The sequence below is a fragment of the Spea bombifrons genome, chromosome 1 (genome assembly GCF_027358695.1).
Source record: "Spea bombifrons isolate aSpeBom1 chromosome 1, aSpeBom1.2.pri, whole genome shotgun sequence".
Classification (NCBI taxonomy): domain Eukaryota; kingdom Metazoa; phylum Chordata; class Amphibia; order Anura; family Pelobatidae; genus Spea; species Spea bombifrons.
The window spans coordinates 1,607,307-1,666,301 of NC_071087.1; the positions used below are offsets into that span (position 1 = coordinate 1,607,307).

Genomic DNA, 58,995 nt, shown 5'->3' on the forward strand with positions numbered 1-58,995 from the left:
AACAGCACCCAGACACTCATTAGACACACTTGGGTCTATTCACTAAAAAGTCAAGAGAAGCAGACGCAACTGAGGTGGAAAGTCTTTGTGCGCCAACATCCTATTAGAAAAAGAGGGGCAACAATTCCGCTCTTCCCCCACCCTGTGTGCAATGGATGAGGGGTTAATTAAATATCCAAGGGGGTGCTGCTATCACCATTGAGCACTTGGCCCCTTAGAGATAAAATGGAGTCCAGTTTAAGCAGAGTCTGTAACGTCCTTTCTTTAACAAAGAAAATCTTAAATTGACAATAACACATATGGTATGGAAGGAGAAGAGGGACCTGCTCTTACCAGATTACAATGGTGTTTGAGAGTACCTACTACCATGTATTGTCATGGTGGGGCCACGGACCATCAAGGGACAGGCCCCGAAATGTGGATTATATTTCTTTCCCCATGTTGCTCCCTTTGGGTGGGATTGAATGAGGTTTATTGAAGTCAAGGAAAGATGCAATTCATCTTCCAATGATGGGCTGCAGGTGCAAGGGTATATAGGTACACACTTTCACGTAACCAGGGGCCATCCATCGCCATCTGGCTTGGATAGGGTAAATTTTATTTTTGTTCTGTTTGGGATCTTATTTTTGGAATAGTCCTTTGAGTATCAAAGTAATTTTCACTGTCCGCCCTCCTGAAGAGACCCCATGTCAAAGCAGAGATGTTTTGGTTTCTTTAGGTTGTTTTTTTTTTTTTTTTCTTCAATAACCAACTTTCCAATTTAAGATATAAAATATATATGTATAAATATTGCAATAATACATTACTTGAGCTGATCTCCATATTGGGGAACCAACACTGCTGAGAAAAGCAATGCAGGGGCAGCTCCGTATAAATGCCCCTGGTTTTGGAATGGGATGTCCAACAAGCTCGTATAGGTGTGATGGTCCGGTGTCCACATACTTTTTATCATACACTGCATTTGCATAATTTCCAGAAATCAGTTTGAAAATACAAAAGAAAAACAAATATAAAAGTGTCAGAAAGTAGTAAAAGTATTGTGGACTTTTTGACACAAATATTTGTTTTATCCTTGAGCAATGTACACATAAAAACGGAATGAAATTATTATTTATAAGAAGTTTGTCAAATTAACCCCTTCAATCCCAGGGGTTTTTGGTACCTCAAAGCCCAGAGCAATTTTGCCATTTTTGGGGTATGTCGGTTTAGCGATTATTCTCTTTTCCTGTGAATAGAGTACCCATGTAAACTATATATTGTTTTTTCAAGGAGAGATAGAGCTTTCGTTTGATACCATAGTTGGATGATTAGCTGAACATTTAGAATGAGAAATTTAGTAAAAACTAGCGAAGATTAGAAAAATAAATTTTTTTTTTACATTTTCCTTCTGAATCCTCACAAAATTAGGTAAAGTGATGGAAAATCCCCTCCAAGTTTATCAATTCAGGTGTCCTGATTTCAGAAATACCTAATTTATATAGATTTTCCAGACTTTCCCAGCACCAGGGAGCATACTATTAGGTGTACAATTTTGTATAATTTTTATGCCTATGGCTTAACGGGTTTGGGGGTTGTGAACGGAGGCAGGAGGGTTATACTGGGTAGATGTTATGCTAGGGCAATGGGATGTAAGGTTTTTTTAAGAATTTTTTTTTATTATCTTTTTTTATATATTTTTTTTTATTTTATTTTTTTTAAAATTTTTTTGTATTTTTTTTTTTTTTTTTTTTTTTACACAGTAATGGTAAGAGGTCCTCCTAGGGACCTCCTGAACATGCCAGTGATGTCACAGTGACATCACAGCTCACATAATAATTTTTTTTGTATTATTTATATTATTATTTTAATGATTTATTTAATATTATTTTTTAAATTAATTAACTTTTTTTTTTTAGCTTTTCCGTTTCAGGACGGGAGGGGGAGTGAGAGAGATGGTCTCTCACTCCCCTCCCCGCGATCCCCCTGCACCAATCACACTGTGATCTCTATGCAGGTCCTCACAGACCTGCATAGAGATCGTAGCGTCTCTGTGCCTCATCGGAGGGCAGGATATCCCCGCAGGGGATATCCTGTCCTCCGATGACCTTCCGGGTTACGTCAGCAGTGACGCAACCCGGAAGGGAATGCCCGATCGCGCGTTTGCAACTGCGCGATCGGGCACTTTACCGGTAACAGCTTACCGGCTTTCATGCCGGAAGCTGTTACAGGCGATCGGACAGCAGAAAGCCGGCAAAGCCGGCTTCTGCTGTCAGTGGGGAGTCCAGGCTGTCAAACGACAGCCTGGTCTCCCGTGCAGCGGCAGGGATGTGTCCCTGACGCTGCGCGAAGGGCTGGACGTACCGGGACGTCCATAGGGGTTTCTTTGTGGGCGTTTTTTGGACGTCCCGGTACGTCTATAGGGGAAAGAAGGGGTTAAAACAATAAAAGCTTACTGCATCCACAAAGCCTCTCTGCACCTCAATCTAAGTGAATTTTGGAAAATGGCTGTAGGATGACTATATTTCTACAATTTTGTAAAGTTTTTTTTCACCTAAGAGTCCGTCACAGCACAACTGTTGGTTGGAGAGCTCCAGCCAGCTGCGTACCCAGGAATCATATTTAAGGGGCCACAGACACAGCTAGAGGGGCCTTTGTGTAAAGAATTATTTTTGTTCCACAGCTGTATGAAGGTTAAAACATAAATGCCCCAACATAACCTTACATCTTTCAGACAGGAGAGTATAAGAATAAATCTTTCACTGTGCGGCGAAACTGATATGCATACACACAAAGACATAACGCACACAAAGACACTTAGGAAGCACAACCACAAGCACACACATATATCCCGACACAAATCTGCCGATACTAGATGTCTCTACAAATGTTAAGGACCAGGAGCCAGATGGACACAAAACGTAAAGTGCAAAACAAAGCCAAACTGTGGTCCAGGAGCGTATACCAAAAGACAAGTTGGGGTCAGGAACAGAGAGATCAGCAAAGTCAGGAACAAGCCAGGAGGATTGTCATGGAAAGCTTGGTCATGTGCAGGTAATCAGGAATCAGCCAGAATAAATGCAGGGACTAGGAGGAAGCGAACCTTTGCTCTTTAACTAGCCAGAAGGGACTGGCTGTGGGCCTGATAATGGGCTGGTCCAAAGGAGAGTAGCCATGGTAACGGACAGGCTAGTAATTAGCCTTCAGCTAAGTAACTCTGGTAGTAAGCAGGAAGGCAGCAAGACCCCTTATGAGCCGTACATCACTTAGCATAAGAAGCGCTGTTTTTGTACTGAAATGTACTGTGTCCCCCTTGCCCCAGGGCATCTGCTTCTTTTTGCTACCATTTTTAACCTGCTTCTGAATTTTACCCTTGCCTTTGGTGTCTGCCGAGGACGAGTTATGGTGAGTTGCCTTACAGAGGAACATGTTATCACACCATCACACGAGCATACCTCCCAACATTTCAAAATGTGAAAAAGGGACACTTTTTTATAATCTCTGTCGGAACTCATCAATACAATTGCACTTTACAATGCCGCGCTTGCATCGGTACTTAAAACGCGCTACAGAGCTTGCTGCAGAGCGCAGGGATGACATCATATCCCCGCCCTCGGCATAATTTCCCGGTGCGTAGTGATGAGGTAGCAGTAAAGCAAGGTCTGAAGTGACAGACCTTGCGCTCCCTAATGCTGAGCCGACTAGAGGGAGATCGTGATCTCCCAACTAGTCCTGCAAGCTGCAGCTGCTGATTGGGCGGCTGTGTGCCCCCCCCACACACAGCTGAACCTGACTCTCGCCTCATCCTACCTCTGCCCCTTCAAAGCGGGACAAAGGTAGGGATAGGCAGGACAATTGGGGGGCATGCGCAGGCATGTAATGTCCACTCAAATGCACAAAAGCACAACTCTAGTTGTATGGGTGTTTGCCATTGACCCAATGAATATAGTATGCCCCTTTGTGGACACAATAACATTATATTGTACTTCTCCAGGGAAACAAAGCTGGGAATGGAGGACTCAAAGGAGTTAATTGTAGATCCTGTGATGATTTACCAGAAGTACAAATATAATGCCAGGTTTACTTACTCTAGGTGCTGGGGAACGTGATAGCTCTTCACGGATAATAAATAAATACAGGATGCACTTAATTGTTTTTGCAGTTAAATTAGATGTCCCGAGGCCACTGTCACACGGCAGTTTAATGAGGCCCTGCAGAAACCAAGATACGTCTTTTTTTACTGTAATTGGGGCTGCTGGAGACACAGAGAACCCCGAATTATAGGCTTTCTTCAAATCTCCGACATGGGCTACTCGGGAACTAAACTCAGATACATAGAATCACCTGTGTGCCTGTGTGTGTAAGTGTGTATATGTGATATATATGTAAATGGGTGACACCAGTGAAACCTTTTCCTTACACGGTCACATAAAAGTGTTTTTACGTGAACTGCATACTAAGCTAATGTATATATTACTCCAGGCCTTATAAAGAGGAGGTACATATAAAGTTTTCCAAAAAACCATGCAACACATGTACAAACACATAAAAAAGGAAATGGGGGTCCCCAGGAGCCCCAGTAAACCAAAGGTCAATTTGAATGTTTCCCCTAGACTTTGTATCCATTCAGCTAAAACGAGAATGCAATGTAGCCCAGAAACACTATGGGTCGCTTGTTCACACTTTCTTTTGCATCGGGTTTTTATCATTTCATTTTTTGGATGGACTATTTTCTACTGCTTTGTGGAGCATCACTGAAAGATGATGTGGATATATATATATGAGAATCGTACCATAAGCTTGCAGTATATATATATAGATATAGATATATATATATATATATACACATACTCACTAGACTTGGGCGCTGGCCAACTCTTTGTGTTCGTCTTCATGAGGAAAAAAATCTTCGTATTCCATGAATATTCGCCTGTTCCTGTGTTTGGTTAGGGCGAATATTCTTGCACATTCTTCGTGTTCCTTTTTTTCTTCGTTTTTTTGGCTGTTTTTTTGTAAAGGGGTTACTATGGGGTTAACGCGGTACGCGGTACGGATTTTAAAGGTCCATACGAGCGACTTTATTGGTTGCCGGCAGGGGCCTTCTCTGCCATCAACCATTGGTTGCTCTTCATTGGTTGATGTCAGACGAGCCCCCTGCCGGCGACCAATAGAGTCGCTCATAACCCCTGCGATGCTGCGTAGAGAAGGTAGGCTAGAGGCCAGGAAGATTAGTTGGAGATATTAACGAAGACGAACACAAAGATTCTTCGAGTTGTGTGTCTTTGTGTATGTTTTGCCACCGCCATGTTCGTTTCTTCGGTAATCGGGCTGAACAACGAAAAAGCACCCTTCGTGTTCGTTTTCATGTTCGCCCGAATACGAATGCACAAGTCTAGTAACTACTGAAAACTACATCTCAGTGAACTAATACAATTACGATGAAAATTTAACAGATCACAGTGAACAGAATCTGTATCTCCAGATTATATTGTTAACAGGTTCACATACCAGGGTTAGTGGTCTTCTTCTCAGAGACTTTTCAGCCAATCACGATGTTACTAATTTCTCTGCCTTTTAGGAAAGATCAATAGGCAGCAGTTTGTTCCTCCCAAGTTGAGAGGCCTTTGTGACACGTGTGAGCAGGGCCGGCCTTTGGGGTGTGCGACCTGTGCGACCGCACAGGGCGCCACACTCCAGGGGGCGCCGCCGCGTACCGCTGCCGCCAGTAGCGTACCTACCGGGGTGGGGGGCGGTCCGCACCGGGTGCCGCTCATCAGGGGGGCACCCGGCACCCCTCCAGAGACGGACAGTAATGTCCGCCGCTGGAGGAGCAGGCTCGCAAGGGAGCGGTATCGGAGGTCTTTAACAGACCTCCGGCTCCCTTGAGTGATTTTAGGCCGGTTCAAGGATCCCTGTTAAAGACCTCCGACACCGCTCCCTTGTGATCCGCGCGGCAACAGCTGCTGTGCGCCGGGGTTTGTTGTCAGATCCCGGCGCACAACACTAAAGCCGCGCCCACCGCTGTCCGTGCCCTCTGACCCGGAAGAAGACAGAAGAACTGAAGAAGAGGAGCGAAGAGAAGGAAAAGGAGCTGTAAGGAGAAAAGAGGAAAGGTAGGAAAGCATACAGTGAGAGTGAGAGTGGATTGGTATGCGTGTGGATTGGTATACGTGTGGATTGGTATACATGTGTGGATTAGTGTATATGTGTGGATTGGTAAATGTGGATTGGTATACGTGTGGATTGGTATACGTGTGGATTGGTATGTGTGTGTGGATTAGTGTATACGTGTGGATTGGTATGCGTGTGGGTATATATATATATATAATATTGTTATTTAATTGTTTTGTCCTTTTTTGGTGTGTTACTTGCTTTAAATAAAAGTGTTAGATTTCTTTATGGTGGGGGGGTTATATTCGGTTTTGGCCAGGTAAATGCTGCACTTTCGGTTTCAGTCCAGAATTCGTTTCGGTGCATCCCTACTACTAAGCCAGACAATGAAGTGGTAGGCCTACACCACATCAATGTTTGGCATAGTATATAGTGATTGGGGTTTTGTTACAAGTTTTTATTCCTTTCTTTTTTTGGCATGGGGGGGCGCCAGAGGAGTAGTCCGCACAGGGCGCCAGAACACCTAAGGCCGGCTCTGCGTGTGAGCTTTGTATATAGGATAAGTCACCGGGGTAGAGCACAAATTTCAAAGCTGCAGCAGGAGAACCTGAAAGCTTTACCCAAAGCCGTGAAAGGGGAAAATTCCTACGTAGGGGTCTGTGGAAGTAGTTCTAGTGCCTTGGCATTGTAAACTACAAAATGAGTATATTTTCTGTGGCAATTGATGCCTCTCCTAGTCTGGTCTTGTTTCTGGTCTTGACACATCTGACGAGACCAAAGACTGAAAGAGGTTTGAGTCTTTAAAGTGGGGCAGACTAGATGGGCCGAATGAGGCTGATCTGACGGTAGATTCTATGTCGCTATATATTGCCTTTGTTACTGACCAGTGCATATAAAGTGCTACCCAAGATTTATAACAGTAACTGATTCCCCTTGGTGAGTTAATACATCTCACATATAGCATGGCTCCACTTAGCATTGGTTTGCAGGGTCTAAAAGCTTTGTGTGCCACCACTGCTGGCATACAAAGCACTGGAAGAAAGGGTATTACATGTATGTCTCTTGGGTACTAATAGCACTGAGATCATCTGTATTTTTTGACAAATGGAACTGTTCTGTTTATGATATGTTAATCCTTTAGATGCACTCCCTATTCTCACAGCTTCTGGCACACAAGGCCCCCTGGACAATAGGGAAAGGGGAATATGACTGCTGGCCTGAGCCGGTTGAAAGGATGCCAGCAGTTTAGTGATTGGTGCCGGGAACATTGTTTCAGGGTTTTAAGGGTTCATAAAGGGGGTGTGGGTAGAGTTCTACCTTTTTACTGCCTGGATCCTCCCGGGACAGGTTCCCTCCCAATCACCCAGATGTATTGTATATTTTGTTGTTGTGGCTGTTTTCTTGTTTTCTCATTATTTGTAGTCACAGCAACGGAAGAGTTGCCCTGTTGGCCAGCGTGGAAGTTCTGTTACTCAAAGAGGTGCCCAAACTGGGCATTGGGAGGCGGGTCTAGTGGGCGGCTCATGGCACCCGCTGGACTAGGACTCTTGGCAAGTCCCTCAGCTGGCTGGTTGGTCGTTAATGTTTGTGTTGGTTGTTTATGCTGGCATGGGACAATAAAGCCGTGGCAAATGCCCTATATTTGTGTCTGTCTTTATTTAAGGGGTTGTGGCTGGAGTGGCCACCACAGTCTCCTGAAACGTGCTGTTTATGCAAGACAACCAAAGACGTTGCATGACCTGGAGGCCATGATGAATATACCACCTGCAAGAATTTGGGGTCTCAGACAACTATTACAAAAGACTGCACGCTGTCATTGATGCTAAAGAAGACAATACACGGTATTAAGAACTAAGGGTATGCAGACTTTAGAACAGGGGGCATTTAATTTTTTCCCTTGTTGCCATGTTTTGTTTTAACCCCTTAATGACAAAGCCCGTACATGTATGGGCTCAAAATGCATTGTTTTCAATGGGTTTATGGACTGCCCATTGTCCTTAAGGGGTTATGATTATGATTGTGCCGTTCTGTTATAACCTACAGTTGAATATTAATCCCATAAGAAATGTGTTTTGCCTGCTCACGCATTATTTCTTTAAAATGGAGTATGCAAACTTTTGATCGCAACTGTATATACTCTTAGATGTATAGTCTATGATTCTACAGTAAAATAAATGTATAAATGTCCTACTCTATACTTATATCCCCTTTCCAGTGAAACAAGGTTCGTAATCTTTTAACTGGTTAAGAAACTAAACAGTGATTATCTAAGTAAAGATCACGCTGTCTGCACCTGCTGCTGGGTAAAGAAGTGCAGGGGACCATTAATGAAGTTTACTGAATAGCTGATATGTTTTGAGGGCATGTTTAGTTTTTATAGGAAAGATTAGGAATTGCCTAAATAAATAATAGAAAAAGAATATAAATGAACGCAGCGTAGGTTTCAGTAACAGTAACTCTCACAAAGCAGCTGACAGACCGAGGCTCTAAAACCAGAAATGACAGAACCTGGTAAGGAGTTTGATTTATTATATTATATAATTATTTTTTGGTCAACTGTGGAACTTTAAAAAATATTTTATTAGTTTATAGAGTTTTATAAGGTTTTCTTCACAAATCTCTTTACTTTCTGACTCAAATGCATTAACACGATTGATAGCAGGTATCAGGACCGCACATGGTCCGTAACTCAGGGGTGCAGAACATCAACAGTTGTGGCCACAAACTGTGGTCACTCACTGAGTGACCGGGCTAAACAGGCCAGCACCAGTGAGCAAGAGCAGGATGCTGGATACAGGAAAACAGCTGCAGGGAAAAGGTAAAAGGTAGATTGCAGCATTAGGTCGTTGGATAAGTTCAGGAAAAATAATGTCAGGCCAAGGGCCAGGAGAACCAGCTTGCAGGAGCACAATGGCAATCCAGAAACAGGTAACGAGAGAAGGCATGATTCTCCTGGAAATAGGTTGTGGCGCCCCCATGGGTAGGCGCGTCATAAGACAGCATGATGCGGTGAAGTTGAGGGCAGCAAGACGCTACCTGTTCTAGGGATGACTTGAGAGACCTAGACTGGGCTTTCTCCAGGCCATAAAATAGCGCAACGCTGAGGTGATAGAAACATCGGGATTAGAGTTTGTCTAATTAGAATGTAGACAGATTTGTTTTAGGTCTGACACATATTTGTAGATTTTATGAGACGTAAAGACATATGTAGGAGCGGTCTTGAGCTGGCTAGGTTGATTGTACGAGGTACATCCATTTAGGCTTAAATAAAATGGAAGGAGGGCCCTGATCAAATGAGCTTACCATCAGAAAAGGGTTAAGGGTATATTAAACAAGAGGCAAATGTACCAATGTTTGAGATGGACCAGCCACACAAGCGCATCTCAATGCAAATACTAATTAAGCAATATTTCTGGACATAAGTACTGAGGCTAGCAAGTGTGAGGCAGAGTTGAGGGAGTTGAAGATGTGGGTCTTAAGACTGGAGACACCGATGTAAAGACTCAAACCTCAGTCCTCATCTTAGATTCAGGAGCCATATGCCCTGAATCTAAGTTCAGGGCACATGGGTATATTTACCAGCCTCTCAGTAAAGTAAACCTTTACTAAGCCTCTGACCATCTAGTTTTAGATTATGACCTCTAACATTTCTCTTCCATGCTATTCCTGTACGTACATTAAGTCACTTCTGAGCAGATTTGACATTGTCATGTGATTTTGCACGGTAATACCTACAATGCATATAATATTGAATATATATAATGATTATAAGACGACTCTGATTATAAGGCGACCCCCCAAAATCTGAATATTAATTTAGGGAAAAAAAAGAAAAAGCCTGAATATAAGACAAACCTATAGGAAAAAAGTTTTACCAGTAAATGTTAATTCATGTAAACTATATAAACTTTTTTAATAAAAGCTATGATTAAGAAAAATATTTTGTTTTTAATTCCTTTTATTTTCCAACCTGCCCCCCAGTTATGAACATCTGCCCCCAGGCTTGTCACTCTGCCCCATAAATGCCTTAAACCCCCTATATGCCACTGTACCCCATGATATGCCTGTTAACACTCTAAATGCCACTATGTCCAGTGATATGCCTTTTAACCCTCTAAATGCCACTATGTCCAGTGATATGCCTTTTAACCCTCTATATGCCACTGTGCCCCATGATATGCCTTTTGACACCTTATGTGCCACTCTGCCTCCAGAAATGCCTTATACCCCTATATGCCACTAAAGCATTTAGGGGGTTAAAAGGCATATCCTGGGGCAGAGTGGCATATAGAGAGGTATAAGGCATTTCAGGAGGCAGAGTAGCATATAGAGGGTTAAAAGGCATTCTGGAGGCAAAGTGGCATTAAGGGGGTTAAAAGGCATATCATAGAGCACTCTGCCTACAGAAATGCCTTATGCCCCCCATTTAACACCCCCCAAAAAAAGAAAACTTACCGGTGCTTCTGACTCCCGGTGTGTTGTCCGGGCAGCGGGTAGACGTCTACGCGATTTGCGTAGGCAACTTACGCTGCAGCCGGGAGGAGGTGCGGTTAGCAGGGGGGGGTTGTCTGTGTCCATCGCGTAGACCTTCCCCGGCTGTCAGAGAGAACTCCCCGGTGAGGGGAATGCTGCCCTGGCTACACACCGGGGACGCAGAAGCACCGGTAAGTGGGGTCGGGGGGCAGGAGGATCCAGGTCCCCTGCACCGCTGCGGGGGATCTGGATCTTAGTCTCATGGTCAGACCTATTTGAGGTCTGATTATGAGACGACCCTGATTATAAGACAAGGGGTATTTTTCAGATATTTGCAAATACGGTATTTTCCAAGTATATGGGCATTTCCCCAGCTTTTTAAGGAAGTTCAGACTCTCTGGCTTTGTGATGACAAATTGTAACTGACTATTTTGATGAGAAGAGTGAGCACTAGTTACACTTAAAATCAGTGGCACCTAACTAATGAAAGAAATATTAAGCAAAATCGCAAGTAATGTGGTTTATTTCATTTTCCTCTGTATCAATATATTATTCATGTTTGGGGTCATTTCGAAATGTTATTGTTTTGAAAAAATAAAAGCACAGAAAAAGCAGAAATCCAGCTCAGACTGTGTTGCTGCAATGCCCTGATGTCAAGGCTTTCAGTAACATTGAGATCGGCACCAGCAAACCTATGTACTGTACTCAATAGATGTTGCTGAACACATATCGTGGTGCTATTTGAAAGCGACATTTACCAGGAGTGATAAATTCATACTTGAAGTACAGTGTTTGTGAAAAAAACACAAAAAATTACACCACACATTTTGTCTAAGGATGCTGGTAAAATTAGTGCATGGAAAGGGTTAAAATACATGCATTTGAAAAACCATGGGGTGTCTAGTTTTCAAACATATATGGTTTGAAGGGGGAAAATTGGCCGGGTGAACAATGTTCCAAAAAAACACATGGGGGCAGTATAACCACATGTTAAAATTCAAATCTGAAAAATGTACACTTCACAAATGTGGCCTTTTAGCCCATAAACAACCCAACAAACCCATGCATGGGGTATCACTGTGCTCGGGGGATGTTGCTGAACACATATTGGCGTGTTGTGTGACAGCGACATATACTAGGAGTGGTAAATTTATACAAACTTTGACAATGGTTGGTAGTAGAATTGGTGCCTGGAAAGAGTGAAAATACTAGTATTTGGAATACCCTGGGGTGTCTAGTTTTCAATCATATATTGTTTGATGGGGTAGATTGAACTGACAGGCTCCAAAAAAAGTTCTAAATAGCAGATAGGGCAGAATTACCAGATTTGGAAAAAAATGGTTTTGAAATAGCAAAACGATACTTTTACTTCTTACCCAATAACTATTTAGCAGTTTTTTCATTAGCTTTTATAGATAAGTAAAAGTCCTTTTTTTCTACATTTGTCATCAAATTTCATACTTTTTTATAGTAAATTATATGGTAATAATGCCATCTAAAGAAATCCCTTCTTGTCCTGAAAAAAAATGAACAACTTGTTTGAGAAAGAAGAAAATTACAGCTTAACACGAGCATCACACGAGCATTAACTTGTTATCCTTGAAAAGTGACCCAAAACCTTTGAACGGTAGTGTACAAAATAAAAAAAAAATATATAGTTAAGCAGTGAAACAAATATATGATTAAATTGGTAAAAGAAACCCCAGGTAATTTGATCAAAACAAAGGATTTAAATCTTGTAAGTTTTACCTGGGGTGGGGCGCATGCAGGGTGAGTTGAAACTCACACACCCTTGCCCCCCACAAAAAATAATGAGCCTCACCTGGTCTCCCCCTCAACCAAGTATATACAAAATCATTCTATGAGTCATCAACGGTATAAATAAGAGTCTAACGTTAGTCCGGCATTGAGCAAATGCTAAAAATGTTATTTTTTCATTATACTTTCAGAGACTATTTTGTTTACCGTGGATCGAGATGATTATACGGTCCGAGCTGGGCTGCCACCACATGATCCTCGGGACAACTTCGCTGCAAGGGCAGCTGTTTTAGGGAAATTAGAATACATCAGGAAAATTGCTTTCAGTCCTAAAGGACAGCTGTATGTTATTCGAGATGGAGACCTGTATGTCGGACCTCTGCCTTCACCCAAACATGATGATTGGTTCTCTGTTGCCAAAAGAGTGGGCAGAGGTGATTGGGATACCCTTAAGTTTTTTTTGTTCCATCCTGAGGGGGAACTCTATGCAGCCACCTATGAAGGAAAGCTTTACAAGGGTCCAGCTCCAGACAACGAATATGTGCCCTGGCTTTATGCAAAAGCTACCGAGATAGGGGGCGCTGGCTGGGATACATTGGATGCTCTTTTCTTTGATTCAAAAGGCATGTTGCATGCAGTGACCTTGGAAGACAAGTTGGTGAAAAGAAGTCCACCAACCTCACTCTCTGAATCATGGCTTGATTCAAGTGTAACAATCGGCAATCAACAATGGGTTTCACGAACCCACTTTATATCCTTCGCCCCAGATGGAAAACTATGGTGTATTGAATATGGTGAGGGTGACATTTACTCTGGAGATCCACCAGTTGCAGGAGATGGCAAATACGAAGCAAAGAATCTAGGAAAGGGTTATTCCCAATATGGATTTGTCGCTTTCACAACAGATAAAATAATCCAGCAGATTGTGAGCTTCGAATTTCTGCCTGATTTGGGTCAAACTATTTCAGAAACCCTTGAAGTGGTAAACGATGAAATATACTACAACAAAAAGAGCACGGTTACATTACACCACACCTTTTCGTACGTAATTCATTGTTTTTTACTCATTACATTGTTACCAAACCCTATAAACACTAAATGTTTATGTGGATGGGTTTTCAGATTAAAAAAAATAACATTTTTTAGGAAAACTGATTGAAGTTACTATAAATTACTATATTTATTTCGTTATTACCTTGCTACTTAACTAATCAATAGCAGTGTTTTTTTTATATTTTAATATTAATATTATGTTTTTAAGATAAACTTATTGCAAAAAAAGTCGTCAAATCCAAGGAACCTCTCCATCAGAGGACATTACTTAGTAATATAACAAATTGTCATGTATTAATTTCTTAAGCGGCAGATTAAGTTCTTTTGTTCAATTGTCTTTTACTTTTTGTTCTTTCCTTCTAAATGGCATTGTCTGCAAACAACAGATAGGCCAAGAGGCCAAGATTTCTAAGCAATGATGTTCCTTTTTGTGTTTATTCCTTAACATAGTATCAGAGGCCATGTGATACAGATCTATTATAAAGACATCCAAGGTGGTCCTTATCTTGGGTGTCTAAAGGATGGTAACGAATGAAAAGCCTTGTGCTTACTGTCAATGGTGGATGCTAAGGCTGCCGTGTAGAACACACTCAAGTATATTTCTTACTTAACAATCACAGGGTTGCTTTTGGTACTCAGTTTCACTATTAGTTAATTAGTATAGTAGGTGAAACAAAAGGCTTCTGTCCGTCAAGCTCAACCTTTCCCACATCCCAACCTCTAGAGTTCGAAAGCTTTTCCTGTAGTTATTTCTGTAATGCCTCTGTAGGCATCCTTTGTATTGAAAATATTCTAATTAGGTGAATACCCCTCTAAATGATTTGAAAGCATAACATTTCTATTGTAACCTCATCCTGATTTCACCAAGTGAACTAAAAACTGTACATGTTTCTTTTTTTTTGTAGCTGAGTATTGTATTTGAATCCAACCATGTATATTTTAAGTAAGCTTGCATGTTTACTTGTAGTGAAGCACACAAGGTCTTTTTTAAAATGTTTTAACAATTTAAAATGATTGATTTTAGATTTGAGAAAACCCTTACGCAGTCAAGTGAATTTACTCATGAACATGGATTCATGTGTGAAGTTGGTGTTGAAATTACATTTAACGGAGGCGTTCCATTAGTTGCTGAACAAGGAGTAACGCTTTCTGTCAACACGAGTACATCCCATAACTGGAACTTCACCAAGGCCAATGAGACCTCTGTAAGTACCAATTTATGTTTATGTTGTGTTTCCTATAAGGGGGGGCAGGGCACTGGTATAGGATATGAGCCTCTTCCACATGTCATGTAAAGCTTCAATGGTGTCCTTGAAATGCCTCGACAGCGAGGCAATCAGCGACACCGAACACACACCCAAGGACGCACAGCGAGTGGTCCGGAGAGCAGTCAGGACCACCACTGCGAGAGATGGCGGTGTCCTTTAAAAAAAAAAAAAGTTTTTCCCAGAGGGTCTCTCCAGACCCTGCAGACCCTCCTGAGAACGCTGAAAAAAAACAGCCTGGTCCTTAAGGGGTTAAGAGTCAAAAGTTTTTTTTTTAATACCTCATTTAGGTTACCTTTTCTACAAGCAGTGAGGTGGAGATCCCAGCTGGCAAAGCCATCCGTATGATAGCGTCAGTCAAGAAAGCAGAAATGGAAATGCCGTATCGTGCCCATATCCGCACTATGTTCGGCTACGAGACAACCATCGAGGGCAAATGGAAAGGGCTTACCCATTACAATCTGAGAGTCGACCAAGAAGACATAAAATGATGAGGTTTCGTATCCGACATTCAGATTGCAGTCATTGAACGATGCCGCGGAAAAATGCTTTAAGAAAAAATCTGATTTTTCGCTTGATTTTCAGTGTAGTAAATATCAGCAGCAGCAAAGCAATAATGAAACATAATCTTCCATTTATGCCCCAAAATAAAGAATTCTATGAAGGCTCCGATTGTGTGTTGCTATGTTTTAATCGAACAGCACAGAGAATTTGGTGCCTCGAGGTTAATGATTGAGATCGTTTTCGTTGGCTTGCCAGCGTGAATTCATTTTTAATATCATTTTTGTAAATATAGTGAAGCTTCCCGGTCCCCACTGTCGGGTGTAAAAGTGAAACGCTGAACGGGTAATTTAAGGACAACTGTAGAGGAGGGGGGGAAATGTTTCTTTAAATCATTTAAACTCTAATGACATCAGATCTGCTGTAAAACTTTAATGCAAGGATATAAGAAATACCCTTTTTATCCCCCAGCTCCAACACTCTCCATACAGCCTGCTGCGCGCATCCATGTCGAGTAATGATTCGGTCTTTTTGTATCATATACTTTATGTTGGCTAATGTAATGTAAAGGCCTGGCCTCCTCTTTAATGCAGAGGCCAACAGCTGCTGGAGGGTGGCTACACAAAATGGAACACAAGCTCGTCAGGCCAGGATATACTATTTATGTCTCAGCGCTTAGTCAGTAGGAGCCCAGTTAGGCGCAAAATGGCATCGTTCCTGTGGAGAGTTGTACGTGTACCCCTTTTTAATACCACATGCTTTAGCCAAAAATACAGAGACCTTGCAAGGTGCCAGTGACAACATCAGGAGAACAAACGCTAAGGCTTAACCCCTTCACAACAAAGCCCATACATGTACAGGCTACTTTTAAATTGCTACAATCCAAAGAAGCTTCACAAGTCAGGCTAGCTGTGGACATTGTAGAAAAGCCCCCCCCAAAAAAACATGGCCGCCGCCGAACCAATCAACAAAGATTGAATAGCCTATGCCCCCCCCCTGCCACTTTGCCATAGACTCATCCAGAGACTTTTCAACCAATCAGGATATCCCTTATTTTAACTAATTGGAGCCAGTTGTGTCAGGGGGTCAGAGTGCGTCCTGAGAAGATGTAAGCCTCAGGCCTATGAGAGACTTAAGTGCCTTTTTAGTAAATAGGATAAGCCAATGGAGCAGCAGAGGCCGCAGCAGATGGCGGAAGCTTTCCGGGAGGAAAAGAAAGTTAAAGACCCCAACGTAAAAGTCTCTGGCTGCCACGTATTGTGTGCAGTAAGTTTCGGTTGCCAAAAGGGTCTATTCACTAAAAAGTCAACTGGAGCAGACGCAGCTGAGTCTTTGTGCGCCAACATATTCACTAAAATGGAGTCCAACAAATATATTTTAGCAAACAAATAAATGAAAATAAACCAGTAAGAGACAATAATCATATTCCACTCTCCCACACCCTGTGTGCAGTGGGTGAGGGGTTAATTAACCTGGGGGCACTAGTCCCCAAATATTCAGCCATTGTAAAATATCCAAGGGTTACAACTAACCGGTTGGAGAATGCAGTCTAATTGATACACAATACAAAATGGAGGCTGTGGTGACTGGCTAAATACTGAGGTAACATAGATAGTAAAAAAAATGCTATATTACTAAACATGGAAGATGAAAAAAAACAGCATTGCTGGGAATACAAACATTAACCACCAGGAATGATTATAAGAACTTACAGACAATGCTATCTAGGAGCGAATGCTTGGGAAGAAAGTCTCACATCTAGAGCTTCAGTTATAAAAGAATGATGAACAAAATGGCTCCTGCAGAGGTCAGAGGTAGCAGTTGCTATGGAGAATAGAACCATAAGCAAAAGAGTACAAATACAGGTGGCTCTAAAGGGGCTTTACTGGAACCAGAACACTGCCTGTGTGTAGGAGTATATCATTCTGGCCCAGTGCAGCCATTTTATATACTTCTTTATATATATTCTATATACTTTTACATGACATTGATTCAGTGCCAGCAGATCCTGTAGAAGAGGTAGAGACATTATTATTATTTAGTCTTTCTTTTTTCATATTTTTGTTCATATTTCTGTTACCGGATAGGCCTTGAAATGGGGTCATATTATATATTTGTAACCTTTGCATGGCATTGAATGACAAACTTGCCATCTGTCCCGATTTTGCAGGGGCAGCCCTGATTTTTGAGGCACTGTCCAGGCATATTTTTGTTCCGCTATTTGTCCCGGATTATTCGCCTTTGGCCCTTTTGAGGAAATGCTTTGTGAGGACTTGGTCAGCGGAGCTGGTACCAGGGAGAAGAGGACAAAAGAAGAAGACGGAGCTGCAAGGTAGGGAGACATTGACAGTCAGTGCGTGTGTGGGAGAGCATAAGAGTGAGTGATAGAGCATTGGAGTGAGAGAGTGTGAATATGAGTGTGTGTGTGTGAGATTGAGAGTATGAGAGAGTGCGCAAGAGAGCATGAGGGAGAGTGTAAAACAGCATGAATGAGAATGTTAGAATGAGAGAACATGTATAAGGAGAGAGAGAGAGTATGAGAACCTAGGAGTGTAAGAAAGAGTGACAGATTGCATGAGAGTGTTAGAGGGCATGAGTGAGACAGCATGAGAGAGCATGAATAAGAGTGAGGTGTGAGAATACATAATAGCCTGATATAGATGCTGTGCTGCAAATGTATCTACCGCATACCAAGGATGCATGGCGGTGTTGGTGGGAACACGGTGATATAACCTGTAGGCAGAGCTAAATTATGCTAATTATGTGGGTTTGGTTGACCCGCCACCTGCACCTTGGTTATAAAGCATATTTTACTCATATGTGAAATGGAGAGGAAGTCACCCAAAACATCAAATATTTTAGGAACTGTGGACCGTCTGGGGACTCTGAATGGAAAGGGACTCATGTGCTGCAGGGTTACAGAAAGCTATAAATGTGGCCCCGCAGCTGGAATTCTCTCTCTCTTTTGCCATTTCTCCCAGGTGCCATGAATAGGATCCCGCTGCATGGTAGTGCCCTCAAATCACCTTTTTATATGTAGTTTGGGTTGTTTTTATTATTTATAATTTTTTTTTCACTCTCAGTGTTTGTCGTTTGTGTACATATCAGTCCTGGCATCAGTCAGAAGTATCAGCAATTTGTATGAGCATACCTGAGAACTCTCCGTGTTTGACCTGGAGATTGCCGGGTCAGCACTGCTTCTCCGGTTCTCCGGGTCAAGACCTGAATCCTCTGGGTCGCGGGAGCGGGGTCTTGACATGCCCCGCTCCCCGACCATTTTTCCTTTAAATGGGGGTGTTTCCTGCTGCCATCAGCGGGAACGCCCCCAACGTCAGCGGGAACTCCCCTGACATCAGCGGGAACCCCCTATGTCAGCGGGACCACCCACCGACATCAGCGGGACCTCCCACCGCTGTCCTTGTGATTAGAAAGCTGGGCAAGTGGAGCCAGAGTTCACAGGAGTGTCTGGAGAGGTCCCTCTTGGACTATTTTTTTAAAGAACGCTGCCATCTTGCGAGTGGCAAAGTCTCTGGCAGTGGCGGTTGTGACCGTTCTCCGGAGCAGTCGATGTGGGTTGGGTGTGCGATGTCCCTGAATGCCTCGCTATTGAGGCGTTTCACCGACACCATTTAAGCTTAGGAGGTGATAAACTGACCTAGACGCCCCAGGAGGAGCCAGTCGTTAAGTGACTGTTTTTGCGTGGCGTGTCTGGCACGTCATTGTTCGTTAAGGGGTTAAAGAAGTGGGTCTTCAGGGATTTGTTAAAGGACCGAAGCAGGGGGAAAGACAGATAGTCCGGGGAGGGCATTCCAGAGGATAGGGGGCCGCCTTGGAGAAATCTTGCAAGCTTGCTTGAGAACTGGAAATCAGAGGAGAGGACAGACGTAGTTCTGTGCCTGTAGATGATGCCTAAGAAGAGGTTTAAGGCTGTAGCAGGTGCGTGTACACATGACTGTCCCATGTGGAATTTCTGAACCTGTTCCTGCACAGAGACTCCTACTACCTGACATAGTACCTGGGGTCTCTTTTTTTAGCAATAGTTTCTCTTTTTCTTTGGCCAGCCTAATATTTGACACCATACCTGTGCCATATTAACACCAGCTTCCATGTCTGGTAATTGGTGTATCTCTGTCTCTGATTCTAATGTGAGTTGTGTTGTACCTACCGTTTCCGCCGCGGGTGGGCGGCTCGCTCGCGATGACGCATGCGCGCCCTCTCGCGGGTTTAGCACACGTTTACTCTTTTGTTTATCACACCGACGCCATTCTATGGCGCCGGGCGCAATTACATCACGTCTTCTCCCATTGGCCGACAGTCCGTTTTCCCGCCTTGTCCATTATTTAAACACACTCCTATATACACAGTGCCTGTTCAAAGAGTCACTGTATGTTGCTCTGGGTGCTCGTTCGCTTGTTTGCCTTCATTGTGTACCAGACCTTGGATTGTTTATTGACCTCGCTCCCGTGCTGCCTGCCCCGACCTCGGAATCTCCTGACCACGATTATTTGCCTCTGGCCCTGTATTGTTCATCTGCCTTGGACTTTCTGCCTGTACGCTCCGTGCTGGGAATATGTCTCTGCATAGTGGGTGCATTATCTGTGTTGTCCAGGTCCCGACGTAACAAGTTGTGTAAGCGCCCCTATCCTTCAAGGATACCCACAAAACCTTAAATGGCTGCCCTGCTTGCGGGTGATGACTCCATTATAATGATTGTGGGACAAACATGGGAATGTCTGTGATAAAGGAGTTGTCTTGATTTAAATTAAAACCAGATGATACCTCAGATACCTTGGCTGACCACTGTGTCTACAGTCATCAACACTGCCATTTCTTTGTGTTTCTTCAAAAGATATTGGACAGAACACCTGGAAACCCCTGTCTGCCTTGAAATTTCTGCCTGAGAGAGATCTTACTGATGCAGTAAGACTACCCTATCTCTTGTTGCTGTGCTCGGTCCTGTGATGGTCTTGCCATGGTGTATGTCTTTTGGCATTAACCTGTCTACCTGTGCCAGTATTCCCAGATAGAGCGTAACCCTGATTGTGTTCATATCAAGGGGACAGCGCAAGCCACACAAAGTCCGATGTTACAGCACTCCACTCCCACTAGACAGCAGTAAGCGCCAGATGAATATTGTAAGGCAGGGCTCGACAAATCCCAGGCGCCAGGTCGCCATGGCGACAGAGAATTTTGTCCTGGCGCCTAGGTTTTGTCAGCCTCTTACATCCAGAAAAAATTGTGGATGTAAGAGGCTGAGTCACCACATGGGGGAGCTGCTGCTGTCTGCCCGCCCCCGAGCCTGAGATCACTCCCACGGAGTGAGCCTGTAGGCTGAAAACGCGGTTGCTGCAAAACCAGCAATCGTGTTTTCAGCTGCCACAGGCAGCTTCAGGGAAGGGGGTTGTGTGTTGATTGGGTCCCCACACAAGTGTGGGGACCTGACACAACACCCCCCAGCTGCCTGATCGCTCCATGAGAGCGACAGTACAGCGTTAACCCCTTCAATGCCGCGATCGCGGCATTTAGGGGTTAATTCCCGTTTTGTACGGGGCTCTGCTGCTGGTGGTCTGCCTGGAAGCCCAGGCAGACCAGCAACAGCAAAAACAAGCCCCCACAAGCCCTTTGATGATTCCTGTAGGCATGGAAGCCTACAGCAGTCATCAGAGAGACTCCCCCTGCAATGGCTGGTCTCTAGACCAGCAATTGAGTCCCAGCTGCCAGAGGCAGCTTCAGGGACAGGGGAGAGGGTTCTTTGGTCTCCACATGAGTGTGGAGAGCAGCCCCAACCCTCCCCTGCTGCCTGATCGCTCCCTGAGAGCGACAGTGCAGCGTTAACCCCTTCAATGACACATTCGTGGCATTGCAGGGGTTAACATTTGTCCCCACATGCTTGTGGGGACTAAATATCAGTCAATGCTGTGCGCCAATGGAACATCAGCATTGAAAGGGTTAAAAAAAACAATTTAAAAAAAAAAAAACAGCACTGACCTGAAAGTCCAGGGTGCTTCCAGGTCAAACGCTGTGAGTTTAGTAAGTGGGCTGATGATGATCAGATCACTCCTGACCAACTGTTAGTTTAAAAAAAATCCTGGCTCCTAACTTTTTTAGCTGGCGCCGGGATTCACAACAAATTTGTCAAGCCCTGTTGTAAGGCCATCGGCACTGGCAGCGGGTGAACATTAACCCCTTCTGTGCAGAGCTGGCCGCTGCCCCACACTAAACGAATTCTGCCAGGATGCACATTTCAGATACAAGAACCAGATATGGGGCTCATAAGAAAGAACAAGTAATACTAAAGCTGTGTTTGGTTATTAAAAGGGGTACGTGGGTTTTTGAGTCTGTTTAATGGCCAGAATAAATGTTTTTTCCCGCATGAAAATCATCATTTCATTTTCAAATCAATCAAATCCTAAAATCACCGATATTAAAATCACTTCAATCTTAATTTTATGGCACTCCTGAAACTCTTTGGATCTAAGTTACTCGATAGGCTGTTGTTTCACATAGATGTTTATCCCAACATTAACCCTATCTTTGGAGGAATGGCAGGACTGTTTCTAGGGAAATGTAATATTTCAATAAACTTTTTAAACAGAGTTCCTAAGTGACAGGAGCACTAAGGAGAAAAACAAAATGGCTGACAGGTTTCTTTAACTTCCCTCTACATGATGCAGAACCAATCAGGGGGTATTTATGAGGGCTCCAAGGTGGAAGAGCACCATTAAGAAAAGATCTATCAAGTAGAAGCCAGTTGTGCCAGGAGCAGGGAGCAGGCTGTGCCTCCCAAGAGAAGGTCTATGAGAGACTTTACAAGACACTTTTAACAAAAGGGTTAAATCACCCTATGTGCGCTAATGCTCTGTACCGTATCATTAAAAAAACACCCCATCAGTGCCTTCATATAGCTATTTATTTGATTTAAGATATGATTTCATGACCGTATCCGGTCGCTAACATTTACTACATTGGGAATCATTTTTTTTTTAAATCTATTAGCTTTTTTTCATTTTTTTTTCTATTGGATTATTAAATGACTGAAATGGCGTCTCATATGTCTTCTTGTTCAACCGTCAGATTAAAGTGTGAGACTCCTCTCCACGTGCCCTCGATGGTTGATTCATAGCCAAATACAGTGCGGACCTTGGCCCGATAGGGTACTTCCATTTCTGCTTTCACGACTGACGCTATAATACGGATGGACTTCCCACCTGGTACCTCCACATCGGTGCTTGTTGAAAAGGAGACCTGAGGGGCATAAAAAAAACAACCCACATATTTAATGACGCATTTGACTCTTTGAGTTTTGCTTATAAACTTATACCAGGGCTTGACAAATTTGTTGTGAATCCAGGCGCCAGCTAAAAAAGTTAGGAGCCAGGATTTTTTTTTAAACTTAACAGTTGGTGAGGAGTGATATTTTTATATTATATATTTTTTAACGCTTTCAATGCTGATGTTCCATTGGAGCACAGCATTGACTGATATTTAGTCCCCACAAGCTTGTGGGGACAAATGTTAACCTCTGCAATGCAGGGAATTGAAGGGGTTAACGCTACACTGTCGATCTCATGGATCGATCAGGCAGCAGGGGGGTGTTGTGTCAGGTCCCCACACTCATGTGCAAACCGAAGAACCCTCTCCCCCTGTCCCTGAAGCTGCCTCTGGCAGCTGGGACGCAATTGCTGGTCTATAGACTCTCTGATGACTGTTGTAGGCTTCCATGCCTACAGGAGTCATCAAAGGGCTTGTGGGGGGGCTCGTTTTTGCTGTTGCTTGCCAGCAGCAGAGCCCCGTACAAAACGGGAATTAACCCCTAAAATGCGGCATTGAAGGGGTTAACGCTGCCCTGTCGCTCTCATGGAGCGATCAGGCAGCAGAGGGATGTTGTGTCAGGTCCCCACACTTCAACACTGAACCCCCTTTCCTGAAGCTGCCTGTGGCAGCTGAAAACACTATTGCAGGTTTTCCTGCAATCGCGGTTTCAGCCTACAGGATCACTCCGTGGGAGTGATCTCAGGCTCGGGGGCGGGTTTTGAGTGGCTGTGCTGTCTCCCCAGACTCCACATTTTTTTGTGGATGTAAGAGGCTGACAAACTCCTAGGCGCCAGGACAAAATTCTGAGTCGCCATGGCGACCTGGGATTTGTCGAGCCCTGACTTATACGCTGAATGTAATTAGTAGTTTGTACAGTTCCTCTTTATTCATTAACCACTTTCTTACAGAAATGTGCTACCAGCTGAGAGTTATTAGGATAATATAAAAGAAGGGATTAATATACAGTATATTATAAAGGTGGGGAGTCAAGGCATATGGCAGCTCTGCTACTGGTGATGCAGGTGCCTATCTGATAATGAGCCTCTGTCAGCAAAAGGCTGCATTCAGACAAGCCTGTGGAAGTTAGCAGAGATGGATCAATTCAACCAGACCCATAGAGCTTCTCAGGCAACATCAGAACATACATAAAGCTTCTTCAGAGAAGCCGCGCCATCTTAGTTGCTAAAACCTCCCTGTCACTGATACGACCAGCACACTACCTCTCACCCTGTCTCTCTTCTTAACGTTTGTTCTCACTCCAGTCCCTCAAGATTGTAAGCTTGCGAGCCGAGCTCTCTCCACCTAATGTATCGGTTTGTCTTAGTCTGTCAATTCTAGCCTTGTCATACCCCATGAATATATGTATTGTAAGAAGCGCTTAATAATAATAATAATAATAATAGTAATAAGTATTATTATTAATTATTGCTTCCACTCCCCAGCACTCAAAAAACTCTTGTGGGCAGGAATTAGTCAACAAAAACAGAGATGATCATATGATAAAATTAATATTTGATGGGTACGCAAGGATAGAGCTGCCATAAAACTACTCAACCTTTACCTCCAGCACAGGCCCCAAAATGCTGGAGGCCTTAGGCCAGTTCATTGTCTGCCTTATGGAAAATACAGCCATGAGCATATTTTTATGACCTCATACCTCAGTTTCATTGCTCTTTGTGAAATTCCATGTGTTGGTTGTGCTCACATCGACAGTAATTTTTATTCCTTCTTCAGTAATTTTTGGAATTCCTGCTTTAAATGTGATTTCAGTACCAGCTGATGCTGTGAGCCCGTAGTCATGCGAAAATGAACTTGACTCCCTCATGGTTTTCTGAAACCTTAAGAAATAAATATATTTAGAACTGTTAAACATTTACAAATTGTGTGGTATTAACCATTCGACTCATATACTGTCTCTCAACTCGAAATGTGTGCATTGTCTAGTGCATAATAACCTTAACTCTGGATAAAACAGTTCCCGCCGTTGCAAAATGAGAACCCCATCAAATATCACTATGATTCATTCTGTTTACCTTGTAAAATGAAATGAATGCAATATACCTTGTCAATTAAAAAAAGACTTAAAGCAAACTGCTTTCAATGAAAATTGATTTGAACCAATAGAAAGAGGTATCTGGCACCCACAGTGATATTAAAGAACACGTTTGTAAGTAGTATGAAGATAACAGTGTGCGTGCACCAGCATTGTCGCCTACCCAAAGGTCCCCTTCAGTTATCCACAGTCTGAGTGTCTACTATTCTTCACAGCTGCTTTGTCGTCCACCATTTACAGTGGACACCAGGCTATTATTCCCATCTATAGCAGCCAAGAGACTGACCAGCAAAGACGTCCGAACCAGATGACCTCTGAAGCTACATGGTCAAGGAATATGTCCTACAACCAATCTCAACAATGGTTGTATAACTAATTGGTCGCTCATTTTATATCTAGTCTTCTGTTGAAGACAATAACATTTAGGGTAATATCATATTTGTAGGGCTGCAACTAACGATTATTTTCATAATTGATTAGTTGGCCGATTATTTTTTCGATTATTCGGATTAAAAAAATCAATGTAGATTTTTCATTTATTTAAAATAATTTAATAAACAAATGATGTTAAATACAAACAGCAGAATAAAAAAAACTTTGATAAAATGCCACATTGCCTCCCACATATGCCACTCCACGCTGCCTCCCACATATACCACTCCACGCTGCCTCCCACATATGCCACTGTGCCTGATACACCACTCCATCCTCCCCATACATGCCACACTGTCTCCCAGACATGCCACGCTGCCCTCCCCAGATATGCCACTCCACTCTACCCCCAGATATGCCACTGTGGCCCCAGATATGCCTTATATACCGTATATGCCTTATACCCCCAGATATGTCACTGCGTCATCCCCAGGAATGCCTTATACCCCCCTGATATCTCATAGTCCCCTCATAGGGTCACAGACCCGTTTGCATCACACTGACACCATACTTTTATAAATAAGTACTGGGTTAATCTTCACTGCCCCCAGGATTTAGATTCCCCTTAGTTTGCCCCCCTTTACCTCTAACTGCGCCTTAAGTTAACTTTATTAAATTAATTAAATTAACCCTCAGTCCTCATCATTAAATTAACCCTAAACACCCTATTAACCACAACTACCCTTAAATTAACCCTAAACACCCCATTAGCCACAGCATCCCCTAAATTAACCCTAATGACCCCATCAACCACAGCATCCCCTAAATTAACCCTAAAGACCCCATCAACCACAACAGCCCCTAAATTAACCCTAAACACACCATTAACCACAACTGCCTCAAATTAACCCCAATTAACCACAGCTGCTCCTAAATTAACCCTAAACACCCTATTAACCATAACTGCCCCTAAATTAACCCTAAACATCCCATTAACCATAGCTGCCCCTAAATTAACCCCTACCTCCCCTAACTTTCAGCAGCCCAAATATTAATTTTATACTTACAGTTAGATGAGTGTCACAGCCATGTGGTTCTGGCCTTCTGGGAGAAGGAAGGGGCGGGGCCAGTTGTCACAGTGATTACAGGGAGGGACTGGTAAGTAGGAGCTGCCGCTGTGAGTCACTCAAACGGATTATATAATTAGGGGTATTTTTCAGAGCGTTTGCTCTAAAAAAACCCTCATTTTATAATCGATAAAAATCGATTCAACTAATCGATAATGAAATTCGTTGGCAACGATTTTCATTATCGATTATTATCAATTTTATTGATTTGTTGTTGCAGCCCTACATATTTGTCTCCCAATTAAGGAAACTTTTTTTTTAATAAATGATGCTTATGGGTTTTAGTTCCTTACATTTTTTTTACTCTTAGTCATTCTGCTAGAAAACTACTTGGTGTCTGTCTCACCCAATAAAGATACAAATTTCCAAGCCAGCTACCCATGATTAAAAAAATATTACTCCACCTAAATATATTTTTGTAGTTTCACTTCAATACTTTTCTTGTTGATGGCTAACTCAACAATATAAAAAATAAATAATGATTACTCATCCAATAAAATGTGTACTTTATATCCCAGGACCCCCAATAAGATTATCTTTGTGTTGGCTCACAAGTCCCCTCAAAACATTCAGTGTACAACAATGTAACGAAGAAAAAAGTATTAATCACTTACGTAAAGGTGTGTTTTAATGGAACTGAGCTCTTTGAGTTCCGATAAGTTTCATCCTTAACGATTTCAAGGCTTTGTGAAACGGTTTTACCCAAATCAGGCAGGAATTCGAAGCTTATCATTTTCTGGATTGTTTTATCTGAAGTGAAAGCAAGTAATCGAAAACTTGTATATCCTATTCCTACATTAACTCCAGAATATATGCCACTTCCTTCGACTGGCGGATCTGCATAGTATATCTTCCCCTCATCGGTCTCAACACACCACATTTTTCCATCTGGAGTGAAAGCCATAAAATGGGCATATCTACGCCACCCTGAACTACCAATTACGGCGCTTGTTTCACGCCATTCGTCATAGACTGAGGTTGGTGGACTTCTCTTTAACAGCTTGCCATCGTTGACCACCGCATGCATCATGCCTTTTGGGTCAAAGAAAACAATATCAAAACTTTCCCACCCTCCATCCCCTATCTTGGTGGCTGTTCCATAAAACCAGGAGACATGTTCATTATCTGGAGCTGGGCCTTTGTAAAGCATCCCATCAGTTGTTACCACGTAGAGTTCCCCATTGGGATGGAAGAAGAGAAGCCGAGAATCATTCCAGTCAACTTTACCCACTCTTTTGGCAGAAGAGAACCAGTCCTCATGCCCAGCTGAAGGCATAGGTCCCACGTACAGATCATTACCACGGACAGCATACAGATCCCCTTTAGGACTGAAAGCAATTTTACTGACGCCTTGAAATTTCCCTAAAACAGCTGCTCTTTCAGCATAGCTTTCCTTGAAATGTTTTGGTGGCAGCCCAGCTCGGACTGTATCATCTTCATGCACAGTAAACAAAATAGTCTCTGAAATACAGTGAAAACATAACATCTTTATAAGTTTTCCTGTTTTTGGGTCATACTTCAGTTACCAAATGTCAGCATAGGTGTGCTCTGATTAAAAAGTTTTTCAATAAAAACAAATAAAAATGTATTGTGTTAATGTGTTTTTTTTTTAACCCCTACTTAAATCTAACTCTAATTCCTCACTAACTAATTCCCATCATACTAACTATACAGTATAAACTGAAAAGGACATTTTAAAAACACTAAAAACCTGGGGTTTGGGACCCAGGAAAATGCAGGTTTTTTTTTACTGTTCTCTATGTGTCTCCAGCTCCTGATCATAGTGAGAATGAGAGATGCAGAGAATAGAGACAAGGGCAGTGTTTATAAATGTATATTGGACCTGTACTTCTAGCAGTAGTATGCATGGGGGGGCAGGGAAGGTGTCTGCCCCAGATGTCACTGATTAGTGGAATGCCACTAGGACAAGCCCCAAGACTATACTGCCCACTGGTGGCGGAACAGAGCCAAAATCAAGGGAGCGCAAAGTCTGTATGCCAGCGCTCAGCACTGAAGCCACACCGACTACCCTTATTCAGAAGTTATCTATGTGATAGAACCCTCCATCACTGGGACCACTGGAGAGGCCTGACAGCCAGCCTCCTCCCTATTGACTATGGGCCCTGGGTTTGTAAAGACTTCTGTGGCTACCCCCAGCAGTATCATCTCATCACTGTTTGAGGGGATTATCTCCGGCAGACAGCCAGGATCTGCAACCAGGGAGTGACCGCCATTGTTTTAGTTTAATATCAGACCCCTCCACCCCATGGTGCATTATTATGTTGTCCCCTTCCCCCCAGTTCCACTACTACAGACATTTACCCCGGCCATCCCTGGAACTGATTTGGGCCAGTAATAGGTAGTGGAGGTTGGGAGACCCTATTGTACTGTTAATCCCATTACTGCCCCTGATGTCTCTGGGAGACAGATTAAGGGGGCGGTTTGTATCCCAATATCTTGTTTTATGTAAATGTGTGTTTTGCTGGAAATATCCAGCCCTGTGTGTAAGAAATGAAGCAGTCTTTGTTTGGTTTTACCCTACACTGAGTCTCGGCGAGTGACTGGGAAACCGGGAAAAGAGTGTGTGTGTCCCAGGCTAAGGGAGCACAAGTCAGCAGAGGGAATCGGTCAGACTAGCCAGCTCCATGACAATCCAGATCAGAAATGAAAGAAGAGGAAGAAGAGGAGGAAGAGAAGCTGCGGAAAAGGAGACAGGTATGCGGGAAAGGTAGGGAGACATTGAGAGTGTGGGGGTACTGAGAGAAAGTTTCCACCAGTGAGGTAAGATGTGGGAGAAGTGAGTGTGTGTATAAGTGTGTGTGAGCATGAATGTGTAAATTTGTGAGCATGGATGTATTACTGTGTGTGAGCATGGGTGTTTGTGTGTGATAATAGGTATGTAGGTGTAGGTGTGTATGAACATAGGTATCTATGTGTAGGTGTGAACATGGGTATATATGTGTGAGCCTGGATGTGTATATGTTTGTGTGTGAGCATGAATGTGTAAGTATGTTTTAGTATAGATGTGTATGTGTCAGTGTTTGTGAGCATGACTGTGTATTTGTGAGCATGAGTGTGTATATGTAAGTGGATGTGTGAGTGTGCATACCAGCATGGGTAAATGTATATGGGTAGAAGTGAGAGCATGAATGTGTTTGTGTAAGCATGGATGTGTATGTGAATGTGTGTGTGAACTGGTACGTTTAGCTTCATTTGAAGAAAGTAAGGAGTTTTGTGAAAAAATGGAAACTATGTAAAATAAAAAACTATCAAATATAAAAACAGTATTATACAGTAAAAAAGCCCCATAGTTGAGCTAAAATTCTAAAGCACCATAATAAGTTAACATTCTTACCGGGTTCCGTCATTTCTGTATAGTCAAAACTCCCTGTCTGTCTGTCAGCTGCTCTGCGAGAGTCACTGTTTCAGAAGCATTTACCACATTGATAATTTTTCCTTTTATATCCTTGATTTGTTATTTATTTTATTCTTAATCTTTCCCATGAACACTAAATATGCCCAGAAAACATATCAGCTATTGAATAAACTTCAGTGTCCTGGATTTATTTATTTAGCAAGAGTGTGATCTTTATCGAGGCAATCACTGTTTGGTTTATTTTAATCAGTTTTTGAGCACAAAGATTAGACCCTGTGTTTTATGAGAAATAGTTATTTTCTAAAAATTTGGGGTGTAAAAACAGGGTCTTATACAGTGGTTGTAGATTTTTTTTCGTTTACCTTTGTGTTGCACAGCAGTGTCTCTTGTTCGGTCGAGGAGACACAGGAATTCAGTGGAGTCACGTGAATGTACATCACGTCACATGACTCCGTTCAGTTCCTGCTCTCTGGCGGGACAAGAGAAGTTCACTCAGAGTCCGAGCAACGCAGAGGGAAATCTACGAGCGGCACCAGAGGATCTGTAGTCCAGGTAAGGGTGGGGGAGGGTGTATGAGTCTGCGTGAATGAAGGAATGAATGAATATGTGTGTGTGTTATAGCATGGATGTGTAAGTAGGGGGGGCAGGGCACAGGGAGGCTGAAAGTGATGTACATGTGTTGGCTGCTTGTGCATGATAGGAGTGTGATTGCTATATTAAATTTACATGATTGCTAACAGCAATAACACTCCTATCATGCCCAGTCATACCAAGATTCCAGCACAGCCAACATCACACCCATCCTGGAACCTGGGCATGATAGAAGTGTAGTTTTCGGGCCCCAAAATGAAGGTGCGTCTTATACATGGCGAAATACAGTATTTTATATACATACAGAATTGAGAATACATCACAAAATGGGGCCCAATGGATGCAATTAGCATACCAATAAAATGGAACAATTCCATTTAGCATTTCAGTGCTGTTAGTACACAACAGGGGGGTCTAGCTGATAATCCTCTTTATTTGGTGCCCTGGATGCCAGGTGGTGGGCTGTAGAATGAACTCCCACTGCTTTCCTCACCTTCAGCACCACCTTCATTCTACCCTTCAATATGTGGGTTGTATAAACTCAAGGAGCAGAATCAGTTACTGTTAGAAATACTTTATCTGCTAGTTCATAACAGGCAGTATATGTGTCCTGCAAACAGTGCTGCTCTTAGTAGCAGTTCAATGTGAACTCGCCTGTGCTCGCCTGTAACTCACTATAGGTAAAGGCCTCTCTTCTAGCATGTGCCTACATTTCTGCAAACCACTTGCCGCTGGGAACATGACATCATATTCCTGTGCTCTCCAATAGCAGGTGGAGCAAAGGCCTACAGGGGGAGCATTGGGGGAGAGGTCTGCATCAGCAGCTGTTTGGGCCTCCACCTCTGGACTATAGTGGCTATTAAAAGGGGTCAACTGGCAGCTGTCGTGGGCTCCTAAGCTTAGCATGGGCTGAGGGCAACACCCACCCTTGCTATGTTCAGCGTACTGCTCTGCATAGTCTAATAATTGGTAAAAAGAGACAGATGTGCTTCAAAGATCTCTAGATTACCGCTTATTATTACTATTATTATCATAAAGAGTAATCACATACTGATTATGAGACATCACAGATACAGTAACAGATTATGGATAATGACTAAAATATATTGTGTCCCTCCTTCTTAGATATAGATCCTATAGAAATTTAATGGCGGCAACATCAAGTATCTCCCAGAAAAGATTTAAATTGCCTAGGAGAAGTTCACTTACAGTTGATACTGTCCTTCTGGTTCTGACCCGGCCTGCCTGACTACGCCTGCTCTGCCTGAAGGCTCCCTGCCGTGTGCCCTGTGCCCTGCCGTGTGTCCAGTGCCCTGAGTCTGAGGACCTTCCAGCCGCGTGTCCGTTTCCCTGTCTGAGCACCTTCCTTCCGAGGCGCCTGTCCCCTATCTAAGTCCGAGGCGCCCGTCCCCTATTTGTGTTTCTGCCGCATTAACATTCCAGCCACAGCACCCTATCAAGAGACTTACAGCCTCTACTTGCTAGCTTCTCCAATACAGACCATATAGCAGGGCTCGACAAATCCCAGGCGATTCAGAATTTTGTCCTGGCGCCTAGGAGTTTGTCAGCCTCTTACATCCACAAAACGGGGGCGCTGCTGCTGCTGTCTGCCCAGGAGTCTGGGCAGACAGCACAGCCACTCAGAGCCCAAGCCTGAGATCACTCCCACCGAGTGATCCTGTAGGCTGAAACCGCGATTGCAGGAAAACCTGCAATAGCGTTTTCAGCTGCCACAGGCAGCTTCAGGAAAGGGTGTTCAGTGTTGATTGGGTCCCCACACAAGTGTGGGGACCTGACACAACACCCCCTGCTGCCTGATCGCTCCATGAGAGCGACAGGGCAGCGTTAACCCCTTCAATGCCGTGATTGCGGCATTTAGGGTTAATTCCCGTTTTGTAAGGGGCTCTGCTGCTGGTGGTCTGCCTGGAAGCAGACCAGCAACAGCAAAAACGAGCCCCCATAAGCCCTTTGATGATTCCTGTAGGCATGGAAGCCTACAGCAGTCATCAGAGACTCCCCCCTGCAATGGCTGGTCTATAGACCAGCAATTGCTTCCCAGCTGCCAGAGGCAGCTTCAGGGACAGGGGGAGAGGGTTCTTCGGTCTCCACATGAGTGTGGAGACCAGCCCCAACCCTCCCCTGCTGCCTGATCACTCCATGAGAGCGACAGTGCAGCGTTAACCCCTTCAATTCCACAATTGTGTATAACACATTCGTGGCATTGCAGGGGTTAACATTTAAACATTATTAAAAAAATAATAAAAAAAAAAAAAACAAAAACAGCACTGACCTGAAAGTCCAGGGTGCTTCCAGGTCAAATGCTGTGAGTTTAGTAACTGGGCTGATGATGATCAGATCACTCCTAACCAACTGTTAGTTTAAAAAAAAATCCTGGCTCCTAACTTTTTTAGCTGGCGCCTAGATTCACAACAAATTTGTCAAGCCCTGCCATATAGTATTACTATTCAGCCTCTGGTGTGTTTCATTTCACCTGTCTGTACCTTCCTTCTGGTATTAATGCATCGTGGGGTACAAACTGAGCCTCTGAAATCCCCTGCAACTGGAGCCCTGACCTGCTTAACTGAGTCCTGACATATTCATACTCACTCTCTCACACTCTTATCCTGGTTCACTCTCTCACACTCTCTAAATGTTTCCCTACCTTCTCTGCTCACCACTTCCCCATCTTCAGCCTCTATCTTCTATATTTTATCTTCTCTTCTCTATCTAATCTTCAATCTGCTGACTTCTTTCTTCATCCCTTCATGGAGGATCGGGGGAGGACATCACCCCAAGAGCCGCCATATTGCCCTCAGTTGGTGCTTTTGGTGATGTCAATGCAAGCACCGCCATGTTGGCGGAAGTTCCCACAGGGTTATGACAATGGAGATTGAATATAGAAGATTGAAGAGAGAAGAGAAGGAAGAAGATAAAAGATGAAAAAGAATATCAGGAAGTGGTCAGCAGGGAAGGGAAACATTTAGAGTGTGAGAGAGAGAGTGAACGAGAATGAGAGTGTGAGTGAATGTGAGCTTTTTGCATAGTTTTCGTCCGATTTGTGGGGGGTCTAGCCTCTTTGCAATTTGTACGAATCTGAGGTCTGGCTACTTTTATGAATGGCTTCCAGGAAAACAAAATCAGAGAAGACGCTAATATGCAGATATGCACAGCTTGTAGGACAGAGTGGATGTGATAGAAACATTTAAATACATGACGAGAGTGGCATCATACCAGCCACCAAAAGCCATGTGTCTCAGTGTCTCCTGAACTCTGCAACAAAGATTTGTCAAACCCTACATAAGTCTGCCTGTGTGTGTGTGTGTGGGGGGGGCATTTATATAAAAATACCGTATTGGCTCGAATATAGGCCGCACTTTTTTCCCCCACTCTAAGTCTTTAAAGTGGGGATGCGGCCTATATTCGGGGTCTAGCGCCCGACGCCCGGGACATGCAGTCCCGGGCGCTGGGCAGGCAGCGGGGTTAGGATACAGATCCCCCGCAGCGGTGCAGGGGACCTGCATCCTACTGTCTGATACGCTCAGACAGCCTCCCCTGCCAGCACTTCCCACGGGGGGGGGTGCCGTTACGGGAGGTTGTCTAAGCGCATCGTCCGGACGGTCACCTGCTGCGGCGATGCGGGTAAACAGCCTCCGGGTTGCTTACCCGCATCGCCGCAGCCGGTGACCGTCCGGGCGATGCGTTTTACCTCTGCCCCCAAGACTTACCGGAGCAGACTCCCGGGTGTCTTGCGGAGCCGACAGGGGACATCTACGCAATACGCGTATACAACTTCCGGTTGTATACGCGTATTGCGTAGATGCCCCCTGCCGGCCCCGCAAGACACCCGGGAGTCTGCTCCGGTAAGTCGGGGTGGGCAGAGTGGCAGCATATCTCGGGGGGGGAGGAGGAGGACAGTGGCAGCATATCTCGGGGGGAGAGGACAGTGGCAGCATATCTCGGGGGGGGAGGACAGTGGGAGCGTATCTCGGGGGGAGAGGACAGTGGCAGCATATCTCGGGGGGGGGGACAGTGGGAGCGTATCTCGGGGGGAGAGGACAGTGGCAGCATACCTCGGGGGGGGGAGGACAGTGGGAACATACCTCGGGGGGAGAGGACAGTGGCAGCATACCTCGGGGGGGAGACAGAGTGGCAGCATTTTTTTTTTTTTTTGGTGCTTTTTTAAAGAAAAAAACGTTTTCTTTAAAAAAGCACCAAACTTTTAGGGTGCGACCTATATACGGGGGCGGCCTATATCCGAGCCAATACGGTAATATTACTGCTCCATAGCTGAGCAAAAGATCGGTCAGATTCCGCCATTTTTCTGTGTGTTCAAAGCCCTGTCTTATGATTTATTTGTTATTTATTTATTCTGAATCTTTCCCATAAAAATTAAACATGCCCCAAACCACATCAGCTATTCAGTAAACTTCATTACTGCGTTCCCTGCGCCTCTTTACTCTGCATCAGGTGCAGACGGCGTGATCTTTACTTGCATAATCACTGCTTGATTCCTGTATCCAGCTTTTGTTTTCTTTCTCATAGATTAGAGCTTGTGTTTTATGGGGATGGGGATAGGCGTTGGGCATTATACAGGTACATTTATTATTCTGTATGGTCATACATTATAGAACTGAGGGTATATCATAAAAAAGAAGTGCATCTAAAAGGTAGAATTAATATATAAAGAAAATAACAATTCCATTTGAAATTATAGGTGACGTCAGTGCTGTTTATACACAAGAGGGGATCTGTTAAATATGCCAGATGGTGGGCTGCAGAATAACTTCCCAAATCATACTTTGTCCCTGAATGGCAGAAATAAAATGTGGTCATACTAGATGACACCCACTGGACTCGCCCAGCACCCAGATTACACTCACAGGACTCGCCCGGCACCCAGATTACACTCACAGGACTCGCCCGGCACCCAGATTACACTCACAGGACTCGCCCGGCACCCAGATGACACCCACTGGACTCGCCCAGCACCCAGATTACACTCACAGGACTCGCCCGGCACCCAGATGACACCCACTGGACTCGCCCAGCACCCAGATTACACTCACAGGGTTTGCCCACCACCCAGATAACACTCACAGGCAGTGGCGTCGCTACAGGGGGGCAAGGGGGGGCAATTGCCCCCCCTAGGTTATTCCTTGCCCCCCTGTTGCCCCCCCGCCGAATTTGTAACCCCTTGACTGCTAACGACGGCATGGTGCCGCCGCTAGCAGTCCCAGTCAGGTGCTAACGACGGCACCATGCCGTCACTAGCACTACCTTACCTTGATGGAGGTCTGTGGACCTCCATCACCACCTACCCCGGCGATCTGCCCCTCAAACCGAAGGGCATCACCGGGGCCACCCGATCTGCCGGTGACGTCTCGCGCAATGACGCGATGACGTCACCGCGCAACTTTATTAACAACTGACAATTGTCAGTTAAAGAGGTATGGGGGCATGCTGCTTAGATGCCTGTATGCTTCTGTGAGTGAATGGAGATATGAAAGGCGTGTGAATGGTCAGTAATTAGGGTTGAAGCCTTGACGTGGCATTACTGCTCACGTAGGAAGTTAAATTATGGCACAAAAAGTACACATTTGCAAAAAGACATCCCTTGGCGCATCAAATGAGGGGCTGCATGTGTTTCTAGTACAAACCTGGAGTGCGCAAGACACAAATGAACATGTCGCTATGGTTAGAAAAAACATATTTTCTAGCCAAAGCGACATATTCCATCATTATCTGTGCACTCAACTTTTGTCCTAGAAATACATGTAGCCCGTCATTTGAAGCTCCAAGGGGTGTAGTTTCTTAAAATGGATGAATTGTCTGAATGAGGGAGAGCATGCGTTAATATGTGGATGAATTGTCTGAATGAGGGAGAGCATGAGTTAATATGTGGATGAATTGTCTGAATGAGGGAGAGCATGCGTTAATATGTGGATGATTTGTCTGAATGAGGGAGAGCATGCGTTAATGTGATTGTGCGTATCATAGATGTATAATTGTGGAAGGGCAAAGATGGCACTTGCAGGATGTTTGAGCCTTGGGGACCAAGATGGCACAGGCAGGGTGTATATGGGACAAAGATGGCAAATCGTATGTGTGTTATCTGGGTGTGCAACCTGTGATCTATGCCTGTAATTTAGGGGGTTTTAAATATACCATTAATGCCGTGTTTTTATGTGAATTCCAATTGATCTATACCTGCAAAGCTGGGTTTGTGTGTTCTTCTGTAGATCCATATCTGCTATGCTATGTTTCCATACATTATTTATGTATACCTGCAAATACAGGGTTTGTATGTCTTGTTCAGTTGATTAATACCTGCAATGCTGTTTCCATGTATTTATTTGATCTATACCTGCGATGCTACGTTTCATATATTATTATTGTATACCTGCTGTGACGGATCGTCCTGTGCCCCAGACTGGACACATCCGCCCGTCAGCTCCTTCCCTCTCCCAGTAAGCGGACACGCTGTGGCTGTCCGAAGAAAGCAGTCACAGACCAGCACTTCCCTCAATCATGAGACAGGACTTCATGCTTTGAGGTTAAAAACAGAACTCCCTTTATTACAAACACACAGAACTTATATACAATCTCCATTCACTGTGCACCGAACCCAACCCCCAATCCTATCAGCCACATCCCGTCACAAATCCCATCAGCCACATCCCCTCACAAATCCCATCAGCCACATCCCCTCACAAATCCCATCAGTATACAGGGGATGTATCAGGTGAGGGGATTAAGGGATACAATGGGTTTCTCCCACCTGTGTTATCCCCCCTGTAGTGCGGGGGCCGGCGGGGCAGACAGGGCTGTGCTGGATGATTAAGAGCCCCAGCCAGATTATAGGATCGTCTCTTTGAAGGCTGGGGCTGAATCCACATTCAAACCGGGTACAAATAAATATAATAATAATAATAACAGTGAAGATCAGACAGGGTTCGTCACACCTGCAAATACAGGACTTGTATGTCTGATTCTGTTTATTTGATATATACCTTCAGTGCTGAGATCACAAGTGAATTTCAATTGATCTATACATGCAAAGCTGGGTTTGTGTGTTAATGTGTTGATCTATACCTGCTATCGGCAGCAGGGTCTAATTTTTTTTATATATATTTATATATATATAGCGGCAGCAGGGTCTAATATTTATATATATATATTAATATATATATCGGCAACTGGGGCTAATAGTAATATATTTGGGCAGCAGGGGCTAATATATATATATCAGCAGCAGGATCTAATATTAGGCCCTGAAATCATTTAGTGCAAAAGTTAAGGTATTGTGTTGTTTAAAGGATTTCAAGGATCAGTCGTACTAAATTGTGGCTTCAGGCTTCCCATGTTGAATGATCAAGTATTGTATTGTCCAATAACAAAAGTATCATTCCATAGCACATTACTTTTGGCAATATATATATATATATATATATATATGTGTGTGTGTTTTTTCAGTGGTATGATTTAATGGTGGAAATTATTAATGCCCCCCCAGTTTGACTGTGGTATCTTGTGTGCCCCCCCTATATATTGTTTCTAGAGTCGCCACTGCTCACAGGGTTTGCCCACCACCCAGATTACACTCACAGTACTCGCCCAGCACCCAGATTACACTCACAGGACTCGCCCAGCACCCAGATTACACTCACAGGGTTTGCCCAGCACCCAGATTACACTCACAGGGTTTGCCCACCACCAAGTTCCCAAGAGGGACCTCTCCAGACACTCCTGAGAACTCTGGCTCCACTTGGAGGTTGAATATAGGTACTGCATTCAACCATGTAAATCAGTGGAGCCCAGCTTTCCAATAACTGTGTAAAATAGCTAAAAAAGGAAAAATGTGGTAACATTTAAAATTAATTATGTAATGATGTCACTATCAAGGGAACCGTCCAGCAAAATGTAAAAATAAAAGTCCAAAAATAATAAAAAAATAATAATCATTTTAAGCAAGTGCTAAAAAATCCAAAAATCCAGACATGGAAAGAGTTAAAATACTAGCATTTCAAATACCCAAGGGGTGTCTACGTTTTATCTTTTAGAGATTATTAAATAGCCAGCGATTTTCTTTGTTATGTATCTCTTGAGTCTACTCGCTTAGCTGCAAAATCTATCGGTTTATCTGCACTCGCTAGACGTGCCAAATGGTTTTACCTTGGTCAGCGTATTCGATCTCCAAACACAGCCTTGGTTTTATTCCTCTGAAGGAAGGCTCTCACTTGGATCATTTCAATGAGAAGCTAATTGAAGAAACGTTGCCCCAAGATATTAAGAGGACTAGGAATTCTTACCTTTTTAGCTGTTCTTACAGATACAAGAGGATAAATCATCACGTGATTTTTAATGCCTTTCATCCCAGTCTTCCTCCAACAATATGTTGGAAAATTCAAGGGGAAAACAGCCGATAAAGTTCTGACGGTCGGCTGCAGGTGGGAGGAAAGTTTTTGTTTTTTCCATCACCAGTGGTTCCTGTCTACAGAAGACATTTTTCATAAGGATTCAGGGCTTTGCTCTGTGGCTTAAAGAGACTATAACATTTTCCTATGTTTTGAAAGGGCTCTCTCCTCCATTTTCCACTGCTGCCCGTTTCCACTAGGGCTGTTGGCTCCTCTTGGAGTCACCATCTGGTCGTCTCTACGTACCTTCTCCAACTCTACAGGCTAAACATCCTGGCCTCTGAGGATGCTGTTTCTGGATGCTAGATACTGCAGGCAGTGGTTAAGCTCTCTCCCCACCCTTCTTAATTTATGTTTACCCAAAGATATGCTGCCGCTTGGGGGAAGAAAACATTTCTTATCGCACATTTCTTTTCCCCAACAGCACTTGATTCGTTCCCGAATAAATTAATTTTGTTCTGCACTCTGTTGTGTCTGGCTTGTTACTTCTGGAGAGTTTCTGTTCCCGGTGGGATTTATGTCGGTAGGAAGGGGGCAGGGATGGGGGGAGTTTACTTAATGTCCGTTTTTTCCGTTTCCTGTCCTGCCTAAAGGAGCAAGGAAGAGAACCCAAAGGTATGATGCCGCTTGGTGTCAGGTAAAAGACATTTAACACACATGACCCCCTCCATACCATAGGACAGGATGGTCTGTGCCTCTTCAAAGGGACTTTTTCCATCCCACCAGGCACAGGGCAGACAGGTGGGGGAGAACGGTAATGGGTTCATGCCTCCCATAGGATATCTTGATGTTTTTACCCTTCCTCTATCACACTGAGCATTGGATAGGGAGTGAGGGTGGTATAGGTGGGCTTTATATCTCCCGGAGTTTTTTTCTTATTACCCCACATAACACATGGAGTGGGTGGGGGTGGTGATCATTGAAACCCTTGGCTAATTGAGTGTTCTAGGAGTTGGGATTAGTGAATTGTAAGTTACTTCAATTCATGCATGTTTTCTGCTGCAAACCTTTTTGACAACTCATATAACTCATGTTATTTGTCTCATCTGATGCTCCCTTCCTCGTAATGGGTAATTTCAATTGTCACATGACCCGTATATAACGTGGACCTTTATGTAACCCCTTCATCAGAGTTCACACAATTGACACTTTCTTGACTGTGCCTCCCCACAACAACCTTTTGGATTCCTCTGTATTCCGTTTCCCATTCTCTGACCACCAGATGTCTATGACCCTTGTACCCCATCCCTGCCCTACAAAGATTGCCCACCATGCCTGTAATCTATGTTAAACTGCTCTGTCCATGGATGTACAGTTGTTTTCCCAGTACATATCAAAATTAATTATATTTTATTTTGCTTGTCCTTATAGAATGAAAAAGAGTTATAATTTTTCAAAATTTGGTGTATTTGGTCAAAAACCTTTTTTTTTTAGCAGTCAGGGCATTGAAATGAACAAAAGCGTATTTTCAAAGCTCTTGCCCCAAGATATTTCACAAGTGTAATTGTAAAACTTTTGTGCAGCTGTTTTATAGCCAAACTATATTGTAAAGAATTTTTTGTAGATTGTTCACAAATGCATTGCCCTATCAGAGTTCCTTTCATTTCCGACTACTGAAAAATCTGTTTCTTTTTTCAGCAACATTCAGAGTCCAGCAATGTCCGGCACCCTTTGGTCAGAAAGATGTCCTCATCTGAAACTCCCAAAATACCCCTTCTGTTGCAATATTAACCCCTTCAGTCCCCTGTAGACCCAAAAATGCATTTAGCTGGCTTTCTGCTGCCCAGTCTCTTGTAACGGCTGCCGCTTCTGGCGTCACCTGGAAGGTCATCGGAGGATAGGATATCCCCGGCAAGGTCTGGGAGTTACTATGGCTCTCTTGGTGAACCCATTACAGGGACTAACTAGAAACACTTAGTAAATGGGTGACAAGATCAGAAACAGCATGGGTTTACTACAAGGTGATCTCGTCAAACGAATCTAATTGTCGTTATCATGCTGCAAAATACATTTGGGGGCAATCGGACGCCTCACTGATGGTGTTTTCCAGCTCATTTTTGGCCAATTCGTTTTCAGGCAACAAATTACCTTCCCCACACATTAGATTAGGCTAAAAATTCGGGGATATTTTTAATTCAGGATCTAAATTTGTTGTCCGGTGCCCGCATTTACTCACTCTCACACTGTCACTCACTCACTCTCGTTCACTCTCTCACGCTCTCTGTTTCCTTACCTTTTCTGCCAACCACTTCTGCCGATCAATTCCGCATCTTCTTCATCATGTTCTATCGTTTATCTTCTCTCTTCTATCATTGATAGCATCTCCGTGAACATAACCCGGCGGGAACTTCCACCAAAATTGTAACAATGGTGGTGACGTCTTCTCCCTGATCCTCCAATCTGGGGAGATGATGTCACCACAACTGCCGCCCTCTCCCCTACCCTTCAAGATGTGGAAGAAGATGCAGAAGTGGTCAGCAGATGTGGAAGTGGTTGGCAGAGACGGTAGGGAAACATAATGGGAGAGTGAGTAAGAGTGTGAGTGAATGTGGGCCCACAAATTTCGGGCCAAAATTTGAAGTTTTTTGCTTCGTTGTTGGCCGATTTGGTCCAAAATTCGATAAATTTGCAATTCGGATGAATCCGAATGCACATGTCTATTGCATGATTATAAGTATCTGCCTGTACTTCTCAGCATTAACTTGCGAGGAACATCCACCATGCTTCACTGTTGCCTGCAAACACTTATTATTTTACCGCTCTCCACCCTTGGCAAACAAACTGCCCTCTGCAACAGCCAAATATTTCAAATTTTGACTCATCAAAGGTACTCATGCGGGGGGGGGGGCGATAATTAAGAAATCCCCCCCAGGGCCGTAGGAACCCCCCCCAATAGAAACGCCACAGGAGGAGAGGGGTGCCGAGCGGTCATTTTCAGCAACCGCTCGGTGTCCTTCTGTCTCCTCTGCTCCCTGCTGCCCCGACTGCAGTGGAGGGAGCGTGAGGCGTCTGTATGACGTCATATGCCGGCGCTCAGCAATGAAGCCGCGAGACAGAGGCCTCGCGCTCCCACCACAGGACTGCAGGGTAAGTGAACTACAAAGGGGGGGGTAGCAAGTGGGTAGCTAGTGAGAAGGGGGGTGGAGAGTGGGTAGCTAGTGAGAAGGGGGGTGGAGAGTTGGTAGCTAGTGAGAAGGGGGGGTGGAGAGTGGGTAGACAGTGTGAGAAGGGGGGTAGATAGTGTGAGAAGGGGGTAGGGAGAGAGTAGATAGTGTGTGAGAGGGCTTGGATAGTGTAAGAAGGGGGAGAGGGGGTAGATAGTGTCAGGAGGCGGTGTGAGGGATGGGGAGAAAGTGGGGATATGATAGGGGAAAATGCTGCCCCCCCCCAGATTTTTAGGGGTTCCTACGCCCATGCCAGTTAGTAATACTAAAGCTGTGTTTGGTTATTAAAAGGGTTATGTGGGTTTTTGAGTCTGTTTAATGGCCAGAATAAATGTTTTTTCTCCATAAAAATCATTTCATTTTTAAATCAATCAAATCCTAAAATCACCGATATTAAAATCACTTCAATCTTAATTTTATGGCACTCCTGAAACTCTTTGGTTCTAAGTTACTCGATAAGCTGTTGTTTCACATAGATGTTTATCCCAACATTAACCCTATCTTTGGAATAATGGCAGGGCTGTCTATTTCAATAAACTTTTTAAACAGAGTTCCTAAGTGACAGGAGCACTAAGGAGAAAAACAAAATGGCTGACCGGTTTCTTTAACTTCCCTCTACATGATGCAGAACCAATCAGGGGGTATTTATGAGGGCTCCAAGGTGGAAGAGCACCATTAAGAAAAGATCTATCAAGTAGAAGCCAGTTGTGCCAGGAGCAGGGAGCAGGCTGTGCCTCCCAAGAGAAGGTCTATGAGAGACTTTACAAGACACTTTTATATATAGATTGACCCTCAAGATGATGTCCATGTATTAGCGCTAATAACAAAAGGGTTAAATCACCCTATATGCTCTAATGCTCTGTACAGTATCATTAAAAAAACACACCATCAGTGCCTTCATATAGCTATTTATTTGATTTAAGATATGATTTCATGACCGTATCCGGTCGCTAACATTTACTACATTGGGAATCATTTTTTTTAAAATCTATTAGCTTTTTTTTCATTTTTTTTCTATTGGATTATTAAATGACTGAAATGACGTCTCATATGTCTTCTTGTTCAACCGTCAGATTAAAGTGTGAGACTCCTCTCCACGTGCCCTCGATGGTTGTTTCATAGCCAAATGCAGTGCGGACCTTGGCCCGATAGGGTACTTCCATTTCTGCTTTCACGACTGACGCTATAATACGGATGGACTTCCCACCTGGTACCTCCACAGTGGTGCTTGCGGAAAAGGTGACCTGAGGGAGATAAAAAAAAAGCTCATTAGAGATTAGTACAAATCCAAACTTGCTGCACTTATCACATTTTTCCAATTCAAAAAGAAAAGGACTGGAAAAGGAATCATTCAAATGATGTTCCATTTATGTTCTATGAGAGAGTACTTCCTACTTGACTTTTGAGTTCCTCTTGATGATCACCCTGGTAAAAATCCACCCACATTTGACAAGTTTTGCTTATAAAACTTATACGCTGAATGTAATTAGTAGTTTGTACAGTTCCTATTTATTCATTAACCACTTTCTTACAGAAATGTGCTACCAGCTGAGAGTTATTAGGATAATATAAAAGAAGGGATTAATATACAGTATATTATAAAGGTGGGGAGTCAAGGCATATGGCAGCTCTGCTACTGGTGATGCAGGTGCCTATCTGATAATGAGCCTCTGTCAGCAAAAGGCTGCATTCAGACAAGCCTGTGGAAGTTAGCAGAGATGGATCAATTCAACCAGACCCATAGAGCTTCTCAGGCAACATCAGAAGATATATAGATGATCTTCAGAAAAATCTCAAAAAGAAGCTTCTTCAGAGAAGCCGCGCAATCTTAGTTGCTAAAACCTCCCTGCCACTGATACAACCACCACACTACCTGTCACCCTTTCTCTCTTCTTTATGTTTGTTCTCACTCCAGTCCCTCAAGATTGTAAGCTTGCGAGCCGAGCTCTCCCCACCTAATGTATCGGTTTGTCTTAGTCTGTCAGTTCTAGTCTTGTCATACCCTATGAATATATGTATTGTAAGAAGCGCTTAATAATAATAATAGTAATAATAATTATTATTATTAATTATTGCTTCCACTCCCCAGCACCCAAAAAACTCTTGTGGGCGGGAATTAGTCAACAAAAACAGAGATGATCATATGATAAAATTAATAGTTGATGGGTACGCAAGGATAGAGCTGCCATAAAACTACTCAACCTTTACCTCCAGCAGAAGCCCCAAAATGCTGGAGGCCTTAGGCCAGTTCATTGTCTGCCTTATGGAAAATACAGCCATGAGCATATTTTTAATGACCTCATACCTCAGTTTCATTGCTCTTTGTGAAATTCCATGTGTTGGTTGTGCTCACATCGACAGTCATTTTTATTCCTTCTTCAGCAATTTTTGGAATTCCTGCTTTAAATGTGATTTCAGTACCAGCTGATACTGTGAGCCCGTAGTCATGCGAAAATGAACTTGACTCCCTCATGGTTTTCTGAAACCTTAAGAAATAAATATATTTAGAACTGTTAAACATTTAAAAATGGTGTGGTATTAACCATTCGACTCATATACTGTCTCTCAACTCGAAATGTGTGCATTGTCTAGTGCATAATAACCTTAACTCTGGATAAAACAGTTCCCGCCGTTGCAAAATGAGAACCCCATCAAATATCACTATGATTCATTCTGTTTACCTTGTAAAATGAAATGAATGCAATATACCTTGTCAATTAAAAAAAGACTTAAAGCAAACTGCTTTCAATGAAAATGGATTTGAACCAATAGAAAGAGGTATCTGGCACCCACAGTGATATTAAAGAACACGTTTGTAAGTAGTATGAAGATAACAGTGTGCGTGCACCAGCATTGTCGCCTACCCAAAGGTCCCCTTCAGTTATCCACAGTCTGAGTGTCTACTATTCTTCACAGCTGCTTTGTCGTCCACCATTTACAGTGGACACCAGGCTATTATGCCCATCTATTGCAGCCAAGAGACTGACCAGCAAAGACGTCCGAACCAGATGACCTCTGAAGCTACATGGTCAAGGAATATGTCCTACAACCAATCTCAACAATGGTTGGATAACTAATCTGTTGAAGACAATAACATTTAGGGTAATATCATATTTGTAGGGCTGCAACTAACGATTATTTTCATAATCGATTAGTTGGCCGATTATTTTTTCGATTAATCGGATTAAAAAAATCAATGTAGATTTTTCATTTATTTAAAATAATTTAATAAACAAATGATGTTAAATACAAACAGCAGAATAAAAAAAACTTTGATAAAATGCCACATTGCCTCCCACATATGCCACGCTGCCTCCCACATATGCCACTCCACGCTGCCTCCCACATATACCACTCCACGCTGCCTCCCACATATGCCACTCCACGCTGCCTCCCACATATACCACTCCACGCTGCCTCCCACATATACCACTCCACGCTGCCTCCCACATATGCCACTCCACGCTGCCTCCCACATATACCACTCCACGCTGCCTCCCACATATGCCACTCCACGCTGCCTCCCACATATGCCACTCCACGCTGCCTCCCACATATGCCACTGTGCCTGATACACCACTCCATCCTCCCCAGACATGCCACACTGTCTCCCAGACATGCCACGCTGCCCTCCCCAGATATGCCACTCCACTCTACCCCCAGATATGCCACTCTGTCCTCTCCACATATGCCTTATATACCGTATATGCCTTATACCCCCAGATATGTCACTCCGTCATCCCCAGGTATGCCTTATACCCCCCTGATATCTCATAGCCCCCTCATAGAGTAACAGACCCGTTTGCATCACACTGACACCATACTTTTATAAATAAGTACTGGGTTAATCTTCACTGCCCCCAGGATTTAGATTCCCCTTAGTTTGCCCCCCTTTACCTCTAACTGCGCCTTAAGTTAACTTTATTAAATTAATTAAATTAACCCTCAGTCCTCATCATTAAATTAACCCTAAACACCCTATTAACCACAACTACCCTTAAATTAACCCTAAACACCCCATTAGCCACAGCATCCCCTAAATTAACCCTAATGACCCCATCAACCACAGCATCCCCTAAATTAACCCTAATGACCCCATCAACCACAGCATCCCCTAAATTAACCCTAAAGACCCCATCAACCACAACAGGCCCTAAATTAACCCTAAACACACCATTAACCACAACTGCCTCAAATTAACCCCAAACACCCCATTAACCACAGCTGCTCCTAAATTAACCCTAAACACCCTATTAACCATAACTGCCCCTAAATTAACCCTAAACACCCCATTAACCATAGCTGCCCCTAAAAACCCCATTAACCATAACTGCCCCTAAATTAACCCCTACCTCCCCTAACTTTCAGCAGCCCAAATATTAATTTTATACTTACAGTTAGATGAGTGTCACAGCCATGTGGTTCTGGCCTTCTGGGAGAAGGAAGGGGCGGGGCCAGTTGTCACAGTGATTACAGGGAGGGACTGGTAAGTAGGAGCTGCCGCTGTGAGTCACTCAAACGGATTATATAATTAGGGGTATTTTTCAGAGCGTTTGCTCTAAAAAAACCCTCATTTTATAATCGATAAAAATCGATTCAACTAATCGATAATGAAATTCGTTGGCAACGATTTTCATTATCGATTATTATCAATTTTATTGATTAGTTGTTGCAGCCCTACATATTTGTCTCCCAATTAAGGAAACTTTTTTTTTAATAAATGATGCTTATGGGTTTTATATCCCAGGACCCCCAATAAGATTATCTTTGTGTTGGCTCACAAGTCCCCTCAAAACATTCAGTGTACAACAATGTAATGAAGAAAAAAGTATTAATCACTTACGTAAAGGTGTGTTTTAATGGAACTGAGCTCTTTGAGTTCCGATAAGTTTCATCCTTAACGATTTCAAGGCTTTGTGAAACGGTTTTACCCAAATCAGGCAGGAATTCGAAGCTTATCATTTTCTGGATTGTTTTATCTGAAGTGAAAGCAAGTAATCGAAACACTGTATATCCTATTCCTACATTAACTCCAGAATATATGCCACTTCCTTCGACTGGCGGATCTGCATAGTATATCTTCCCCTCATCGGTCTCAACACACCACATTTTTCCATCTGGAGTGAAAGCCATAAAATGGGCATATCTACGCCACCCTGAACTACCAATTACGGCGCTTGTTTCACGCCATTCGTCATAGACTGAGGTTGGTGGACTTCTCTTTAACAGCTTGCCATCGTTGACCACCGCATGCATCATGCCTTTTGGGTCAAAGAAAACAATATCAAAACTTTCCCACCCTCCATCCCCTATCTTGGTGGCTGTTCCATAAAACCAGGAGACATGTTCATTATCTGGAGCTGGGCCTTTGTAAAGCATCCCATCAGTTGTTACCACGTAGAGTTCCCCATTGGGATGGAAGAAGAGAAGCCGAGAATCATTCCAGTCAACTTTACCCACTCTTTTGGCAGAAGAGAACCAGTCCTCATGCCCAGCTGAAGGCATAGGTCCCACGTACAGATCATTACCACGGACAGCATACAGATCCCCTTTAGGACTGAAAGCAATTTTACTGACGCCTTGAAATTTCCCTAAAACAGCTGCTCTTTCAGCATAGCTTTCCTTGAAATGTTTTGGTGGCAGCCCAGCTCGGACTGTATCATCTTCATGCACAGTAAACAAAATAGTCTCTGAAATACAGTGAAAACATAACATCTTTATAAGTTTTCCTGTTTTTGGGTCATACTTCAGTTACCAAATGTCAGCATAGGTGTGCTCTGATTAAAAAGTTTTTAAATAAAAACAAATAAAAATGTATTGTGTTAATGTGTTGTGTTTTTTTAACCCCTACTTAAATCTAACTCTAATTCCCCACTAACTAATTCCCATCATACTAACTATACAGTATAAACTGAAAAGGACATTTTAAAAACACTAAAAACCTGGGGTTTGGGACCCAGGAAAATGCAGGTTTTTTTTTACTGTTCTCTATGTGTCTCCAGCTCCTGATCATAGTGAGAATGAGAGATGCAGAGAATAGAGACAAGGGCAGTGTTTATAAATGTATATTGGACCTGTACTTCTAGCAGTAGTATGCATGGGGGGGCAGGGAAGGTGTCTGCCCCAGATGTCACTCATTAGTGGAATGCCACCAGGACAAGCCCCAAGACTATACTGCCCACTGGTGGCGGAACAGAGCCAAAATCAAGGGAGCGCAAAGTCTGTATGCCAGCGCTCAGCACTGAAGCCACACCGACTCCCCTTATTCAGAAGTTATCTATGTGATAGAACCCTCCATCACTGGGACCACTGGAGAGGCCTGACAGCCAGCCTCCTCCCTATTGACTATGGGCCCTGGGTTTGTAAAGACTTCTGTGGCTACCCCCAGCAGTATCATCTCATCACTGTTTGAGGGGATTATCTCCGGCAGACAGCCAGGATCTGCAACCAGGGAGTGACCGCCATTGTTTTAGTTTAATATCAGACCCCTCCACCCCATGGTGCATTATTATGTTGTCCCCTTCCCCCCAGTTCCACTACTACAGACATTTACCCCGGCCATCCCTGGAACTGATTTGGGCCAGTAATAGATAGTGGAGGTTGGGAGACCCTATTGTATTGTTAATCCCATCACTGCCCCTGATGTCTCTGGGAGACAGATTAAGGGGGCGGTTTGTATCCCAATATCTTGTTTTATGTTAATGTGTGTTTTGCTGGAAATATCCAGCCCTGTGTGTAAGAAATAAAGCAGTCTTTGTTTGGTTTTACCCGACACTGAGTCTCGGCGAGTGACTGGGAAACCGGGAAAAGAGTGTGTGTGTCCCAGGCTAAGGGAGCACAAGTCAGCAGAGGGAATCGGTCAGACTAGCCAGCTCCATGACAATCCAGATCAGAAATGAAAGAAGAGGAAGAAGAGGAAGAAGAGGAGGAAGAGAAGCTGCGGAAAAGGATACAGGTATGCGGGAAAGGTAGGGAGACATTGAGAGTGTGGGGGTACTGAGAGAAAGTTTCCACCAGTGAGGTAAGATGTGGGAGAAGTGAGTGTGTGTATAAGTGTGTGTGAGCATGGATGTATTACTGTGTGTGAGCATGGGTGTTGATGTGTGATAATAGGTATGTAGGTGTAGGTGTGTATGAACATAGGTATCTATGTGTAGGTGTGAACATGGGTATATATGTGTGAGCCTGGATGTGTATATGTTTGTGTGTGAGCATGAAGGTGTAAGTATGTTTTAGTATAGATGTGTATGTGTCAGTGTTTGTGAGCATGACTGTGTACTTGTGAGCATGAGTGTGTATATGTAAGTGGAGTGTGCATACCAGCATGGGTAAATGTATATGGGTAAAAGTGAGAGCATGAATGTGTTTGTGTAAGCATGGATGTGTATGTGAATGTGTGTGTGAACTGGTACGTTTAGCTTCATTTGAAGAATGGTAACCAGTCCCAGTAATAGACTGTATTACACAGCTTCGTACTTAGAGAACTGAAAAAGTTAAACAATTGTTTTTACATGATACTATGTAACATGAACTATGTTTCTATCCTATCTCCCCTTACTGTTCTCCCTTATAAAGCTATATGTATTAAGATCCCTTTCTTTCTTGTTAATTTTTATTATGGAAACAATTCAACACTTTCAAGATTGGAGGATCACATTTTGGCTGAAGTTCATCTTAGGGCAAAATCGCGATGCTGTCAGTGGCGCTCTCTCCTCGAATTGAAGGATAGGGGAGAGGACATCACTGGAAGCAACAGCATTTTGGCAAGTGTTCGCACCAGGTTACGTCAGCAGAAATGCGGACAAAGATAGACGATAAAAGAGAGAAGTTGAAAGTGAGAAGATAGAAGTGATTGGCTGAGAAGGTAGGGAAACATTTAGAGAGCGTGAGAGAGTCAAGAGAGTGTGAGAGCGTATGAGTGAAATGGCCCACAGATTTCTGATAGAAATTCAGGGCTTTTTGCTTTGTAGTTGTCCATTTTGTGAGGTGTTTGGTCTAAAAACTATTTAAAAAAATTATACATTTACCCTGGTTTCCTTTTAATTAAAGCTCGTGTGTCCAAACAGGGTTACTGTTTGAGCTTAACTCATTTCACCTAGAACCTTATAGATGTGACTCATACCAGCCACCTAAAGCCATATGTTTTAGCGTCTCCTAAACTCTTCAAAGATTAGTCAGATGCTATATTAGTCCATATCCTAATCTGACTCTAAATCTAATCCTGACATCAATCATATCAATGCATTTGTGGTAGAAAGTAAGGAGTTTTGTGAAAAAATGGAAACTATGTAAAATAAAAAAACTATGAAATATAAAAACAGTATTATACAGTAAAAAAGCCCCATAGTTGAGCTAAAATTCTAAAGCACCATAATAAGTTAACATTCTTACCGGGTTCTGTCATTTCTGTATAGTCAAAACTCCCTGTCTGTCTGTCAGCTGCTCTGCGAGAGTCACTGTTTCAGAAGCATTTACCACATTGATAATTTTTCCTTTTATATCCTTGATTTGTTATTTATTTTATTCTTAATCTTTCCCATGAACACTAAATATGCCCAGAAAACATATCAGCTATTGAATAAACTTCAGTGTCCTGGATTTATTTATTTAGCAAGAGTGTGATCTTTATTGAGGCAATCACTGTTTGGTTTATTTTAATCAGTTTTTGAGCACAAAGATTAGACCCTGTGTTTTATGGGAAATAGTTATTTTCAAAAAATTTGGGGTGTAAAAACAGGGTCTTATACAGTGGTTGTAGATTTTTTTCGTTTACCTTTGTGTTGCACAGCAGCGTCTCTTGTTCGGTCGAGGAGACACAGGAATTCAGTGGAGTCACGTGAATGTACATCACATCACATGACTCCGTTCAGTTCCTGCTCTCTGGCGGGACAAGAGAAGTTCACTCAGAGTCCGAGCAACGCAGAGGGAAGTCTACGAGCGGCACCAGAGGATCTGCAGTCCAGGTAAGGGTGGGGGAGGGTGTATGAGTCTGCGTGAATGAAGGAATGAATGAATGTGTGTGTGTTATAGCATGGATGTGTAAGTAGGGGGGGCAGGGCACAGGGAGGCTGAAAGTGATGTACATGTGTTGGCTGCTTGTGCATGATAGGAGTGTGATTGCTATATTAAATTTACATGATTGCTAACAGCAATAACACTCCTATCATGCCCAGTCATACCAAGATTCCAGCACAGCCAACATCACACCCATCCTGGAACCTGGGCATGATAGAAGTGTAGTTTTCGGGCCCCAAAATGAAGGTGCGTCTTATACATGGCGAAATACAGTATTTTATATACATACAGAATTGAGAATACATCACAAAATGGGGCCCAACGGATGCAATTAGCATACCAATAAAATGGAACAATTCCATTTAGCATTTCAGTGCTGTTAGTACACAACAGGGGGGTCTCGCTGATAATCCTCTTTATTTGGTGCCCTGGATGCCAGGTGGTGGGCTGTAGAATGAACTCCCACTGCTTTCCTCACCTTCAGCACCACCTTCATTCTACCCTTCAATATGTGGGCTGTATAAACTCAAGGAGCAGAATCAGTTACTGTTAGAAATACTTTATCTGCTAGTTCAATGTGAACTCGCCTGTGCTCGCCTGTAACTCACTATAGGTAAAGGCCTCTCTTCTAACATGTGCCTACATTTCTGCAAACCACTTGCCGCTGGGAACATGACATCATATTCCTGTGCTCTCCAATAGCAGGTGGAGCAAAGGCCTACAGGGGGAGCATTGGGGGAGAGGTCTGCATCAGCAGCTGTTTGGGCCTCCACCTCTGGACTATAGTGGCTATTAAAAGGGGTCAACTGGCAGCTGTCGTGGGCTCCTAAGGTTAGCATGGGCTGAGGGCAACACCCACCCTTGCTATGTTCAGCGTACTGCTCTGCATAGTCTAATAATTGGTAAAAAGAGACAGATGTGCTTCAAAGATCTCTAGATTACCGCTTATTATTACTATTATTATCATAAAGAGTAATCACATACTGATTATGAGACATCACAGATACAGTAACAGATTATGGATAATGACTAAAATATATTGTGTCCCTCCTTCTTAGATATAGATCCTATAGAAATTTAATGGCGGCAACATCAAGTATCTCCTAGAAAATATTTAAATTGCCTAGGAGAAGTTCACTTACAGTTGATACTGTCCTTCTGGTTCTGACCCGGCCTGCCTGACTACGCCTGCTCTGCCTGAAGGCTCCCTGCCGTCTGCCCTGTGCCCTGCCGTGTGTCCAGTGCCCTGAGTCTGAGGACCTTCCAGCCGCGTGTCCGTTTCCCTGTCTGAGCACCTTCCTTCCGAGGCGCCTGTCCCCTATCTAAGTCCGAGGCGCCCGTCCCCTTTTTGTGTTTCTGCCGCATTAACATTCCAGCCACAGCACCCTATCAAGAGACTTACAGCCTCTACTTGCTAGCTTCTCCAATACAGACCATATAGCAGGGCTCGACAAATCCCATGCGATTGAGAATTTTGTCCTGGCGCCTAGGAGTTTGTCAGCCTCTTACATCCACAAAACGGGGGCGCTGCTGCTGCTGTCTGCCCAGGAGTCTGGGCAGACAGCACAGCCACTCAGAGCCCGAGCCTGAGATCACTCCCACCGAGTGATCCTGTAGGCTGAAACCGCGATTGCAGGAAAACCTGCAATAGCATTTTCAGCTGCCACAGGCAGCTTCAGGAAAGGGTGTTCAGTGTTGATTGGGTCCCCACACAAGTGTGGGGACCTGACACAACACCCCCTGCTGCCTGATCGCTCCATGAGAGCGACAGGGCAGCGTTAACCCCTTCAATGCCATGATTGCGGCATTTAGGGTTAATTCCCGTTTTGTAAGGGGCTCTGCTGCTGGTGGTCTGCCTGGAAGCAGACCAGCAACAGCAAAAACGAGCCGCCATAAGCCCTTTGATGATTCCTGTAGGCATGGAAGCCTACAGCAGTCATCAGAGACTCCCCCCCCCCTGCAGTGGCTGGTCTATAGACCAGCAATTGCTTCCCAGCTGCCAGAGGCAGCTTCAGGGACAGGGGGGAGAGGGTTCTTCGGTCTCCACATGAGTGTGGAGACCAGCACCAACCCTCCCCTGCTGCCTGATCGCTCCATGAGAGCGACAGTGCAGCGTTAACCCCTTCAATTCCACAATTGTGTATAACACATTCGTGGCATTGCAGGGGTTAACATTTAAACATTATTAAAAAATAATAATAAAAAAAAACAGCACTGACCTGAAAGTCCAGGGTGCTTCCAGGTCAAATGCTGTGAGTTTAGTAAGTGGGCTGATGATGATCAGATCACTCCTAACCAACTGTTAGTTTAAAAAAAAATCCTGGCTCCTAACTTTTTTAGCTGGCGCCTAGATTCACAACAAATTTGTCAAGCCCTGCCATATAGTATTACTATTCAGCCTCTGGTGTGTTTCATTTCACCTGTCTGTACCTTCCTTCTGGTATTAATGCATCGTGGGGTACAAACTGAGCCTCTGAAATCCCCTGCAACTGGGCTCCTACCTGACCTGCTTTACTGAGTCCTGACATATTCATACTCACTCTCTCACACTCTTATCCTGGTTCACTCTCTCACACTCTCTAAATGTTTCCCTACCTTCTCTGCTCACCACTTCCCCATCTTCAGCCTCTATCTTCTATATTTTATCTTCTCTATTTAATCTTCAATCTGCTGACTTCTTTCTTCGTCCCTTCATGGAGGATCGGGGGAGGACGTCACCCCAAGAGCTGCCATATTGCCCTCAGTTGGTGCTTTCGGTGATGTCAATGCAAGCACCGCCATGTTGGCGGAAGTTCCCACAGGGTTATGACAATGGAGATTGAATATAGAAGATTGAAGAGAGAAGAGAAGGAAGAAGATAAAAGATGAAAAAGAATATCAGGAAGTGGTCAGCAGGGAAGGGAAACATTTAGAGTGTGAGAGAGAGAGAGTGAACGAGAATGAGAGTGTGAGTGAATGTGAGCTTTTTGCATAGTTTTCGTCCGATTTGTGGGGGGTCTAGCCTCTTTGCAATTTGTACGAATCTGAGGTCTGGCTACTTTTATGAATGGCTTCCAGGAAAACAAAATCAGAGAAGACGCTAATATGCAGATATGCACAGCTTGTAGGACAGAGTGGATGTGATAGAAACATTTAAATACATGACGAGAGTGGCATCATACCAGCCACCAAAAGCCATGTGTCTCAGTGTCTCCTGAACTCTGCAACAAAGATTTGTCAAAGCCTACATAAGTCTGCCTGTGTGTGTGTGTGTGTGTTTGGGGGGGCATTTATATAAAAATAATATCACTGCTCCATAGCTGAGCAAAAGATCGGTCAGATTCCGCCATTTTTCTGTGTGTTCAAAGCCCTGTCTTATGATTTATTTGTTATTTATTTATTCTGAATCTTTCCCATAAAAATTAAACATGCCCCAAAACCACATCAGCTATTCAGTAAACTTCATTACTGCGTTCCCTGCGCCTCTTTACTCTGCATCAGGTGCAGACGGCGTGATCTTTACTTGCATAATCACTGCTTGATTCCTGTATCCAGCTTTTGTTTTCTTTCTCATAGATTAGAGCTTGTGTTTTATGGGAATGGGGATAGGCGTTGGGCATTATACAGGTACATTTATTATTCTGCATGGTCATACATTATAGAACTGAGGGTATCTCATAAAAAAGAAGTGCATCTAAAAGGTAGAATTTATATATAAAGAAAATAACATTTCCATTTGAAATTATAGGTGACGTCAGTGCTGTTTATACACAAGAGGGGATCTGTTAAATATGCCAGATGGTGGGCTGCAGAATGACTTCACAAATCATACTGTGTCCCTGAATGGCAGAAATAAAATGTGGTCATACTAGATGATACCCACTGGACTCGCCCAGCACCCAGATTACACTCACAGGACTCGCCCGGCACCCAGATGACACCCACTGGACTCGCCCAGCACCCAGATTACACTCACAGGGTTTGCCCAGCACCCAGATTACACTCACAGGGTTTGCCCACCACCCAGATTACACCCACTGGACTCGCCCAGCACCCAGATTACACTCACAGGGTTTGCCCAGCACCCAGATAACACTCACAGGGTTTGCCCACCACCCAGATTACACTCACAGGGTTTGCCCACCACCCAGATTACACCCACTGGACTCGCCCCACCATCCAGGTAACACAGGGTTTGCTCAGCACCCAAATTACACTCATGGGGTTTGCCCAGCACCCAGATTACATTTACAGGGCTTGCCCAGCACCCAGATTACACTCACAGGCCTTGCCCAGCACCCAGATTGCACACATGGAACCTGCACCAACACCCAGATTACACACATCTCCACACCACTGACTGCATGTGACTTTTGCTTCAGTGAAACCAAGCTTGCCCAAGTACTTGGTGTAATCCTGCGCTGATCCACGGTTGTAACAATAGAGAAGCGATCGCCAGACCTTTCAAGGGGAGAAAATCTACTCATTTTCAACGCGTGCTGAAGGGTGGATTTGCAGGGGACGGGAGGCTCAACTAACGCAAACTTTTGTTCTGACAGAGCTACGTGAATGTTATGACAGCTAAATGTATAATCACAGCCAAGTATCTTCCAGACAAGACATTTTAACTGTCTTGGTCATGGAATCAGAGACTTTGCGTCTTTCCTGTCTTATATATATATATAATTCCAATCTCGCCCCTATGCACTGGCGACTCTAGAAACAATATAATGGGGGCACATAAAATACCACAGTCAAAACACATTCCAGGACAGGCTCTGCCACACTGACACCCAAACACACACACCAGGACATGCTCTGCCACACCGACACCCAAACACACACACACAGGGACAGGCTCTGTCGGGTGACTTCATATTCAGACGCTCTGCATGAAATGCCGGCACCGCAACAGAGGTAGAGGCCTCGTGGAGGAGACTGAGGGGCACTGAGCGGTTGCTAGGCACCCCTCTGTCACCTCCACATCAAAAAAAATAAAAGAGCGTTTCTATTCACGCTGCCCGGGACATGTGGTCGCCCTTAGGTTGGGTGGTTCCAAATTCGGCGGGGCGGCAACAGGTGGGGGCAATTGCCCTCTGCTTGCACCCCTGTAGCGACGCCACTGCCCCTATGCATGCCCAGTCACAATTTTGGGTCTCTGTTCCACTGTCCCACCTATCCCTACCTTTGTCCCGCATTGCAGGGGCAGAGGTAGGGTGAGACGAGAGCCGTTCTCACCTCAGGTGCAGGTGCAGCTGCGGGGGGGGGGGGCTCACACAGCAGCTGCAGCCTGCAGGACTAGTTGGGAGATCATGATCTCCCTCTAGTCTGCTCAACATTAGGGAGGGCGAGGTATGTCACTTCAGGCTCCGTCATCACTACGCGCTGGGAAATAATGCCGAGCGCAGGGATATGACGTCACCGCAGGATGGAGGATGAAGGAAGAAGGATGGTGGAAGAGGTAAGAGATGGGGAGAAAGGGGTGTAATGGCAGAGTATATGTGTGTATGTGTGTGTAAAGGCAGTATATGTTTGTAAGGACAGTACTAATATATTGTTACTATTATAATTACCATTATTAAGAATAATTACTATTATGTATTTGACAATATCCTGTCAATATATATCCTGCGAGCGGCACCAGAAGATCTGCAGTCCAGGTAAGGGTGGGGGAGGGTGTATGAGTCTGCGTGAATGAAGGAATGAATATGTGTGTGTGTTATAGCATGGATGTGTAAGTAGGGGGGGCAGGGCACAGGGAGGCTGAAAGTGATGTACATGTGTTGGCTGCTTGTGCATGATAGGAGTGTGATTGCTATATTGAATTTACATGATTGCTAACAGCAATAACACTCCTATCATGCCCAGTCATACCAAGATTCCAGCACAGCCAACACCACACCCATCCTGGAACCTGGGCATGATAGAAGTGTAGTTTTCGGGCCCCAAAATGAAGGTGCGTCTTATACATGGCGAAATACAGTATTTTATATACATACATTATTGAGAATACATCACAAAATGGGGCCAATGGATGCAATTAGCATACCAATAAAATGGAACAATTCCATTTAGCATTTCAGTGCTGTTAGTACACAACAGGGGGGTCTCGCTGATAATCCTCTTTATTTGGTGCCCTGGATGCCAGGTGGTGGGCTGTAGAATGAACTCCCACTGCTTTCCTCACCTTCAGCACCACCTTCATGCTGCCCTTCAATATGCGGGTTGTATAAACTCAAGGAGCAGAATCAGTTACTGTTAGAAATACTTTATCTGCTAGTTCATAACAGGCAGTATATGTGTCCTGCAAACAGTGCTGCTCTTGGTAGCAGTTCAATGTGAAGTCGCCTGTAACTCGCATGTGCTCGCCTATAACTCACTATAGGTAAAGGCACTCTAGCATGTGCCTACATTTCTGCAAACCACTTGCTGCTGGGAACATGACATCATATTCCTGTGCTCTCCAATAGCAGGTGGAGCAAAGGCCTACAGGGGGAGCATTGGGGGAGAGGTCTGCATCAGCAGCTGTTTGGGCCTCCACCTCTGGACTATAGTGGCTATTAAGAGGGGTCAAGTGGCAGCTGTCGTGGGCTCCTAAGGTTAGCATGGGCTGAGGGCAACACCCACCCTTGCTATGTTCAGCGTACTGCTCTACATAGTCTAATAATTGGTAAAAAGAGACAGATGTGCTTGAAAGATCTCATGGAGTGCTGCTCAGCCCCCCCCCCAGAAGAGGTAAGGGGGTAAATGAATGAATAACTGAGTGGGGCAGAAATGTTTATGGGTAAGGGGACCCTGATGTATTGGCAGAAAAGCTGCCCGAACAGTTGTGGACCTCACTTTCCAGTCTGGGGTTGGGGAGCAGTTAGAAGAGCAGCATATTTAAAGTGAGATGTAGGATCAATACGTTTCATGACCTCAGAAGAAGAGAAGGACTGGCATCATTACCCTGAGGGTGGTGAACAATAAAATAAGTTTGAGGCATATGTTCCCCCATCACCTATTAGCCCTAACTCTGAGGGTTATTACCTACCACATGAGACAGAGGTTGCAATTGCCACCACCATGATTAATATGGGGGTCCACCATTTTTTTTAAGTTTATATACATTATGTTTTGTAACTTTTAGCAGGTGTTGGTTTTCTTCTGCAACTTGGTGTCTTGGACAGGGAAGTTGTTAGCATCTTCTTCATCTCCCACATTCAAACAGAATTATTATTTGCAAGAATTTTAACACACAAGATAACAACTAACCACTAGACTTCTAAGTCAATTGACCTCTTTGACCTTCACTTACTTTCTAGATCTACCAGTTTTGTCGGCTTTGAAAGCATCCAAGCCTTGCTAGTTCTGCCCAACACAGAAGATACTGCCACTGAGACAAAGACTCTAAAAGAAAACAGTATGCAGGTTATATGTACAGGCCGAACGAGGAACAGAAACACTGATGCTCATTGTCAAAAGTTCTGGTCTTTTGACAATGGGGTTGTCTTGTATTGAAATCAATGGAAGACAGTGCGATGGATTGTGCAAGGTATAAGCACAACTTAACCCCTTAAGGACAATGGACAGTCCCTAAACCCATTGAAAACAATGCATTTTGAGCCCGTACATGTACGGGCTTTGTCATTAAGGGGTTAAATGGATACACATCTACAGTACAAACTCATCCTTTACAATCTCTCACATGTATGTAAAGAAATGTAACAAATCATCAAAAGCTGAAATAATTACATCACATGTGACTTTTGAGAATGTTTTGAGATTGTTTCTTGGAAGTTAAATTGCTAGCTGGTGTCTTTTACAACAGCACCTATCATATACTTATAATATTTTGGACATTAAAACATGCCCATAACTAATGAAAAGCCATATATTATCCCAATGTACTGCCCATTTACAAGCAAGGGGCAAGAACTGATAAGGGGGAGATCATGGTTGAATGGGGGGGGGGGAAAGAAGGATCCCAAAAATCTGCAAAAAATAGGATTCATGAAGAGAGAGATGACTAATTGAGGATACCGATTGCATTCCCATAAAGTTCTTTAGTAACATATTAAGGCTTCCTTTTATTTCAAATATCATATTAATTGCATATACCAGTTAATATATTTCTATAAACTTTTAAACTGAGTTTTTAAGTGATAGAAGCATTCAGGAGAAAAAAAACAAAATGGCTGACAGGTTTCTTTAACTTCTCTCTGTATGATGCAGTATCTGGGGATATTTTAGTCCGAGGTGGAAAAGCACCTTGAATAGTAAATGTTGCTCGTCCCTCTCTAAACTACCACTAGTAGGGAGGGATGCGGCCCATCCAAAATAACTGTTGACCCCTTTGGCACTGAAAGGATCCACATATTCACATAGAAATAGAAGCGTTTCTGCGCCTGCGATATTCTAGCTGTTTGGAGCACCGCATGGCTAGCCTTTCTCCCTTTTCTAGGAGGCCTGGT

At 43.7% G+C, this 58,995-nt stretch overlaps 3 protein-coding genes across 3 annotated transcripts; 1 reads left to right on the forward strand and 2 right to left on the reverse strand.

Moving 5' to 3' along the window:
• Window positions 1-12,323: 12,323 nt before the first annotated feature.
• Window positions 12,324-15,127, forward strand: LOC128467593 (tachylectin-2-like). Its single transcript, XM_053449267.1, has 4 exons — window positions 12,324-12,330; window positions 12,510-13,359; window positions 14,396-14,576; window positions 14,927-15,127. The coding sequence occupies exons 1-4, from the start codon at window positions 12,324-12,326 to the stop codon at window positions 15,125-15,127; spliced, it is 1,239 nt and encodes a 412-aa protein (XP_053305242.1).
• Window positions 15,128-22,184: 7,057 nt separating this feature from the next.
• LOC128467602 (uncharacterized) lies at window positions 22,185-30,876 on the reverse strand. Its single transcript, XM_053449277.1, has 4 exons — window positions 30,693-30,876; window positions 26,618-27,464; window positions 24,109-24,289; window positions 22,185-22,382 (listed from the first exon to the last, which is right to left on the reverse strand). Exons 1-4 carry the CDS (start codon window positions 30,874-30,876, stop codon window positions 22,185-22,187), a joined length of 1,410 nt encoding a protein of 469 aa, XP_053305252.1.
• Window positions 30,877-42,557: 11,681 nt separating this feature from the next.
• LOC128467612 (uncharacterized) lies at window positions 42,558-47,263 on the reverse strand. The gene is made up of 3 exons (XM_053449289.1): window positions 46,392-47,263; window positions 43,854-44,034; window positions 42,558-42,792 (listed from the first exon to the last, which is right to left on the reverse strand). The coding sequence occupies exons 1-3, from the start codon at window positions 47,261-47,263 to the stop codon at window positions 42,595-42,597; spliced, it is 1,251 nt and encodes a 416-aa protein (XP_053305264.1). The 3' UTR covers window positions 42,558-42,594.
• Between the last annotated feature and the right edge of the window lie 11,732 nt (window positions 47,264-58,995).

Excerpts from the sequence above, each read along its gene's own strand:
- LOC128467593 (XM_053449267.1), top strand. Across the intron at positions 13,360-14,395 it reads ACATTACACCACACCTTTTC|ATTTGAGAAAACCCTTACGC; the intron begins GTACGTAATTCA and ends GATTGATTTTAG. Across the intron at positions 14,577-14,926 it reads CCAAGGCCAATGAGACCTCT|GTTACCTTTTCTACAAGCAG; the intron begins GTAAGTACCAAT and ends TACCTCATTTAG.
- LOC128467602 (XM_053449277.1), bottom strand. The coding sequence starts at position 30,876 with ATGCTAAGCTTAGGAGCCCACGACAGCTGCCAGTTGACCCCTTTTAAT. Across the intron at positions 27,465-30,692 it reads CATGTTCCCAGCGGCAAGTG|AGACTATTTTGTTTACTGTG; the intron begins GTTTGCAGAAAT and ends ACTGTATTTCAG. Across the intron at positions 24,290-26,617 it reads CCATTAAAACACACCTTTAC|GTTTCAGAAAACCATGAGGG; the intron begins GTAAGTGATTAA and ends TTATTTCTTAAG.
- LOC128467612 (XM_053449289.1), bottom strand. The coding sequence starts at position 47,263 with ATGTTATGTTTTCACTGTATTTCAGAGACTATTTTGTTTACTGTGCAT. Across the intron at positions 44,035-46,391 it reads CCATTAAAACACACCTTTAC|GTTTCAGAAAACCATGAGGG; the intron begins GTAAGTGATTAA and ends TTATTTCTTAAG. Across the intron at positions 42,793-43,853 it reads CAAAGAGCAATGAAACTGAG|GTCACCTTTTCCGCAAGCAC; the intron begins GTATGAGGTCAT and ends TATCTCCCTCAG.